A 72,089-nucleotide genomic window follows, 5' to 3' on the forward strand; every position below is an offset into this window, starting at 1 on the left:
CTTATATCATCATACAGTACCCAAACAGTACAGCAATAGAGTGCCCAAATAATATAATTTACTGCTCAAATAACACAGCCATACCACATCCAACAAATACTGTTGTGCAGTATCTAAAAATTCCAACCTACAATTCCCAAATAATGCCACCATAGTGCACAAATAGCAGTGCCATACAGTTCCATACAGTGCCCATATCACAGTGTTCTCTGGTATATTGCTCATACATCAACTGCTCAGAGTTAACCTCTGCTGTGAATCACTGAACGGACTGAAGTAGTCTTGAGATAGTAGACATCAAAGGGTATGAATTCCCACATAATGCCACCATAGTGCACAAGAAGCCGTGCCATACAGTGCCATATAACAGTGTTCTTTCTTATTTTGCTCATACATAATCGAAGTTAACCTCTGCTGTGAATTACTGAGAAGAGTGATATAGTCCTGAGATGGTGGAGACCCCAGGTTATACATTTTCAAATAATGCCACCATAGTGCACAAATAGCAGTGCCATACAGTGCCCATTCATCAGTGTTCTATGGTATATTGCACATATATCATGGGAGCTCAGGGTTATACTGTGCTGTGATTTACTGAGCGGAGTGAAATAGTCCTGAGATGGTAAAGACCCCAGGGTATGAAGACCCAAATAATGCCACCACAGTACACAAATAGCATTTCCATACAGTGCCCATATCACAGTGTTCTCTTGCATATTTCTCATACATCAGGATCTCGGAGTTAACCTCTGCTGTGAATCGCTGAGCAGAGTCAACTAGTCCTGAGATGGTGGAGACCCCAGGGTATGAATTCCCAAATAATTCCACCATAGTGCACAAATAGCAGTGCCATACAGTGGCCATTTATCAGCGTTCACAGGTATATTGCACATATATCATGGGAGCTCAGAGTTAACCCCTGCTGTGAATTACAAAGCAGAGTGAAATAGTCCTGAGATAGTGGAGAGCCCAGGGTATGAATGGTGGGGGCTGGGGACAAGACCAGGGGAGCAGCTGCAGGGAATTTGAATTGTCTACGGTTACCCTGCACTATTACTAAAATCCAACGGAGTAGTTTTGATAATAGATATACCTTAGGTAAATGCAATTGCCTTACACATGGTTTATAGTGCCTCAAAGGTGGAGCTTCACTATAAAAAAAATGTGAAAAAATAAATAAATAAATATTTATATACAAACATGTTGCAATACATTGGATTATTTAGCAGAATGGAATGTAATGGAACCATTCCTGGTGCTGACATCTGTTTATAAAGGAGCCTGGAATCCCCCCGAACGCCGGCTTCACAATCACAGCCATTTACAAATGTGCTTAGAATAAACAAAATCATTCCTATAGATGGAGCAGGAGACGTGAGTCACGTCTGACACATTGCAAGAAAGAAACTCTTTTTTCTCGCTGCTTTCAGTTACTGCGACATTTTATTTATTTATTTTTCACTCACGATCCAAAAAAATGACTTGTGAATGAGAAGCCAACAAGTAAGAACTCCTAACCTGAGGCTCATTGTTCTCTCTCTCTATATCTCATCCATGTAACACATTTTAAAGGGGAACTCCAATAAAACAAAAATAATAACAAAAAGTTCTAATGTTCTGGGTTCTCCTTTTAACTCCCTGATGAATGAGTTGTGCAGCACTGTTGTTTGCTATGAAGCTCTCAGGTAAGTTATTCAGTTGCCTAGCAACAAGCACAGCCACCAGCAGGTGACACCTCTAGAGCTACATGCCACTTTGGCCATTGGAAGATGTCACTATAGGGTAGAAGATGCCACCAGTTGATGCTGATGTTTTGGCAGGAGAGTCATTGTCTCTTGGCTAGAGTTCAATTACCGCCTACAATAATAAAAAGTTTTAGAAGTTTTTTTGCAATTTTTGTTGTTGCACCTGTGACTTAGATTGATAACCCCTTTAACCTCTCCCCGTTGCAGACAGTTTTTGTTCTTTCATTTTTGTTTTTTTCTTTAACTTTTTATTTTTCCATCGACATAGCCGTATTTTGTGTTGTGGAATTGAAAAAAAAAATAGCAATACCTCCATTGTTTTTTTGGGGTTTTGTTTTTTAGGGTTTGCCGTGCAGTGAAAATGACATGTTAACTTTTTGCTGCGGGTCAAGACAAACACGAGAAATTTATATAGTTTATTATGATTTACTACTTTTATAAAATAAAAACAATTTGTTACAAAAAAAAAACAGTTTTGTGTCTCCATATTCTGAAAGTCAGAACTTTGCTGTCGATGGAGCAGTGTGAGGGCTTTATGTTTTCAGGGCTGTAGTTTTTGTGTTGCCATTTTGGGGTGCATATGATTTTTTAATCACTTTTTATATCTTTATATCGCTTGCACAATACACGGCAATGCTTTGTATTGCTTTTTATTGTGCTTTTAGCATCATCCTATTAAGCCCAGCCTCTGGCAGGACTTAATAGGACGACAACCCTGGTAGACCTAGGGGGCCATAGCTACACATCGGCACCCCGCAATCGTATCGCGGGGGGTGATGGAGTGATAGACGAGGCCCCCTCTCGGCATCTAAGCAGTTAAACAGCCGGGATTGGAGTTAAGCTGGGTTCACACGTGGCGGAATTTCACTAGAATTCCGCTGCGGACACTCCGCAGCGTTAATCCGCAGCGGAGCCGTTTCTCCATTGACTTCCACTTCTATTTAGTAGGTTTCGTTTAGACGATGCGTAAAATTCCGCTGCGGAGCATAGGCTGTGGAGCGGAATTTGGTGTCCGCAGCATGCTAGGGCTGTTGCGGAGCAGTGGCGGACTGGTTGCGGACTCATGGCGGAATTTCTCCATTGACTTCAATGGAGATTCTAAATTCCGCAATGAAGTCCGCAGCTGTCATGCACATGTTATGTGTGCTGCGGATGCGTCTTGCTTTTTTGACATGACATTTCTTCATTCTGGCTGGACCTATGTATTTCTAGGTCTACAGCCAGACTGAGGAAGTCAATGGGGCTCCCGTAATTACGGGAGCGTTGCTAGGAGACGTCAGTAAATAGTCACTGTCCAGGGTGCTGAAAGAGTTACGCGATCGGCAGTAACTGTTTCTGCACCCTGGACAGTGACTACCGATCCCAATATACAGCAACCTGTAAAAAAAATAGAAGTTCATACTTACCGAGAACTCCCTGCTTCTGTCTCCAGTCCGGCTTCCCAGGATGACGTTTCAGTGTAAGTGACGGCTGCAGCCAATCACAGGCTGCAGCGGTCACATGGACTGCCGCGTCATCCAGGGAGGTCGGGCTGGAAGCCGAAAGAGGGACGCGTCACCAAGACAATGGCCGGTAAGTATGAAATTAGTTTACTTTCACTAGGGAAAGTGCTGTCCCTTCTCTCTGTCCTGCACTGATACAGAGAAGGGAAGCACTTTTACCGCAGTCCGCAGCAGCTAGTCCGCATCAATTTACTGCACATTTTGGGCAGATCCGCCGCAGAATCTGCAACGCAGATTCTGTGCGGCATTGATGCGGACAGTTGCGGAGGAAAACCGCCACGTGGGGGCATGCCCTTAGAGCGAGGTATCAGCTGTTTTATACAGTTATGTTATAAAAGAAAAACAGTGGGCACCACAAAAAATGTGCCTGCAATATAGAAGAGAGTGCCAGTCCACGTGTATATGAGAAGCAACATGTAGAAAACACGTATACTAGACTGCACCTCTCATACAAAACTCTCATTTATTATAGCAAAAAAAATACAAGAAAAACAGACAACAATTAAAAACATAAAAAGTGCACAAACATGTGCCGGACCCAAGTCCTCACCTCTGGTTGGGCTAAAGGCCAAATTACTCATGGAAAACATAAACAACAAACCATAGTGCACAAGGAATGTAAAATGTCTAATGTAAAATGTCTAAAATGTCTACCAATAAGAAGTATAAATAACAAAACAGTATAAAAAAACATGTTAGTGGAAAATATAAGATCTTACAATAAGGGCCAGTTCACACAGAGTTTTTTGACACGTTTTTTTGACTCGGAAATCGCTTCGGAAAACGCCCCAAAAAACGTCCGAAAATGCCTCCCATTGATTTCAATGGGAGGCGGAAGGTTTTTTTCATTGCAAGCGGTAAAACCAGCTCGCGGGAAAAAGAAGCGACATGTCCTATCTTCGGGCATTTACGTCTCTGACCTGCCATTGTCATCAATGGGAGGTAGAGAAAGCGTTTTCCACTGTGTTTTTGCCCGCGGCGCTCAATGGCCGTGGGCGAAAAACGCTGTGAAAAATGTAGCAAACGGTCTGCAGGCAGATCAAAATCTGCCTCAAAATTCCAGACGGAATTTTGAGGCAGAATTTTCTGCCTGCAAAAAACTCAGTGTGGACATAGCCTAACCGTCACAAAAAGAGTTTTTATGCCTATGGCTTTATGAGGATGTCAGGACCCCACGCTTATCGCCGTGTTACTGGTTTCTTTAGGGCTCTGATGAAACCGGTAAGATGGCAACACGTGATTCCCAATTTTTTTATTTGATTGGAGTTTATGAATGGCCCATTGTCTGTAGATGGTAGAAGAGGGAACATTGAGCCTCCTCAGTTGCCAAGCCCTTAGGCACCACCTGAGGGCTCGGCATAAATGCTTAGTATAACCCTGACTGCTACACGTGGTTTCTAATGACTATGTGTGTAATACCTCTCAGTGCTTATTGTTGTCCCTTTTTCCCCCCCCAGTTTTGTAGGTTCAAAGGTCTAATGCAGTTACATTCAGAATTAGCCCTTTGTCCCCTCTCCATGTTCTCAGCTCCCTAAACAAACCCAACGTTCTCCACTCTTTAAACAATTACTCCATGTACCTTGATACCCACCTCTAGACTGAGACAACCTGGTTGTGATTTTTTTTAAACCCCTATTGTGGGTACAAAGAAGCCCTTGGCAACCTCCATTCACTATTCCTATGCGTCTTTACCCAGGGCAGCCCAATGACATCATCAGTATGCCTACCATACCACTCACAAAATGTCACTATATGGACAGTGTATGGGACTATTAAGCATTGTTTGTTTGCTATTTGTGCAGCACTATACAGACACTAATAAGAATATGGGCACGATATGGCACTGTCTGGGCACTGTTTTACATTATATATATGACACTACAATATGTGGAATTATTTGGGTACTGTATGTATTATTTTCTTATCAGTTTATAGTAATACTTATATGGGCATTGTATGGCACTATCTGTGAACTATCTATACTATTTTCTGTATGTATGTATATATATATATATATATATATATATATATATATATAAATATATATCTATATATACATATATATATGTGTGTGTGTGTGTGTGTCTATATGTACAGTGTAAATAATTATATATATACTGTATGTATATATATATATATATATATATATATATATATACAGTATATATATATATATATATATATATAAAAGTAGTGACGAAAAACATCTAATATATTGCTGTGATGTACAATAAATTTTTTATGTACAAAAAAAAACAATTTTGTATCATACAGAATTTCTTGTTGTGTTTCTGCAACAAGTCTTAGTCCTCTTCCAAGCATTTTAAGTAACAGACCATAAAACGTGTCTGTTAGTAAAATAGAAAAGGGCCCAGCCACCACTTATGGGTGTATGTAGCAGGGCCAAAAAACTCATGGCAGGAGTAGAGCATGGAGACCCCTCATCTCAGCCTCTGAATGGATCGCCTTTCTAAAGTTGGATTCACAAGGTGCCAAAAAAATTCGCTTAGAAAGTGTCAGTGTGAGAGCTGTTTTTGGCCTCTGTTCCTCAGGACTTTCTGTCGAAATTCCAAGAAAACTTTCATATGGAGTTAAGGAATCTACAAGTAGAAGTCCACATGGAGGTCTCCTGTATTTAAATGATGTCTTTGTATGCACACAAACCACCCCTGTTCTAATCTGATAAACCCCCAAACTGGCGATATTGGTTTATGTCCCGATGGCGTTACTTATCTAAAACTAGATGAGAATTCAGGATGTAGTGATGTGTCTACATTTTGTAATATGGTGCTAGTAGTTTTATCATCGTCCATTAAAAAGGCAACATGGTATTTTTACTATTTTATTAAATATAAGTATAAACTCAAAATGATATTCAGAAAATTCCTTTAATCCAGCATTTCTCAATCCAGAAATTCATTATTCAACAGTTTTTCGGACATCGAATTACAAAATAATCAGGAATCTTATAAAACATAAAAAGAGAATGTTACTACCCAAAAAGGGGTATTCCCATCTCAGATATATCACCAAATGCTGGCATCAGAAAAAAAGAAAATCGGTAGACCCCTTTAAACAGAGTCCAGTGCATTCTAGCAATATAACAACTAAATAGGTGCCGAATTATAAAATAATCTGGATTATCAGAATTATTGTAGAAAACTGTTGAACACCATTTTACAGATTGCATACAGAATAGTTCCACATAAAGAGTAAGTGTGTAAAAACATGACATTATTTATCTTGTTCTGATCCTGCATTACATCCTGTATTATACTCCAGAGCTGCACTCGCTATTCTGCTGGTGGAGTCACTGTGTACATACATTACATTACTTATCCTGTACTGATCCTGAGTTACATCCGGTATTATACTCCAGAGCTGCACTCACTATTCTGCTTCTAGAGTCACTGTGTACATACATTACATTACCTATCCAATACTGATCCTGAGTTACAGCCAGCATTATACTCAAGAGCTGCACTCACTATTCTGCTGGTGGAGTCACTGTGTACATTACATTACTTAACTTGTACTGATCGTAAGCTTCATCCTGTATTATACTCCAGAGCTGCACTCAATATTCTGCTGTTGAAGTCACTGTGTACATACATGTGTTGCACAGCGGAAAGAAAAAGGTGAGGGATCAACGGCGCTCCTCCGAGGTTATACGTGGAATGAGATGGTGTAGATTGCCGGCTGCCACTCACTGCAGTCCCTCAGTGATAATTCCTTAGTATCGGGGACAGAGCATATAGAAGATAAATGATCAGGAAAAAGGCAATGTAGTATCGGGTAACGGCGCCAGGCTTTGGAGGACAAGGATCGAGGCTAGGTAAGTTTGATCAAGGTGATCTTTTTATTCAAACGATAAATAAATTTTTATAAATTCTTATAAATCTTTTTATATATTCTTTGTCTTCTTAATTGAAAAGAAACTGAACATGAGTTATGAAAATGAAATATCCATCTTACTCCCCCCACCTTTTCGTGTAAAATGGGATGTACGGAGTATCAATATGGAATGAGACACAATTTTATTCTAATAAAGCATAAGTACGATGTAAAGTACTGACAACACAAGAAAAGCAAAGTGTACCTACGATAACAAACACTCTTTTATAAATATATGCTTTTATATCTACTTATAAACATTAACTAAATGGAAACTTGGGACGACAATCCATCAAAGCAAAACTCTGGAATAAATTATATTCCAAGAGTTGGAAATATTTCAATGAATAATATACACTGATAATTGAAAAATTGAGAAATGTGAATGTTATGTATTATTTTGAGTAAACTTGGTGTTAAGTTTAAAGCCATATGGAGGGTTTCAATCCCGCAATGGCTTTTGTGATTTTAAATGAAAAATCAACTGCTGTGCATCGGTTCTTTCCCGTTTTTTTTATTGAATATATAAGCACCTTACACGTGCAAACATTGTAAACTGACCTGACGAAGGGACCAGTCCGGTCCAGAAACGCGTCGTCGTTTGAATAAAAAGATCACCTTGATCAAACTTACCCAGCCTCGTGCCTTGTCCTCCAAAGCCTGGCGCCGTTACCCGATACTGCACTGCCTTTTTCCTGCTCATTTATCTTCTATATGTGTACATACATGACATTACTTATGCTGTACTGATCCTAAGCTTCATCCTGTATTACACTCCAGAGCTGCACTCACAATTCTGCTGGTTATTATCAGAAATAGTCAACAAGCTGTTTTTTTTGTCTCCTAAATTACATTACCTGCCTGGTGTGAAGACTACACTTCCCCAGAATGGAAATTACCAGGTAAAGATCTATGCTGAGTCAGCAAGGATTGTTTAGAGGTGTAAGCTCAACAGCCTGCAGAATTGTGAATGCAGCTCTGGAGTAAAAAGAAAAGTTTGTAACTAAGGATAAGTAGACAAAATGTAATGTAATGTAATATATTCACAGTATCACTCAACATTTGCAAAGAATATTTTATATGTTAAATGGTTTTCAAAGTTAAAAATTCAATCCTCTTTGTACATATCTGTTTGTTAGAAAGCAGGAGCACACTTAATGGGGGGATTTGGGCGAATTTCGATTAAATACAATTATATCACTTATAATGCAAACAAGATACACTTTCCTGCCCTAAAACATACACAATATCCCCTGCACCATCACAAACCACCAAGAATATTAGATGTTAATCAGATTTACCGATGATCTGTAAATTCCTGGACAGTGAGGGTAATGACGGTAAAGAGGAGCATTTTAGCCCCGCTCATACTCGTCCAATGTCATCAAGCGGTTAACGCAGAATGCCCTAATAGGTTATTTTAAAAATGAGTATGAGATCCCCTTTAAGGGCTTAGCCTGTCCCTGAATTACACCAATTATATAACAAACTGCACAGTACCCACAGACACTTACTTTTGTATGAAATTACGTGTTACCCACCAGATTTATTATAACCTATATTATGATATAACGCAGCATTTCTATTTGCTTCTCCCTTGGCCAAGAACCTTTCACCAAACCATTTACTACAGAAATTTACTATAAAATAATAATAAAAAAAGACGGTTTAAAAATAGAACGGCCGATGATGCGTCACTTCTGCGAGCAGATTATCAGGATATAAGTCATGCCTGACAAAGCTTTGATTTCTGACATTCAGCTTTTGGTTTTAAGAGTATTGGCCTACAACCAGATGAGTAATATAAAGAATAACTTTTTCTGCATAAGGCAAGTGATATTGTGGGAGGAAATAGTGTGCGAAGCTCCTGCAAGAAATATTCACGGCAGAAAAGAAAATCTTCAGAGTTTACTCATACATTACGAAATATGAGGGGGATGATTCAAAAATGGTGACAAAAATAAAGGGAGAGATCATATTCCCTTCCAAATACCCATCTGGTCCCCTAAAGAATCACACTACACACAATACATAGGTGCCTATCATTATATCCATGTTGTAGCGCAGGAAGCTGCTGCCATCTTGCGCCATCTACCTGATTGAAATGAGCTGTTAGCAGGGACAAATAATAAATCCCTTGAAAAATGTATTATGTCTCTATAAATGGCTACTTCTTTTTTACTGATCAGGTTCAAAACATTCCCTACCGTATAGTTCTTCGCAGGATTGCGAAACAGACCACAAAGGAGGTGGGCATTATTTAAATGTGCCTTCAAGTGGGCCTTTCTAGAAGGTTTGGCAGATCATCAAATGATCACAGGTATATTTATAGATGGCTCTTAATTGGGCATGTATTTATAGCAGGGCATGGGGAAGGCAGAGTGGGTAGCAAGCTAGGGCAGCATTGATGGAACGTGGTACATGAAAAACATTCTACCTTTAAACTTCTTTGCACAATCAAAAGAATGCTGTGCCCAAGCTACTGGACACATCTCATTGATAAGAGAAAAAAAAGTTTAATCCAGTTGTCATTGTATTCATATATTTCCAGGAATAATAATAGAGGATCAGCAAAACAAAGAGTTCAAGAAAAAAACAATGCTCCATAATTTTTTAGGCGGGATTCACACGAACGGGTCGTTCCCGAGCCCGAGTGCCGGCCGGTAAAATCGGCCATTCTGCCCGGCCGGTTTGCATAAAGTTTTGCATCCGTGCCGGGCCGGGCAGATCCGGACAGTGACATCAGCGGCAACTCCTGAAGGGGAATCCCCATGTGTTCGGGGATTCCGCTTCAGGAGTTTCCCCTGATGTCACTGCCCAGATATGGACAGAGACATCAAGCGCTCTGTCCAGGAGTGGAATCCCCGAAAACAGGGGGATTCTGCTCCTTCAAGGAGCTAAAGTGCGGCTAGCACATAGCAGAGCGGGGAGATACCTCCCCGCTCTGCTATAGTGGCGTCGCTACGGTAGTAGCAGCCACAGCAGCTGCAGCTGCTAGCGGCGCCATCGAAGGTGTCGCCGGGCCAGGGTGCTTTTCAAGCAGGGGAAGGGAGCCAGCGCAGCGCTCCCTCCACCTGCTGTACACCCCGGCCCTGCCACACAGTGTACAGCGATGCCATTCGTCAGAATGGTATCAACTCCTCCTCCTCACATGCACTCTGCGCTGTGAGGAGGAGGAGATAGAGCGCAAGCGCCGGGAAACCCGGCCATCACTCGGAACACATTCCGGTGATGGCCGTGTAATACCCGGCCCCATAGACTTCCATGGGAGCCGGGCGGCCGGGTACCCAGGCGAAGATAGAGCATGTCCTATTTTTTGACGGCCGGACTTCCCGGCCGTCAAAAAATCGGTCGTGTGAATAGCCCCATTAGGGGTCTATTATTCCTAATGCAGCCGGGTGCCGGCCGATTTATGAACGGCCGGAACCCGGCCGGGAAACCCTGCCGTGTGAATGAGGCCTTATTGTATACTGAATACTAGTATTTACTAAAATAGGTCAGAAGAGATGCCAGGTCCTCCATACTACACCACACAGGAGAGCTGAAGGCTCCTTTATACTACACCACACAGGAGAGCTGACAGATCCTCTATACTACACCACACAGGAGAGCGGAAGGCTCCTTTATACTACACCACACAGGAGAGCTGACAGATCCTCTATACTACACCACACAGGAGAGCTGACAGATCCTCTATACTACACCACACAGGAGAACTGACAGCTACTCTATACTACACCACACAGGAGAGCTGAAGGCTCCTTTATACTACACCACACAGGAGAACTGACAGCTCCTCTATACTACACCGCACAGGAGATCTGACAGCTCCTCTATACTACACCACAGAGGTGAACTGACAGCTCCTCTATACACCACACAGGAGAGCTGACAGGTCCTCTATACTACACAACACAGGAATGAAGACAGATCCTCTATACTACACCACACAGGAGAGCTGACAGATCTTCTATACTACACCACACAGGAGAACTGACAGCTCCTCTATACTACACCGCACAGGAGATCTGACAGCTCCTCTATACTACACCACAGAGGAGAACTGACAGCTCCTCTATACTACACCACACAGGGGAGCTGACAGATCCTCTATACTACACCACCCTGGAGCGTTGACAGATCCACTATACTACACCACATAGGAGAGCTGACAGATCCTCTATACTACACCACACAGGAGAGATGACAGCTCCTCTATACTACACCACACAGGAGAACTGACAAATGCTCTATTCTACCCTACATCGGAGGGCTGACAGATCCTCTATACTACATAACACAGGAGAGCTGACATCTCCTCTTTACTACACCACACAGGAGAGCTGACAGATCCTCTATACTACACCACACAGGAAAGCTGACAGCTCCTCTATACTACACCACACAGGAGATCTGACAGCTCCTCTAAACTACACCACACAGGAGAACTGACAGCTCCTCTATACTACATATACTACACCACACAGGAGAGCTGACAAATCCTCTATACTACACCACACAGGAGAGCTGATAGCTCCTCTATACTACACCACACAGGAGAGCTGACAAATCCCCTATACTATACACAGGAGAACTGACAGATCATCTATACTAGACCACACAAGAGAGCTGACAGCTCCTCTATACTAAACTACACAGGAGGGCTGACAGACCTTCTATATTACACCACACAGGAGAGCTGACAGATCCTCTATACTGCACCACACAGGAGAGCTGACAGATCCTCTATACTACACCACACAGGAGAGCTGACAGATCCACTATCCTACACCACACAGGAAAACTGACATCTCCAATATACTACACCACACAGGAAAGCTGACAGCTTCTCCATACTACACCACACAGGAGAGTTGACAGATCCTCTATACTACACCACATAGGAGAACGGACAGATCCTCTATAATACACCACACAGGAGAGCTGACAGATCCTCTATATTACACCACACAGGAGAGCTGACAGCTCCTCTATACTACACCACACAGGAGAACTGACAGATCCTCTATACTACACCACACAGGAGAACTGACAGCTCCTCTATACTAAACCACACAGGAGAGCTGACACCTCCTCTATACTACACCACACAGGAGAGCTGACAGATCCTCTATACTACACACAGGAGAACTGACAGATCCTCTATACTAGACTACACAGGAGAGCTGACAGATCCTCTATTCTACACCACACGGGAGAGCTGACAGATCCTCTATACTACACCACACAGGAGAACTAACAGATCCTCTATACTACACCACACAGGAGAGCTGACAGATCCCCTATACTACACCACACAGGAGAACTAATAGCTTCTCTATACTACACTACACAGGAGGGCTGAAAGATCCTCTATATTACACCACACAGGAGAGCTGACAGATCCTTTACACTACACCACACAGGAGAGCTGACAGATCCCCTATACTACACCACACAGGAGAACTGATAGCTTCTCTATACTACAACACACACGAGAGATGACAGCTCCTCTATACTACACCACACAGGAGAGCTGACAGATCCTCTATACTTTACCACACAGGAGAGCTGACAGCTACTTTACACTACACCACACAGGAGAGCTGACAGATCCTCTATACTACACCACATAGGAGAGCTGACAGATCCTTTATATTACACTACAGAGGAGGGCTGACAGATCCTTTATATTACACCACACAGGAGAGCAGACAGATCCTTTACACTGCACCACACAGGAGAGCTGACAGATCCTCTATACTACACCACATAGGAGAGCTGACAGCTACTTTACACTACACCACACAGGAAAACTGACAGATCCTTCATACTACACTACACAGGAGAGCTGACAGCTCCCCTATACTACACCACATTGGAGAGCTGACAGTTCCTTTATACTACACCACTCAGGAGAGCTGACATATCCTCTATTCTACACCGCACAGGAGAACTGACAGCTCCTCTATACTACACCACACAGGAGAGCTGACAGATCTTCTATACTACACCACACAGGAGAGCTGACAGCAGCTACTCTATACTACACCACACAGGAGACACTGACAGCTTCTCTTTACTACACTATACAGGAGGGTTGACAGACATTCTATTTTACACCACGCAGGAGAGCTGACAGATCCTTTACACTACACCACACAGGAGAGCTGACAGATCCTCTATACTACACCACACAGGAGAGCTGACAGCTACTTTACGCTACACCACACGGGAAAACTGACAGATCTTCTATACTACACCACACAGGAGAACTGACAGATCCTCTATACTACAACACACACGAGAGATGACAGCTGCTCTATACTACACCACACAGGGGAGCTGACAGCTCCTCTATACTACACTGCACTACACTACACTACACTACACTACACAGGGGGGCTGACAGACCTTCTATATTACACAAGACAGGAAAGTCAGTGCTGGGAGAGCATGGTGTGTTGCTGTTTGGCATAGGAAGCAGGTTAGCCCACTCTATGTATTACATGGCGTTACAAATAGGCTGCTACTTGGCTATATACACTACGCCTCATGATTTATGCATTATCCCTCCATGTTTGACACACTGCACCCACACTTCACGCATCACTCACATTCCGGACCCTTATGCACTATACTCAGTACTGCCCCCTATATTTTATATATTTTACACATGTTATTCACCCCTTGTATGTTATTCACAATTCATTTATTTTCATTTATGCACTATACTCAGTACTACCCCCTATATTTCACACATATTATTGCTACTTGCACATTATACACAATTCATTTATTTTTTTACTGCACATCCCATGCACCACACGCCACTCCCCTCAATGCTAGTGGGAGTGGCTATTATTATTTAACACACCTGAGCACTTTCTCTCCACCACGCAGGAGAGCTGACAGCTCCTCTTATACTACACGACACAGGAGAACTGACAGGACTATAGTGCTGATAGTCCTGAGCACCACACAGGAGAGCCGACAGATCCTCCATACTACACCATACAGGAGAGCTGACAGATCCTCTATACTACACCACACAGGAGAGCTGACAGCTCCTCAATACTACACCACACAGGAGAACTGACAGATCCTCTATACTACACCACACAGGAGAGTTGACAGATCCTCTATACTACACCACACAGGAGAGCTGACAGCTCCTCTATACTACACCACACAGGAGAGCTGACAGATCCTTTATACTACACCACACAGGAGAATTGACAGATCCTCTATACTACACCACACAGGAGAGCTGACAGCTCCTCTATACTACACCACACAGGAGAGCTGACAGATCCTCTATACTACACCACACAGGAGAGCTGACAGCTCCTCTATACTACACCACACAGGAGAGCTGACAGATCCTCTATACTACACCACACAGGAGAGCTGACAGATCCTCTATACTACACCACACAGGAGAGCTGACAGCTCCTCTATACTACACCACACAGGAGAGCTGACAGATCCTTTATACTACACCACACAGGAGAACTGACAGATCCTCTATACTACACTACACAGGAGAACTGACAGGTCCTCTATGCTACACCACACAGGAGAACTGACAGATCCTCTATACTACACCACAAAGGAGAGCTGACAGATCCTCCATACTACACCATACAGGAGAGCTGACAGATCCTCTATACTACACTACACAGGAGAGCTGACAGCTCCTCTATACTACACCACACAGGAGAACTGACAGATCCTCTATACTACACCACACAGGAGAGCTGACAGATCCTCTATACTACACCACACAGGAGAGCTGACAGCTCCTCTATACTACACCACACAGGAGAGCTGACAGATCCTCTATACTACACCACACAGGAGAGCTGACAGATCCTCTATACTACACCACACAGGAGAGCTGACAGCTCCTCTATACTACACCACATAGGAGGACTGACAGATCCTCTATACTATACCACACAGGAGAGCTGACAGATCCTCTATACTACACCACACAGGAGAGCTAACAGATCCTCTATACTACACCACACAGGAGAGCTGACAGCTCCTCCATACTACACCACACAGGAGAGCTGACAGATCCTCTATACTACACCACACAGGAGAGCTGACAGATCCTCTATACTACACCACACAGGAGAGCTGACACATCCTCTATACTACACCACACAGGAGAGCTGACAGATCCTCTATACTACACTGCACAGAAGAGCTGACAGACCCTCTATACTACACCACACAGGAGAACTGACAGATCCTCTATACTACACCACACAGGAGAGCTGACACATCCTCTATACTACAACACACAGGAGAAAGCTTGAGAAAGGCTCCAGTGTAAGGAGCTGAATTGTTGCACTTAGGGTAAGAAAGTACCCCTGAATTTTTCACTTGATCTACTGAGTGCTGCCTATTTCTTGCAGTATATAGATAGATAGATAGATAGATAGATAGATAGATAGATAGATAGATAGATAGATAGATAGATAGATAGATATTTTTCAGTCCGTTTAGTTACCTTGGTACTTAAAATGCATGTTTTATTAATGCTATGAATGTTGATGAAATCCCTCCACCCAACCTAAGAATCCATGAAATATTTTCCTTTTCTCAAATGTCAACTAAACCAAGTTCCGAAACCATCATTTACTTGCGGTTTGTTTCTTTACACGGAATCAGCAGCTGAGTTCTCTGCTCTCAGTCTCTAAAACCAGCATAAGTGTGTATATATATTATAACTTTATGTGACTCAGCCTCTATATAATCCAGATCTAGTAAACATATATATCCTACATATTCACTTGTGATATAACTAGAATGGAGGTCATTTATTGAAGAAGCGTCATAATCTACTGCTTCTAGGACTATAATAATAGGGGAAAGAGCCAAACTTATAAGGGGAATTCAAGGATTATATGTTTGGATTCTCTGTGCAGCTATAACAATGTCTGCCATATTAACCCTATAGCAAAGCCAACCACAATGCCATACAGTGCCATACACAGTGCCCCTATTACAGCATCATCCACCGTACCCCACTTACAATCGCTCTAAAATAGTGCCAACCATTGTGCCAATATAACTGTACTAGGTAGTTTGACCCTATATCATTGCCAACCACAGTGCCCTTATATCAGTGTTAGGAACAGTGCCCCTATAACAGTGCCAGACACAGTGTAATGACCGGGGGGTAGGGAAACGGACAAGTGAGCCCTAATCTACCCGCCACTCTGTCCCTGCCTACTTGCAACGACCCGCCCTAGGCGACGGGGTACAACTGGGCGGCGGTCCCTGCACTCAGTAAGTGCACGACAAACACGACAAACATACAAGGGAATACAAGCAAGGGAAAGGGGCAGTTGCCCATGGCAACACCGTGAGCAACCAGTGTGGTGAACGAGCCGAGTCAAGCCAGGAGTGTGCGAGGTACCAAACGAAGAGCAGAAGAGTAGTCAGTAAGCCAGGGTCTGTATGGAGCAGGAACAAAATAGAAGGAGCTGTAGCTGGGCCAGGAAACCACACGAAAAAGAATAACAAGCAAGGAGGAACAGGAAATGCAGGTATAAATAGACAGAGGGCGGGAGCTAGCTGAGTCTGGCCAGGCTGCGATAGGCTCTCCCACTCCTAAGCCTGCCAGCCTGAGTGGTGGAAGCTGGAGTCAGTCTCAGGGATGTAGATTCAGGTGCTGACTGATTAATTAAGGGAGTTAACCCCGAAGCTGTGCCTGGCAGATCCTTTACAGTACCCCCCCTTTTATGAGGGGCCACCGGACCCTTTCTAAGTGGACCTGGCTTACTGGGGAAATGCAGGTGGAACCTCCTGACCAATACCCCAGCGTGAACATCCCGGGCGGGTACCCAAGTCCTCTCTTCGGGCCCGTAACCTCTCCAATGGACCAGGTACTGGAGGGAGCCTTGGACCATCTTGCTGTCCACAATCCTGGCCACCTCGAATTCCACCCCCTCAGGGGTGAGGACGGGAACAGGAGGTCTCCTCGAGGGAGCCAAGGACGGGGAGCAGCGTTTAAGGAGGGAGGCATGAAACACGTCGTGTATACGAAAAGATGGGGGTAACTCCAGCCGGAAGGAGACAGGATTGAGGACCTCAATGACCTTATACGGCCCAATAAACCGGGGAGCAAATTTCTTGGACGGAACCTTGAGACGCAAGTTCCTAGACGACAACCACACCAGATCCCCGACCATAAACAGGGGGTTAGCAGAACGTTTTCTATCAGCCTGAGTTTTTTGTACGCTCTGGGACGCCTCTAGGTTCTTCTGAACCTGGGCCCAGACTGTGCACAGTTCCCGATGAACGACCTCTACCTCGGGATTGTTGGAACTACCAGGTGAAACGGAGGAGAACCGTGGATTAAACCCAAAATTACAGAAAAAGGGAGAGACCCCTGACGAGTTACTGACCCGGTTATTAAGGGAAAATTTGGCGAGGGGAATGAATGAGACCCAATCATATTGACAGTCAGAGACAAAACACCTTAAGTATTGTTCTAGAGATTGATTAGTCCTCTCCGTTTGACCATTGGTTTCAGGATGGAAGGCAGAGGAGAAGGACAGATCAATCCCCAACTTCATACAGAAGGCTCTCCAAAACAATGAAACAAATTGTACCCCTCTGTCCGAAACAATATTGACAGGGACCCCATGGAGACGCAGGATGTGTTTGACAAACAAGGTAGCCAACATCTTGGTGTTGGGTAGTTTCTTGAGGGGCACAAAGTGGCACATCTTACTGAAGCGGTCTACCACCACCCACACCACCGACTTGCCTTGGGATGGAGGCAAAGCGGTGATAAAATCCATGGAGATATGTGTCCAAGGTCTCTGGGGAATGGGCAACGAACGCAGTAAGCCCGCTGGTCGAGACCTGGGAGTCTTGGACCTAGCCAAACCTCACAAGCGGCAACGTAGGCCTTAACGTCTTTAGGCAACCCAGGCCACCAATAATTTCTGGTAATGAGGTGTTTGGTACCCAGGATGCCTGGATGACCAGATAGTGCGGAGTCATGATTTTCCCTAAGTACCCTTAGCCGGAATTGCAGGGGAACAAACAGCTTGTTCTCAGGAAGGTTCCCGGGAGCTGAACCTTGATCAGCAGCAATTTCAGAGACTAAATCAGAATCGATCGAGGAAATGATTATACCTGGAGGCAAAATACAAGCAGGATCTTCCTCCGAAGGAGGGCTGGCCATGAAGCTACGCGACAGTGCATCAGCCTTAATATTTTTAGACCCAGCCCTATAGGTAACCAAAAAATTTAATCTGGTAAAAAATAACGCCCATCGAGCTTGTCTCGGGTTTAGCCTCCGGGCAGATTCTAGGAAAACCAGATTCTTGTGGTCGGTAAGGACCGTTACCTGGTGTCTAGCCCCCTCCAGGAAGTGGCGCCACTCTTCAAATGCCCATTTAATGGCTAAGAGTTCGCGGTTGCCAATATCATAGTTACTCTCAGTTGGCGAAAACTTCCTGGAGAAGTAGGCACAGGGGCGGAGATGGGTGAGGGACCTGGTACCCTGGGACAAGACAGCCCCCACTCCCACCTCAGATGCATCAACTTCCACGATAAATGGCTCCATTTGGTTGGGCTGAACCAGCACCGGGGCCGAGATAAAGCACTTCTTAAGGACCTCAAAAGCCTGAACAGCCTCAGGAGGCCAGTGGAGGAGATCAGCACCTTTGCGAGTGAGGTCCGTAAGAGGCTTAGCGATGACCGAGAAGTTAGCAATAAATCTCCTGTAATAATTAGCGAACCCCAAAAAACACTGTAACGCCTTCAGGGAGGCAGGTTGGACCCATTCCGCCACAGCCTGAACCTTGGCGGGGTCCATGCGGAATTCATGAGGAGTGAGGATTTGACCCAAAAATGGTATCTCCTGTACCCCAAACACACATTTTTCGGTTTTGGCAAACAGTTTGTTTTCCCGAAGGACCTGGAGCACCTTCCTGACATGCTCAATGTGGGAGGACCAGTCCTTGGAAAACACCAGTATGTCATCAAGGTACACTACAAGAAATATCCCCAGGTAATTTCTCAAAATCTCATTTATGAAATTCTGGAAGACCGCAGGGGCATTACACAACCCAAAGGGCATGACGAGGTATTCGAAATGGCCTTCGGGCGTGTTAAACGCAGTCTTCCACTCATCCCCCTCTTTGATGCGAATGAGGTTATACGCCCCCCGTAGATCCAATTTAGAGAACCATTGGGCCCCCTGAACCTGATTAAAGAGATCAGGAATCAAAGGAAGGGGATACTGGTTCCTTACCGTGACCTTATTCAGGCTACGGTAGTCAATGCATGGCCTAAGACCACCATCCTTCTTCCCCACGAAGAAGAAGCCAGCACCTACCGGAGAAGAAGAGGGACGAATGTAACCCTTGGCCAGGGATTCCTGGATATACTCTCTCATGGCTTCACGTTCGGGACAAGAAAGATTAAATATCCTACCCTTAGGAAGCTTTGCTCCTGGTACCAATTCGATAGCGCAATCGTATTCTCTATGAGGAGGTAACACTTCGGAGGCCTCCCTAGAGAAAACATCAGCGAAGTCCTGAACAAACTCGGGTAGCGTATTCGCCTCCTCAGGGGGAGAAATAGAATTAACAGAAAAACATGATGTACAACATTCATTACCCCATTTGGTTAGCTCCCCAGTATTCCAGTCAAACGTGGGATTATGCAACTGCAACCAGGGAAGGCCTAGAACCAAATCGTACGATAATCCCTGCATCAACAGTACAGAGCATTGCTCCAAATGCATGGAGCCAACAAGGAGTTCAAAAACAGGGGTATGCTGTGTAAAATAACCATTAGCAAGAGGAGTGGAGTCGATACCCACTACCGGGACAAGTTTAGGCAAATCAATCAGAGGCATAGCAAGAGACATAGCAAATTCCACAGACATAATATTAGTAGAGGACCCTGAATCCACGAAGGCACTGCCGGTAGCAGACCTACCACCAAAAGAGACCTGAAAGGGAAGCAAGATCTTAGTACGTTTCCTATTTACTGGAAATACCTGTGCGCCCAAGTGACCTCCCCGATGATCACTTAGGCGCGGAAGTTCTCTGGCTGCATTCTTACGCTTAGGACAGTTGTTCACTTGATGCTTGTCATCCCCACAGTAGAAGCAGAGACCATTCTTCCTGCGGAATTCTCTACGTTGTTGGGGGGACACGGAGGCCCCGAGTTGCATAGGTATCTCTGAGTCTTTCCTTGAGGAACGAAGCAACGGAACTTCGGGAGGCATCATGGGGGAGTCGGAGGAGAAAACACATAAACGTTCATGTTGTCGTTCCCTGAGACGTCGGTCAAGTCGTACCGCTAAAGCCATAGCCTGGTCTAGGGAGTCAGAAGAGGGATAGCTAACTAGCAGGTCTTTCAGGGCGTTCGACAGACCCAACCTAAACTGGCACCTTAAGGCAGGGTCATTCCACTGAGAAGCTACGCACCACTTCCTAAAGTCAGAGCAATACTCCTCAACAGGTCTCTTACCCTGACGTAAGGTCACCAGCTGACTCTCGGCAAAGGCAGTCCTGTCAGTCTCGTCATAAATAAGTCCGAGAGCAGAAAAGAAACAATCAACGGAGGAAAGTTCAGGGGCGTCTGGAGCCAAGGAGAAGGCCCACTCTTGGGGCCCTTCCTGGAGCCGGGACATAATTATACCCACCCGCTGGCTCTCAGAACCTGAGGAATGAGGCTTTAAACGAAAGTAAAGCCTACAACTCTCCCGAAAGGAGAGAAAAGCCCTCCGGTCCCCTGAGAACCGGTCGGGCAACTTGAGGTGGGGTTCAAGAGGTGCGGTGAGGGGAACTACCAAGGTAGCATCAGGCTGGTTGACCCTCTGAGCCAGGGCCTGGACCTGTAGGGAGAGACCCTGCATTTGCTGAGCCAGGGTCTCACGGGGGTCCATAGTGGTGTCAGGGACCAGGGTAGACTAGGTATGGGCTTGTTATTATGTAATGACCGGGGGGTAGGGAAACGGACAAGTGAGCCCTAATCTACCCGCCACTCTGTCCCTGCCTACTTGCAACGACCCGCCCTAGGCGACGGGGTACAACTGGGCGGCGGTCCCTGCACTCAGTAAGTGCACGACAAACACGACAAACATACAAGGGAATACAAGCAAGGGAAAGGGGCAGTTGCCCACGGCAACACCGTGAGCAACCAGTGTGGTGAACGAGCCGAGTCAAGCCAGAAGTGTGCGAGGTACCAAACGAAGAGCAGAAGAGTAGTCAGTAAGCCAGGGTCTGTATGGAGCAGGAACAAAATAGAAGGAGCTGTAGCTGGGCCAGGAAACCACACGAAAAAGAATAACAAGCAAGGAGGAACAGGAAATGCAGGTATAAATAGACAGAGGGCGGGAGCTAGCTGAGTCTGGCCAGGCTGCGATAGGCTCTCCCACTCCTAAGCCTGCCAGCCTGAGTGGTGGAAGCTGGAGTCAGTCTCAGGGATGTAGATTCAGGTGCTGACTGATTAATTAAGGGAGTTAACCCCGAAGCTGTGCCTGGCAGATCCTTTACACACAGTGCCCTTATAGCAGTGTCAGGCACAGCACCCCAATAACTGTGTCAGCTACAATGACCTTTCAACAGTGCAGAAACTGTGCTCTTATAGCAGTGTCAGAGGATTGCAGATAAAAAATAGGATCTATACGGCGCTGCTAATAGTTGCGGACAGAAACGATTACTAAGATCGGGTGAATAGTTTTGTAAAAAACTGTTTTAATTGCAACGCGTTTCAGCACCGAACCGGCGCTTTCATCAGGCATGAGGTTACAGAAGAAAAGAGACAAGTTTATATAGCGCCAGTTCAGACTGGATAATTGCACAAAAAACCGCGAAAACGCAGCAGCGGGTCAAAGTTCAAAAGTACAATCCAATAAAACATATCATAATATAAATACATAGAGGACAGATAAAAAGTATATATAATAAAAAGGCTGTGTACTCTACAAAAAAATGTTTTGGAGCGTAGCAAGTTTAAAAAGAAAAATGTGTAAAATAATGTCATAGTTTAATTAATTTTATTGACAGAAAAAATGTGGATGGTGACATCAGGAAAATGGGGTGGGTAAACGTTGTTTGGCTAAGGGTTGTGTGTATTGTTAGGGAGTACTGCTGTATGTTATGTTTTGTTTACATGTCGCCACGGGAACCAAAAGGGTAACGGAAGCCGACGCGCTCCAAACAGAAGTGGAACGCAAGGTGGAACGCAATACGCGAGAGAAGGATGGGATGCTCAGGCAGGACCGGCGGAGGCTGCCAGGCCGGAACGGAATATGGACATCGGACGGTGGGTGAGTAAAAGATGATTGTCAAATATAGGTGTGTGACAGAAACTAAGATTGATAGACTATTTGAAATAGGGCCGTAAATCAGCAATAGCAGGTGAGAATAGCAGCGGTTGTATGTACACAAACGGAAGGTATGTTTGCATCATGTGTTACATATAGCAGGAAAATTAGTAGATGTTAATGTAGCAAAAGACACATGAAATGCCCTCGGATAAATGTAGTAGTGGACCAAAAAAGGATTTGGAAGTGTTTGGATACTGCCATATTGTGGAGGTCTGAAGGATAGTCGGATTGATTAATCTAAAGATGATTCTGAGATATCATTTAGACCCAAAGGGTGAAGGGTGTTCATTTTGAAAATCCAGTAGTTCTCTCTCTGTTTCAATTTGTTGAATCTATTTGGGACGTCACTGCTGATGTGCTCTATTGGAGTGATATTGATTTTATTGAATTCGCAGTTATGCATATGGAAAAAATGCCTAGAAACACTATGCTTAAGGTATCCGTTAGTCGATGTCAATAGCTATATTGACTTCAGAAGCGCCCATCATCGTCCCTGGTTGAAGAACGTACCTTTTGGGCAATTCCGTAGGATTAGAAAAAACTGCAGTACTGACAATGACTTTGACAAAGAATGCGCGGTCCTTGAAAAAAGGTTCAAAGATAAAGGTTTCCCAAAAAATCTCATCAAAGGTGCACGATTAAAAGCTTCTAAGCTTACTCATATATCTTGCCTCAATCCCTCAAGTAAAACTCCGAAATTGGGTACAACTAATCCCAATCTCAATTTCATCACCACCTACAATAGGGGCAATAAAATAATCAGGAACATACTTTCGAAGCATTGGCACATTCTCAGAACTGATCCGTATTTAAAGGACACATTACTTTGTAAACCTAATATTACTTTCCGACGGTCCCTATCCCTTAAAAACATATTGGCCCCCAGCAGAACAAATAAACATCCTAAAACCAACACAGACTTTCTTTCTAGAATTAAAGGGTCATATAAATGCGGACACTCACGCTGCCTTTGCTGCAAGTCCATTAGTCACAGAAAAATAGATTACACATCCACAGTCACCAATGAAACTTTCACCATACAGTCTCTCCTGAATTGCGGCAGTTCCTATGTCATCTATTTATTAGAGTGTCCGTGTCATTTGCAATACATTGGTAGAACCACTCAGTGTTTGAGAACCAGAATTAATAACCATCGGTTCAATATAAACAACGGATACCTTAAGCATAGTGTTTCTAGGCATTTTTTCCATATGCATAACTGCGAATTCAATAAAATCAATATCACTCCAATAGAGCACATCAGCAGTGACGTCCCAAATAGATTCAACAAATTGAAACAGAGAGAGAACTACTGGATTTTTAAAATGAACACCCTTCACCCTTTGGGTCTAAATGATATCTCAGAATCATCTTTAGATTAATCAATCCGACTATCCTTCAGACCTCCACAATATGGCAGTATCCAAACACTTCCAAATCCTTTTTTGGTCCACTACTACATTTATCCGAGGGCATTTCATGTGTCTTTTGCTACATTAACATCTACTAATTTTCCTGCTATATGTAACACATGATGCAAACATACCTTCCGTTTGTGTACATACAACCGCTGCTATTCTCACCTGCTATTGCTGATTTACGGCCCTATTTCAAATAGTCTATCAATCTTAGTTTCTGTCACACACCTATATTTGACAATCATCTTTTACTCACCCACCGTCCGATGTCCATATTCCGTTCCGGCCTGGCAGCCTCCGCCGGTCCTGCCTGAGCATCCCATCCTTCTCTCGCGTATTGCGTTCCACCTTGCGTTCCACTTCTGTTTGGAGCGCGTCGGCTTCCGTTACCCTTTTGGTTCCCGTGGCGACATGTAAACAAAACATAACATACAGCAGTACTCCCTAACAATACACACAACCCTTAGCCAAACAACGTTTACCCACCCCATTTTCCTGATGTCACCATCCACATTTTTTCTGTCAATAAAATTAATTAAACTATGACATTATTTTACACATTTTTCTTTTTAAACTTGCTACGCTCCAAAACATTTTTTTGTAGAGTACACAGCCTTTTTATTATATATACTTTTTATCTGTCCTCTATGTATTTATATTATGATATGTTTTATTGGATTGTACTTTTGAACTTTGACCCGCTGCTGCGTTTTCGCGTTTTTTTGTGCAATTATCCAGTCTGAACTGGCGCTATATAAACTTGTCTCTTTTCTTCTGTAACCTCATGCCTGATGAAAGCGCCGGTTCGGTGCTGAAACGCGTTGCAATTAAAACAGTTTTTTACAAAACTATTCACCCGATCTTAGTAATCGTTTCTGTCCGCAACTATTAGCAGCGCCGTATAGATCCTATTTTTTATCTGCAATCCTCGTACCCAAGCGGTCTCCTTGGCGACCGGCCCGGATCTGGCAGCAGCTACCCCGTGGACCCCAGTGCTCTACTCTTCTAACTCACACGGTGAGCATTTATATTCTTCACCCTCTTACATTACCTTCTTGATCCATACCAAGTGGCGCCGTGGCTTTTTCTCTCCTCGTTCTGATAGCAGTGTCAGAAAGTTCCTCCATGACTGCTAGCCAAAGTGCCCCAGAAAAGTGAAGTGTACCTATAACAGTGCCACCCACAGTGCCCCACTAAAAGTATAACCACAATGCCACTATAAAGGTACCAGACACAGTGACCCTTATGAAGGCACTGTTATAGGGCACAGTAATAATTTGGTCAAATAGTGTACCTAGTAAAAAGAAAGTCAAAAATTTAGAAAAACGGCAAATATAATATTCTCTGAAACTATATAAAAAGTGCAAAGCGGTACATGAAACGCACCTGGGCTATATGGAAAGGTCCCGTCCTATAAGAGCTCATACACACGACCTTTGCTAGATGTGAGCTGTATGTAGCTGTAATACGATACTCATAAAAGTCAATGAGGCCATACTATACCCGCACTTTCAAACAGAGGCATGAGGAGGATTTCTCCTATACGTACGTAGTACGTAGTCGCCATACTTGATATTTACAGAGGCCTTACTCCAATAAACAATATTTAACAGTTTTAGGGAAGAGTTCTCATTTTTCAAGTACTACTCAGTGCAACTCTGAAGTTCCGTCCACTTTTTCCAGCACATTAATGTGAAAAAGTGGTAAACGGGGTTCATAAATATGGAGTTCAACCCGAACCGTCATATTGTTTTAATGTTTTTACAACAGAAAATACATTAATTAATCTGGCTCATGGTTTTAATGACATTTTCAGAATGATAGAATTAAGTACGTAAGGTCAGATTCATTCTTTGGCCCTTTGAAGGACCTTGGGGGCCACATGTGAACTTTTCTCCATTGCTTCAAAGTTACAGTGAGACTCTTGCAGTAAAAGATGTAAGATTGAGACAACATGGTTGATATTAAAAAACAGTAATGGTAGAAAATCTATTTGCAAAAACACTAGAATTATCTTCTGATCTACGTCCTTCATTGCACGGTCAGGTGACATCACTACAGTCTGGGGGGTGATATCCAATAAATGAGTGCTTGACTGTGAAGGATTTACATAGCGCATTTTACCAGTCACATTACAATTTGTCCTACTTACTTAGCGGACAAACAAAATTAAACTCCGATTCGATGGATGTGTTACAATGTAGTTTGCAATGAGTGGTACAATAGAACAGTGTATCTCTTCTATGTAAAGCCTGTCTCCACCATACTAGATACTAAGCTTGTCACTTGCTAAGTTTCTTGTTCCTGCACTTTTCCCCCCTTGTCTTGCTTGTTTACATCTAGTATCTGTTTGATCACTTGCTCAGACTTCCCATGCTTTGTGTTGTCTTACTGGCGGTGAAAAGAAACCTATGTAGCATAAGAATGTAATTTATTGTATAAAAGTTTCTATGACTACCGTATTTTTCGGACTATAAGACGCACCCAGGTTTTAGACAACAGACTGCGGACTATAAGACGCAGGGACTTTATAGCAAGATTTATTCTTGCCAAAAACTGCGTCTTATAGTCCGAAAAATACGGTACTTCTTTAGTGCAGCGATTTAAATGGTTGTTAAAGCAGAAACTCTTTTAAATGGAAAATAACTTTTCCCATTTCTTATGCTAATCTAATAGTATATATGATATAGATAAACTTTGTAATTCACTTACTATTACAATTTTGTTGTTTTATCCATGCAAATTCTGTGTGAAGTTATTGCCACTAGGTGTCCCCCTTCCTGTAATCTGCTATCCACCCCCTATTGTCAAGCAACATCTGTCCATGGTTACAGAGCAGAATTTACAAACTGCACGAAGTGGGGGTGAGTTTCTCTTCACTACCTGCCCATACAAGCCTATGAAGAGGGGAGGGGGAACAGCTGGAGATAGCAGAGAGAAAGTGAGTCAGCAACAGAGACGCTGCCAGAATAGATCTATAAAGAGGGGAGGGGGATCAGTGAGAGAAAGCTGAAGCAGAGTGAAAAAGACACAGACGTGCTGGTAAGATTTATATCTCACCCCAGTGCTGGATTCTCAGCTACACTCTCTTTACTGCTGTATAATCTTCTCCATGCTGCTGCAGCTGCTATATATGTGATAGATAGAGATAGGAGAGCAGGATTCTCCTCTATGTGTGCAGTGTATAGAAGACATGATAGCAGTTGTGCTCCACCCACTAACTTAGAGAAAACAGAATTAGGCTGGGTTCACACACCCTATTTACGGACGTAATTCGGGCGTTTTAGCCCCGAATTACGTCCGAAAATATGGCTCCAAAGCGTCGGCAAACATCTGCCCATTCGTTTGAATTAGCTTTACGATGTTCTGTGCCGATGGTCATTTTTTTTTAAGCGCCGCTGTCAAAAGACGGCGCGTAAAAAAGACGCCTGCGTCAAAGAAGTGCCTGTCACTTCTTGAGACGTAATTGGAGCCGTTTTCCATTGACTCCATGGAAAAATAGCTCCAATTACGTCCATAATGGACGCCGCGAAAAGCGCCTGCACATGCCATTACGGCTGAAATTACTGAGCTGTTTTCTCCTGAAAACAGCTCCGTAATTTCAGCCGTTATGGAGGCTGCCGTGTGAACATACCCTTAAAGAGAACCTGCAGTGGGGAAAACTGCTAAAAAAAAATATATGCAGAATACAAGTCATATAATGGGCAGAAATAGTAATATTCCTCATGTACACACATATAGCAGCTTATTCTGAAAAGTCACCTGAAAAGGGTGAAGCTACTACATATTGTATATTTTTTTGATATTTTAAAGGGATTATTCCAGTTTCAGCAAATTAATGCTAATCTGTGTCTAATGAAACTTTATCTCGATTTTCCAATATACTTCTTGTACAATTTATCACAATTCCCAAGACATCTGCTTGCTGCCATTGAATAGGAACTAGCATTATTTAAAAATAAATAAATAAATCTCTCCTGGTCATATAATGGAGACACTGGTGCATGACTGATAACAGCTATAATACAGTTATCAGAGCAGTGTCTTGTAACAAGCGCTGTACCTTTGTGTCCATCACATGACCAGGACAGATTTTTATCCTCTGGGAGTGCATAATGAAAGTTTCAATTCAATGACAGAAATCACATATTTTGAAAACTGTGAAGAATTGTTACAGAAAATATATTGGAAAATTGTATAACCTTTCATATACAAAACATAATCCTCCAAGCTTAATTTCGGAGCTCCATTCATATTTCAATAGTACTAAATTTTGGAAGTTATTTAACTTTTATGGAATGTTCACACAGTAGCAAATTACGACTGAAATTACGGGGCTGTTTTCAGGCGAAAACAGCTCCTGAATTTCAGAAGCTTTTGCATGTACTCGCGTTTTTGTGGCGTCTTTTACGGACGTAATTTGAGCAGTTTTTCAATGGAGTCAATGAAAAACGGCTCCAAAAACGTCCCAAGAAGTGACATGCACTTCTTTGACGCGGGCGTCTTTTTACGCGCTGTCTTTTGACGGCGACACATAAAATTTCACCTCGTCTGAACAGAACATCGTAAAACCCATTCCAAGCATGTTTGCAGGCGTTATGGAGCCGTCTTTTCAGGTGTAATTCGAGGCGTAAAACGCCCGAATTACTTCTGAAAACAGTGCGTGTGAACATACCCTTAAAGTGACACTATCGCACACACCTCACCTAGCCGCGTTTCCTCTCAGAATTTGCAATCCTTTCGTGGGAGCTCCTGTCATCGCAGGTTGATAACATTTTATCCATGATCACATGACAGAGACGGGACCCCTTTAAAATCTGAAAACATCTTCCAACCTGAAATGTATACAACCCTTTTAAATGACCCCCCACTGTATCTATTAAAGGGGTATTCTGGTTACAACAAGTTACCCCCTATCCGTAGGGCAGGGGGTAACTTGCTGATCGGTGGGTGTCCGACCGCTGTGACCCCCACCGTTTACGAGAACGGGGGTCTGGAACCCCTCGTTTAAACCGAGTGGCAGGTCGCTCATGCGCACTGCCGCTCCATTCATTCTCTATGGCAGTGCCGGAAATAGCAGAGTACAGTGTTCGGCTATCTCCAGTGCTCCCATAGAGAATGAATGGAGCGGCAGTGCGCATGAGCGACAAGCCACTCGGTTCAAACGAGGGCTACAGGACCCCTGTGCTCGTAAATGGTGGGAGCCCTAGCTGACAGACACCAACTGATCAGCAATTTACCCCTTACCCTACGAATAGGGGGTAACTTGTTGTAACCGGAATACCCCTTTAAGAGACTCTTCCAGATTTTGATCTTCATTCCGACCAGCTCGATTCTCTTGCTTTTCCATTGGACCTTAAAACAACCACACTGGACTCTTACAGATGTTGAATACATTTATGCGCCTCGGATTCACATTTCAATTCATTGGATAATTCAGTGTTGGAAACATTTGGGAAGAACGCCCAATAGTGTAAGCCAATCAGATTACCTGGAGTCAAACAAAACATTGAATTGTAGCTTGTAATTCACTTTGTGGGGTATGGAAACTCAGAGCCAAGACTGCAGTGAAACATGAACTAGCGTACTGGGGAAGCATGACGGGAATGTGTAAGATTTCCCCCGGCTTTACATTTTTTGCAGCATTTTGTTTTGTGTTTACAGAAGAGGGGGATGTGAATGCCATGTTTCCACCAGAGGCAGGCTCAAGAATTTCACTTTTTAAGGCACCCTGTAGGATGTTATCTGAAAATTCTCCTACCAATATAATAATATGCCAGTGAAAAAATGAAAATTGCCAATCTTATAGGGTATGTAGACTTTTAAATAGTCATTACATAGTCAAAACAGCCATTAAATAGTTCTTATGCATCTAAAACAAAAAAATTAAGCAACTTTGCCGCTAGTCTTGACTGAAAATCTCCCACCGTTTTGTGTATACAGCTACTATGCAGACCTATGTGTCTCCATGGTTACAGACTACATAGAAATGCTCTGCAGTCAGAGCTTTCGGTCATGTTTTACTCCACTTGCTCAGACCCTTTTTCTACTTTCTGCATGTTAGCTAGAATAGGGAGGGAGTAACACATGACTTCAGGATCAGACTACACATGGGTTTTGTTTGTAGTCTTTAACCATGGACAAACGGTCTGCATAGGTGCTGTGTACACACAGATTTTTTAGAATGACAAGTTACAAAATTGCTCAATTTTTGTTTGAGATGCTCCTACTTTGCCCCACATTTGTGAGGGACAGGAGTCGATACCATACAATATACAGAGCAGTCCACGCAGCTAATAAGTGAAGTTTGGCATGGTACAAAACAACAAAAAGTTATGACAGTTACAATAGTTTTATCTATGTATATACAACCGTGATCACCTTCATGCAATTTTGTGACCACAACAATTGGGAAAGAAAAACATACATGAAATCTTACATTTGTGACTAAAACTTGCATCCAAGCAGAGGATTAGGCCTCATGTGTGATTACGGGCACGGACAGCTGCAGAGTGTCATCCTCGGGCCGTCCTTAAACATGGACTGTGCACATACAAGATGTGCATTGACTTTTAGTAGCCCGGACTAACCATGGTCGTGTGCACCGGCCCATAGAAATGAATGGGTCCGTAATTCATCTGCATTTTTGCGGATGAATTGTGGCCACAAAAACACGTTTGTTTGCATGAGGCCTTAGTGTTGGAACCCTTAAGTAATCAGCTGTGATTTGTGCAGTAAGTGTTCAGTTTCCCAGCAGCGCCACCACAGGGGAAATTATTAGTATTACACAGCTTTCATTGAAATCAATGGGCTGTAAGTGTAACGCATGGATAAGTTGGGTCCTCCAGAGTGAGAGACACTCTTTGTAGTCACTCTTCACTCAGGCTAGTCGGTGGCAGTGGCGGATCCCCATACAGTGGCATAACTACTGCTGTAGCCATGGCACCGTTAGCCGTGGCACCGTTTGCAGGCGCTGTGGCTGCTACAGTGGTAGCGATGGCACATTCAATAGCATCTGCGTCCTTACGACGCAGATACTATTGAACCCTATGGCAGAGCAGGGAGGTATCTCCCTGCTCTACCATTTACTAAGCTACAAGCGATGTTCGGATCACTGGATCACGCTGGCCTACGCAAGGATCCCGTCGGTGTTGATGCCTTGGAGCAGCTCCGTTCGTTGCAGGAACGAGGCCTAGATGAGTATAGAGTTGTTTGGTTTTATTTGTTTGAGGGGCGCCATCTACAGGAGGGGCTGTATGTCACTATATATAGGGGGTGGTGGGGCGCTATCTACAGGGGGGTTGTATGGTACTATCTACAGAGGGCTGTATGGTGCTATCTACAAGGGGGAGGTGGGGGGCACTATCTGCAGGGGAGGCTGTATGGCGCTATCTACAAGGGGAAGGTGCGGAACACTATCTACAAGGGGGGCTGTATGGCACTGTCTACAAGGAGGAGGGGGCACTATCTACAGGGGGAAGAGTGGCACTGTGAACAAAGGGTGTGTGACACTGTCTATAGGGGAGCTTTATGGCAGAATCTTCAGGGAGTTTGTATGGCACAATCTACAGGGGGGCTGTATTGCACAATCTACAGTGGGGTACTATCTACAAGAGGGTGCTGTATGTGGCACTCAGGGGAGGGGGGCCCAGTCAAAAGTTTGCTATGGGGCCCAGCTTTTCCTAGTTACAACCCCGGCCCATGGCCGTCCAAAGACCACATTGCAGTTTTGCAAAAACCGCGACAAAAGTAAAGGTCTTGGACACACTTGTATCTGCATCCTTTGGACGCCTGATACAACTGACATCGCTGGCAGGGCAAGGAAAACATCGGTTCGCTTCCCCGCCATGCAGCATTCTTTTTGTGATGCAGGCCGCACGACGACGTCATCGCGCCGGTGCGACGCTCCGCTGGATGCGGCCTGGTCAGAAGAGGCCTGCATCGTTGGAGAAAAGGACGGCGCTAGAATGGGATCAGGTAAGTGTGGCTCTATCTATAGGGGGTGGCGAATTCTATAGGGAGCTGTGTGCCGTTTCTACAGGGGGCTGTGTGGAGCTATCTACAGGGGGTGGCGCTATCTACAGGGGCTGGCGCTATCTACAGGGGCTGTGTGGCACTATTTACAGGCGGAGTTGTATGCCGCTATTTATAGGGGGGCTGTATGGCACCATCTCCAGGGAGTCTGTGTGGCACTATCTGTAGGGCTGTGTGTGATGCTATCTACAGGAGGCTGTGTGGCACTTTCTACAGGGAGCTGTGTGTGGCGCTATCCACAGGGGGCTGTGTGTGGCGCTATCTACAGGGGTGCGGCACTATCTACAGGGGGCTATGTGTATGTGGTGCTTTACTTTATAGTGTTTGGCACAATTATATTCAGGGTCACAGTGTTTGGTACTATTATATACAGGGGTTCAGTGTATGGTTGTTATTATTATATTTAGAGGCACAGTGTATGGCACCATAATAATTTTATGGAAATCTGGAAATGATGGAAAAGTGAGAAGCCAAAGACATCTGAATGGCAAATTCTGCAGAAATGGGGTGAGGCCGGGAGAAATCCTCATGAGGTCTGGACCGGATGGAGAAGAAAAGAGGAAAAAATAACTACTAGAACCTGAGAAGATGTCACCTGTGAGTCACTGGTTTTATAGAGAATCTGTTACTTCTCCTGACATGTTAATTATGGAAATCCTTGTATTTCTCAAAAAGTATTTGTGCCGTTCAGGACTGATAGGCAAATGGGTGTCACCATTCCCCTTGTCAGGAGGATATGTCCCTTCACAGTGTGATACTGTCAGCGATGGTTGGAGACTGTCAGTATGTAGGGACACAGCCCTCTGACAAGAGGAATCGTAACACACATTTGCTAATGTTTGCACAAAAAGGTAGTGTTAACATTAGTTATGGCACGGCAGGGTGGCTCTGGAGAAGGGGGGCACAAGTTCAGGTAACAGCCCAGGGCCTATGGTCTACTTAATCCGCCACTGTTCGGTGAAGGTACTGAACGACCACCCCGCTATTAATTCAGCTATAAAACCCTAATTCATTTTATATATACATATATATATATATTATATATATATATATATATATATATATATATATATATATATATATGTATCTGAAGCACTAAAATTATTAATCGTATGCACAGACTGTAATCAACATTCACGGTCTGAAATTCCCTCCACTTGTCAGTTTATCCAGATTAATTATGTCCACATGCTATTTGTATACACGAAGCCAACACATTGAAAAACATGTTGATTAATAGGCATGAAATGCCTGACTCACAAACCAAACTCACTCAAGAATCCAAAACACGGAGGATTTGGATTCATAAAATACAAGAATACAATAAAAACGGGAGCTATTCCATGTGGCAAGGAAACCCGCCTTACCCCGAGCATACCCTCTGCTTGTTCACGGACATGATCTGCCACCATGCAACTGGTAGCAATCAAGCTAGACACTGCAGAAGCAGGAACACTAAATTTAGGTTTTACTGCCTATACTGGAGGATTTATGTAACGGTTTAATTGGCAGTCTTGGGACCTAAACCTTTTTGCCGGGGAACAAAAACATCATTCTGGACATGTTATATGAAGCTTTCCTTTAGCGGTCTGAGAAAATGCAAACAAGAAATGAGCTTTAACGATCTAATATCAACTCTCTGAAATGTTGGGTTTAGTTGTCAAGAGCTTTTGAAAATGTGCAGCTTTTAGTTCAGTCCTATCTCCTTCGGCATCTGCCTTGTTAAATGTTATTTTGTGCACGTTGTGTCTTAAAGCTAACTTCCATTAAAGTACAAAAAAAATTAAAAACAGTTGAAATCTAGACTTTAATACATACTTTTAAACCCTCACATATTGTCCAAGAGACTCTCAAATAATAGGGGATGATCTGGCAGAACGTACAAGTCTTCCTTCATGGGATTTTCCAGGATTTTCCATTGATGGTCTCTGTTTAGGATAGGCCATCAATGCATGATCGATGGGGGTCGAACATCACCGATCAGCATGTCGAAGGGACTCCTTTATTGATGTACATGACACAGAGACATCTATACACCTGTGGCTGAGTTGGGTACTGCAGCACACCTCCCAACTTTCAAGTATCTCAAAGAGGGACAACCAATTCGGCGCGCGCAAGTTTTTTTTCCTTTTAATGAACGCCTCTAATCCCACCCAATCCCCACCCTTTCACACCCGGGTCAGCCCACACAGTATCATGCTCCCATAGCTTCCACCATACAGTATAATGCCCCCATAGCTGCCACCATACAGTATATTGCCCCATAGATGCACCCATAAGCCAACGCAGATGCCCCAATACAGTATAATGCCCACACAGATGCCCCATACAGTATAATGCGCACACAGATGCCCCCATGCAGTATAATGTTCAAACAAATTCCCCCATACAGCATAATGTCCCATAGCTGTCCCATACAGTATATTGCCCCATAGCTGCCCTCATACAGCTTAATGCCCCCAAAGCTGCCCATTACAGCATGCTGCCCCATACAGTATAATTCCCCCTAGCTGCCTTTATACAGTATAATGCCCCCTTAGCTGCCCCCAGTGCCAGTTCCCCTTGTAGATAGTTATAGTGCCCATGTAGCTAGTGCCCATGTAGATAGCACCACAGTGTCCCCTGTAGATAGTGCCCCTATATAGTGCCACAGTGTCCATGTAGATAGTGCCGCACGTCCCTTGAAGATAGCGCCAGACCCCTGTAGATAACATCATTGGGACTCCCTCTAGGAGCAGAATCGCCAGCCAGAGCATAGGCCGTGGATTCCGCTCCTAGAGGAAAGCCCTGATGTTACTGGAATATTTATAAGACCACTCTGATCGGTACTGCTATGGGGTATTCCGGGTGCCACTTTTACAGGGGCACCGTGACTTTTGTTATGAAGTGGACAGTATTTGAGTGTGGGACAAGACAAAACAAATCTCTACCGTTTCTTTACCAACTATAGTTTGCAACTACTGCATAATATAAGATAAATGTATAAAGTTCAGGTGAGAGTTTGACTTAGCTCACATTAAGACATTTGCTTAAAAACACCTCTCTATACCAGGAGAGCATAAAAAGAGGAGGCAACATTTCTGTATTGCCGAAGATTGACTGCATATATTGAAGATTTTTTGCAATCGAAGGCGGTCATTTATGCCATATCCATAGAATATCCTCGACTATTTCTGTAACTCCCGTAGAATATAATGAAGAGTGCCACACACATGCAAGTCCAGCTTTTACTCTTCTACCATCTGCCATGTATTGAATTTTGAGTGACAGGGACCCCCACCTAATACTAAAAAGGCTCTGTCACTAGTTTAGTAATTTACAATCTCCTTGCTAATCTAATAGGCGCTGTCACACTTACAATGCTAGTGAAAATTGTGTCCCAAAAAGTTTATTATTTTAAAAGTTATGAGCTTTTTCTAAATATGCAAATGAGCCTTTATTAGACGAGTGGGTGTCACCACCAGCGATTCTCCTGAGGTGGAGCTCCTCCCAGCCTCTGACGCTGTCCTATCAGCATGAAGCTGCTTCACACAGTGTGAGAGACTGAGGCTGGAGGGAAGGGGGATCACTTCAAATAGCCATATCCCCGGCTGTGGACCACCTAGAACAGTGGTTCTGGTGACATATGAAAGATGAGATTCTAATCTAACCAGGATCGCAGTTCTAGCTGTGAAACAACCGGAGGTATCACCAGTTGAATACACAGTCGGGAATGGAAGCTGTGTACTATATGATTACGCTGTGTTGCTGGGCAGGGAAGGGGGAGAAGCTGTAAACTGATTGGACATCGTCATACAGAAAACATTACACCGCCCAAAGTGAAAAGAAAGAGTAACCTCCCATTTGGCAAGTATAGCCAAATTAGTATATTTAAAAAAAAATTTTATAACCTTGCAAATAATAAAAGTTTTTGAAAACAAATGACAGTGTCGTTTTCGCCATCATAGCGCCTATTAGATTAGTCATGAGATAGAGAGTTAATAAACTAGGGACAGATCCTCTTTAAGTCTTATATTTATGAGGGAGGCTCCATAGATTAAAAAAAAGGATGACAAAAAAAAAAGTTGTATGGTTGTACATAATGTTGGCACGCGCTGTATGAGCAGGTTACCAGATGTGTGAGACCTTACACACAATGTGCTTTCAATGTGCTGCTCTCTGTGTTTTCACCTCTACAACCTCAAATCTCTTTTCTGGGGTAGATGCAAACTGTGAGAATGAAAACAAGCCATAATGAGCGCAGATCCTGCCATGTTCCTCGGAAAATAGAAGTAAGTAATCCGGTGTGGTTGCAATGGACTTTCTGTAACCACAGAGCAACCCAGTCACTTAAAATATCTTTTTTTCCATTGAAATGCTTTTAAAATCTTTTTTTTTTCAGCAGAAACTTAATCTTATAGATTTAGTTAGGCCTGAAATAAGCTAAAAATAATATATAGAAAATAAATATAATAGTAATAACAACAATAACATAAAATATCTAAATATTAATGTATAAATAGAAAATATGGTTACAACATTGATGACTTAACCTTAGGATGTGTGTTTGGTGGCGGTCTACCCCGTGGTACCCCCCATAAATCAGAAAAAACAAGGTATAATGTCATCTACTTGAGCAATGTGACCCATTAACTTTAGTACCCAACAAGTCGCTGTCCATGCAGCTGGTACTACAGCTCAACTCAATGGGGTTGTGCCAGTACTGAGGTGTTGGGTACTGGAGAATGGACTCCCACCCTAGCCCATCACTCACTGAGGCCACCAATTTTATATCTTTAAAAACCCCAACCACAATACATCTGACAACCCCCCCTATTAGTAAACAGAAAAAAAAAAGAAAAGGTGAAGAGTGCCCTTTATAGCAACATTCAAAATGGGTGCCGAATCCCCACATGCTCCAACTGTCCCATAAATGAGCATAAGCCCTTTTAGGAGCAGGGTAAATGTTCCTCCTTGTTAGTATGCAATGGTAGCAGAAGGGGAAAAACTTGCTTAAATTTGCACCACCCAATGAAAATGGGGCCAGCCTGAGCTGGGAACACCTTCTACATAGGCCATGGGCTGTCTTGCTTCCAATTATTCTTGTCCCTTCACAAAAAAAACCCTTGTCTTGCATGTTTATATTCTGTAGCTGAATGATTTCTTATGCAGTTTTGTCATGCATCTAAATACAAGGAACCTTAAACAAGTCTGTTTAGCATAGAGTGGCAGTCTCTTGTATTGCATATGACATAGTAAAACTTACTGTAACTGAATTACCCCCCTCTTGAAGAACACACTATGTGGGTGGCAGGGGGTGGGATAATAAATTGTCTAACATTAAACCTTGACCTTGGATCGGATACAGTAGCTCAGTGCCTGCATGGTGTGACGATTGGTGCGGGTGCATTACAAGGAGACACTAGAGACAGATAGGAAAGGGAATTGAAAAATTGGGACCTGTTCAATTCTGGCACCTGACAATGCAGGTCTTTAGTTCGGGGGTTACTGTCGGCTATGGTCTGTATGGAAGGCTCAAGTCGCTAGGAGAAGATAGTGCCTGCTACAAGAAAGAGATTGTGGAGCAGGCCATGTGATCCCTATTGGCCAATCAGAAGAGAAAAATGATCTGTGCAACTGACTACAGATAGAGGGTGCCATAAATCAGCACTCACCAAATATTTTTTGGACCATGATGCTTTGCATAGAGAGTACTATGGGTTCCAAGTACGGAAAAAGAACGGCTCCAAGATCAGATAAGTTTTATCTCGGCGGGACTCTTGCAATAGCACAGTCAATCCCTATGATCCCTGTCCGGTATTTTAAAGAGGACCTCCGGCAAAATTTGAGTTACCCCTCCTTTATCGAGAAGTCCCTCAGACTTGTCCAATCTGGTCTAGATCTTCTCTCATGAGTTTGTTACAATGTATTTGTGTAAAAAGTTATACACCAAGTGATGTCCCAATCCTTTCACCATTTATAGGTCTAACATTCCTTTAGCAATTCATTTCTTACCATATCTGTATAGTGATCTGTATAATGGGATACAGAGCTCCAAATCCCTTGCCTAGACGTAGTTTAATGATAAAATTCTGGTTGCCTGCAGTCACCAGTAGGGGGAGCTTAGGAGCTTACAGCATACTGTTTATACATTAAACTCAGTATTAAAACAGTATTCAGCAGGCTCCCTCTAGTGGTGGCAGGAGGTAACCTAAGTTTGATAATTTAACGCAATGGCAATGCAAGGGATTTGGAGCTTTGTTTAAGGAAAAAGTACTTCCACCTGCCAGATATATTAAGAAATGAATCAGATCCCAATGTTGGACTTATTTGGAGCCACAGAAAGGAAAATTTGCAATGCGCTACCACAGATAGAACTTGGCGCAGCTCAGTAGCTGAGCCTTTTCATCAATCATTGTGCACCATGAGCAATAAAGCTCCATACGGCAATACCACTCGGCAGTCCACCAGTATTAGTACATAAGCCCCATCAACAAGTCATACAATCGTGTGTTTTACAATAAGGCGTTTTGTAAATGTGAGATGTAAGGACACAGCGGGAGTTAAAACAAAGGTCAAACATTTCAGGAGGGTCAAGTGCGCCTGTAATTGGTTTTGTTGGTTCTAAATATCTTAAAGAAAAGGTTCCTTTAAGTGCTGAATGTACAGAGGAACGTTGTGAGCGGAGATCAGATGTAGTCCTGGGAATATTACGTTATTATAGACGGTCTCCAGGGTGAGGGCTGTAACAAAAGACCCCTGTATACAAGAAGGCGGAGGTGAGCAGAAAATCACACTGTGCAAAGAAATGTTATAGGAACTATAGAGAGGGGGAGAAGGAGGCATAATGTCCACATATAAGAATACAAAATCAAAGTGTCAGGAGTCATAGAGTAATATTATTATAACTCTGTAATAATGTAATACAATGTCAGAAAAAATAATATCTCATAACACAATGTAATTCTATTAATCTCATATCTATCTCTCTCTCTATCTATCTATCTATCTATCTATCTATCTATCTATCTATCTATCTATCTATCTATCTATCTATCTATCTATCTATCTATCTATCTATCTCATATCTATCTCTCTCTCTCTCTATCTATCTATCTATCTATCTATCTATCTATCTATCTATCTATCTATCTATCTATCTATCTATCTATCTATCTATCTATCTATCTATCTATCTATCTCATATCTATCTATCTATCTATCTATCTATCTATCTATCTATCTATCTATCTATCTATCTATCTATCTATCTATCTATCTATCTATCTCATATCTATCTATCTCATATCTATCTATCTATCTATCTATCTATCTATCTATCTATCTATCTATCTATCTATCTATCTATCTATCTATCTATCTATCTATCTATCTATCTATCTATCTATCTATCTATCTGTCCGTCTATCTATCTATCTATCTATCTATCTATCTATCTATCTATCTATCTATCTATCTATCTATCTATCTATCTTTTTGTAATATATTATTATATATTATATTATTTGTATTATTATCATTAGACGATTATATTATGAGATATTCAGAACCAGATTATTCTAGTATTTTGGTGATATTTGCACCATGTAGTAGAAGATATAGACAAATTCTGATGCCTGGCTGTGAATCTACGGAGCTATGGGAACCGTCTCCGTACCCAAAGCAGGAGTTTCAGTACCCTGCATCTCTTCCACAGGAAATAAATTGCACTATCCCCCCAAATAATGCCTTGGTCGGCTGCATACACTGCCTACCCCTTGTCTTGGACCATATATAGATGTGACACTATTCAGTAGTTTTGACTTTCAAGTAAAAACTGGACCGTGTAGGAGAAGTTTCTAGAACTTCTGAGGTTCTGTTAATTTGGCCATATAGATAGAGATATTTGGGTGTTTCTCATGTTTGGCTAAGACCTGGAACATTAAGGGAGCCCGGACCTATTGATGGTGAAAAAGGGGCTTAATCGAAGATATCAATATATTAAGATTGGAAAATAATAATCCAACTGTGTTGTAGAGGAAGGTCACGAGCACTTCCAATGTGCAAGCTGTGGAGGGGCCGATTTACAGAGGGCCCAGAGTTTTGGCAGAAGTCAGTGTGTCTTGCTTGGAGTGTGGATTTGAGTCAGATCATGTAAATACTGGTGAAAAGTATACCAGTTACGACTATACACCAGTATACCAGTACAAGGAAAATGTGCTAGTTCCTTGTACCAATGTTGGATCTCTTCTCCCTTGTACTGACACATTAATACTGAGGAGTATGTGATTCTACGCCTGCCCTCATGCCCTGCAGTCTGCCAAGGGTAAACAGCCTATGTGATTCTTCCCTTCACACTGCCTTGTGTATGCTTTCCTCCCTATCTACAGCCTGTGTGATATGACCTCCCACAACACTTAGATGATTTCCCCCCTCTCCACACTCTGATCTGCCATGTACAATCTTTCCCTAGCGCTATCTATAACATCGATAGAAGGGAGGGGGAGAGAAGAGCGTGGTGACACAGCCAGGATCAGTGTGCGGTCGCAGCTATGTCAGAATCAGCAGCACAGTCAGCTAAGTACAATAGTTAGGCCCTTGTTTACATCACTTTTTTTGGCCTACGTTCAGTGTATATGCTCTGATGTATATGTTAAACGGAGTCTGTGACAGTGGCATCTGTCACACATTGACTAATAATGCACCAGAGTAACGCATACGTCATAAAAAAAATATTGAAAGGTTCATGAAGTATACGTTTAACAGATGCCTGTGACGTATGCCATACAGTTACCCGTAAGCTCTCATGTAAAAAACAACTTATGCCGCACAGTATACGTTTATTTGGGGGATCCCGTTGTATGGAAAGCGTAGTCTACTTTGTTAATCCATACCGGAAAAAAAATAATAACTATAATAATCATTATATAATTATTATAACGTATTAACTAAACAATTATATGATTAAATAATTATAACATATATCAGCCCGATGAAGACCAAAAGGACAAGTTTAACGTGTATGTCAGGAGCTTTCTTGATGTCTACGTCTATGTTCTGACACAGGCAACTGTAAATAACCCCATCATTTAGCCCTGCGCTTCATTTCAGCGCCCCCCGGCTCACCCTGGAAATAATTAGTAAACAATGGACGGTGCGATTATCTCATCCATGGCTTTCAAGATGGCGGCGGTCGGCTGATTTGGCTATGTGACCGCCTCCCCGGCTGCCTGCTGTCCTGCGCTGGAGCGGAATGTGAGACACAGAAGATTCTGCTGCCTGTACCTGTGCATGTGCTGAACGTGTTTAACCGTGGTTCAGCGCCGGCGCAGAAGATCAGGTAGACGGACCAGCGGTGACTTGGCCAAATCCCCTGACCACCGTTATCTTGTTTTCTAAGCCATTCCAGCGGGACCAGGTGGCCCTAAATTGAAGCGCATGGGTAAGTGATGCGAGTATTTACAGTTGCCTATGTCAGAATACAGCAACTTAGACTTTAGGGTAAGGCCCCACTGAGCGGAATTGATGCGGCAACAATGGTACCGACAGCCGCACCGGCACCCTGTCAAATTGCTCGTTAATGGTCGCACGTTGTTGCGGGTAAGATGGCTGTTACCTGCAAAATCATGTGGCCATTAATGAATACACCCATTATTGACGCACGATATTGCAGGTAAACATCCGTTTTATCTGCAACAACGCGTGGCCATTAAAGGGGTTTTCCCCATAATCAATATTTATCGCCTATCCACAGGATCGGTGATAGATATTTGATTGGTTGGTGTCCGACCGCTGGGACCCCCACCGATCATGAGAACGGGCTTACCTTGCCGTTCCTGGAAGCCCCATAGTAATGGAGCTCTACTGCGCATGCTCAGCCACCGATCTATTAATTTTTATAGAGCTGCGGAGATATATCTTCAGCTGCCCTATAGAAATGAATGGAGCGGTGGCCGAGCATGCGCACTACCACTACAGTCCTATGGGGCTCCCAGGAACGGCAAGGTAAACCTGCTCTCGTGATCGGTGGGGTCTCAGCAGTCAGACCCCCACCGATCAGATCTTTATCACTGATCCTGTGGATCGATGATAAATAATGATTATGGGAAAAACCCTTTAACTAGCAATTTGGCAAAGCGCCGAACAGGGTGGCGGAGCAGATGTCGACCGCGCCAATGTACCTTTGTATTTTTTTCTCTTCAAGGTTTGGAAAATGATACCTGTAAATATGGTGGCATCTGCTGTTACAATTATTACAAAAAAAAGTATATACGTACATTTAGAAAAAAAAAAAGTTTCATTTATTACATTTTTTGTCTTTTCTTTCTTTAAGAAATGGAAAATTGTGCCGTAGTCAAAAATATTGTATCATCAAATTTATAAATTTCTTTTATTTTATTTTAGATTTATTTTTATTTATTTTTTATCCTTCAGAATTGGTCAATACTGTTGTTACTTTTATTGCAGAAAAAAATATGTTTATATATTTTTTTTTTTTTACATCTGAATTTAAAAAAAAAAGAATAATAATTAAATAATAAAAATAACCAAATTACTAGAAGAGTCACTCTGTACGTAAGACACAACAACTACGCGCACGCCCTCATTACGAGCTGGGGAACGTTAGGACTGGTAACGCTGGACGTGTACATTTATGCATCTGTAAAAGGTTAAGATCTCCAACCCCTACAGTGAGCTTCTTGTTAAAGAGACGGCACCGAGGCGCAGCCGTAAGAGAAATCTGAACTTTTCTCCCCGGCGACTTCTCCGCATGTTTTCTTAATAAACCAGCTCTGGATGTGACCTTCCTGTGTTATATCTCTGGCAGAAACGTCTAAATGCCCTATCTGCTTTCATGGACTTCTTGTGAGTCTTGGGTTACTCCTTAAGGTGTAAAGTCTACAGTACAGATGTAGCCAAGCTTATCTGGACTCTGATCACTTGATGCAGCGTGATATCACACAACAAAAGCCATTGAAAAGTCATTGTAAAATGTTCGCCACTTCGGATAATACCTAGTTTTGGAGAAATAAGGCTCTGTTCACATTTGCGTTGGTGGAGGGAGCCTTGTCACAAATTCCGCAACTTCATTGGGAGTCGTGATCACTAGCAACAACTTTTTTGACACGTATATATACATATATATATATATATACATATATATATATATCTTAAAACTGTCTCAATGTTTGATCTAGCGCCTGCGTTTTTGTCACGATTGTCCCACAGACGCAGTTACGTTTTTGTTAAAGTAACAGTTTTGCGATCATGGTACCACAAACAAAAATCACCATAGTTTGTAATGCGCCTAAAAGTTATTTTCATACAATTTTGATGCAATTTTGACGCAAATGTAATGCTGGCAAAAGCAACCAATCAGCTTTCATATTCTTAGCGGCACCATGGAAAGAGAGAGTAGTCACCGAATGGTTGCTATGGAAACAAAAGCCTCTTTTTTTGAGATGATGATACATGATGGCCAATATGATCATTTCCATGTATTCCTATGGAATGTAACATTTCAGCGCCATTCTTAGGTCTCTTATACGTACGGAGCCTGGGTGGAGATGCGCGGAGACCCTACGACCTTACTATGGAGCTGTAGGTACTCCACGTCCTGCCGTATAGTGAGCTCCATCTATGGAGAATTGTTCTGTAATATGGTATCCGAAGGGGCACATCACTATATGAAATTGGAGGCATAGAGAGGTACAGTATGGCCCCATACACTTGCTTGGGCGCCCTATTACGGGGCCGTATAGCTGTGAAAAGCCGTAATATTGCGGCGCGCACGAGTTCATAATATAATTGCAACTCTGAGGTATACAAGTCGTTCAGCAAATAAAAATATGCGGTTTGCAATATTTAAGGTAGCATGTCCCTTTAAGGCGGTATTTTTATGAATAAGAAAAAACGGGTTAAATATTGCAAATAAAAGTTTCTAAATTATGTAATATGAGAAACTGTGGGATATTAAATCTCCTGCTCGGACGGAGTGCAATGTAGCGGCCTGCGATGGGTCACTTACTAACACTCACTCTCTGGTATACGCATCACCATTCATCCCAATCACCAACGACGCGGCGGAACGTAAAATATAATCCCATCTGGATGATACAAGCGAGAAGAGTCATTTAATAAACATTACAGGAAACCTCCTCCCTCCCCTTATTAAACCCAGCAACAGCCTATGTCATCTGTCAAAATAAAGCGCCTCCAATCTCAACGTCTTAAGACGAAATCTGGAGTTTTCCAAGACATCATTTGTCACTGAAATGACAAAACAGTCATCGACTGTCATGGATTCAAATGATCTGTAAACTCTTAAGAATTATTTTTTTCTCCAGCCAATAAAAAATACAGACACAGCAGGGCTGAGTTTGTCATATACACCATTTGACGCAACTCAGAGTGAAACCGCAATATTTATTTATTTATTTTTATATAGAAAAATGTCTCGGGGTAAATCAAATAGTTATCATAGAGAACTAATAACAAACTCAGCTCTTCTACATCTGGACAAAATGCAATAATAAACACAAACAACGCCATAGACAATAATAAGGCATCATGACGGCTTTGACATATAGAAAGTACTGACAACATGAGTCTTAGATAAAACTTGCGTGAAATAAAAGCTTGTTTTTGCACAGAGGTGATGAAAATTGATCTAGCAGAGTTGAATTTGTTATTTAACTTTTTTGGAGCTGCATGTTTAGGGCACTATGATACTTCTGTAAGTTTAGATATATGGAAAAACGACAGATAACTTATATTACTATGAGTTGTGCCAAATGACAGACTCAGCTCTGCTATGTCTGTAAACTTGAACATCAACCTTACAAAATCCTCAGAGGAAAGAAAAATCCGGAGAACTCACCGAGCCTACGTAGTGGGAAAAGTCATAGATCCGTGGATGGGGGTCTTTCACAAAGCAGCAACAGATGGAGGAGGCTGGACGCAGGGAAGTATTTTTCGGATGCTTGGTTGGTGTTTGGAGCAGCAGCAACCAGTGGAAATGTCTATGTGTTATATGGATGTCCCCTGTGAGCCGGTGGTAAATGTGGATATATAGCAGAGCCCAGTGCTTCTGGATGGAGAGGGATGTGAACTGACTCAGTCCCTGGCAGTGGTCTCAGCCCAGTGTATGAGTCTATCCCCTTCTCCAATCATAGATGAGTGAAAACCGACCAGAGTCCTCCCAGACAGAAACTTCCACAACTGCAGCATCATATACCCCACAGACCACCACACACGAGCCTGGAAAACAAACCCCAGCACGCCAGCTCACAAGCACTAAATGGCTACTCCATTTAAAGCCACGGAACTGAAAGCAAATACGAGCGCATAAACAACTAAAAAAAAAACAAAAAAAACATAAAATGGTAAAAAAAACAAACAAAAACAAAACATAAAACGGGCAAAAAAATTAATACAATTTAGCAAAATGTACTTTCAGCTTCTATTTTACCTTTATATTATATCAACAAAATAAAAAATATTCAAAATATTTCAAAAATATGTAATAAGAAAAATGATCATTGTAGCATAGAGGCCGTCGCTGCAGCTGCTTTAGACCTGTGCAGAAATGAGGCCCCAACCCAAGCCCCAGCCCCATGGGTTGTGCAAATCCGCCATTACAGTACCCACATACATGATCACCCAGCTCTCCCAGAATCCTCAAAGTGTCACTAAACTTTTGAAAAACTCTAGACATGTCAGAAGTTTTGATTGGCGGGGGTCCGAGCACTGCGACTCCCACCGATCGGCAGAAGAACTCGGGTGAGCGCTGTGCCGCTTAGTTTCTGATCGGCTTTCCTCGGAGCGGTGTACGGGCTCAATAGAAAGTCTATGAGTCCGTAGACTTCTTGGCTTTCCAAGTAAAGCTGATCAGAAATTAAGCGGCTCAGCGCTCACCCGAGCGCTTCTGAGGCTTCATTTTAGCGATTGGTGAGGGTCTCAGTGCTCAGACCCCGAGCGATGAAACCTTCTGACGTGTCACTTTTTGGGGGCGTAAACGCCTCAAAATACGCCTAAAAAATACTGTAGCTGAACGGCTACAAACATCTATGCATTGAAATCTATGGGAAATACAGCGTTATGTTCAGACGGGCCGTTTTTTTATGCCATTGTTTTAAAAAACAGCGCTTTAAAAAAAACGCTGCGTAAAAAAGAGCATGTCACTTATTGAGCCGCGTTTGGAGCTGTTTTTCATTGTGTCAATAGAAAGACAGCTCCAAAAACGTCTAGAAAAAAAGTTTGGCTGAAAATCAGAGGCTGTTTCCCCTTGAAAACAGCTCCGTCATTTTCAGCCGTTTGATTCCGCGTGTGAACATAGCCTTATGTTGATGTATCAAAGCAGAACACATTTGCTATTTAAAGAGGCTCTGTCACCAGATTTTGCAACCCCTATCTGCTATTGCAGCAGATCGGCGCTGCAATGTAGATTACAGTAACGGTTTTATTTTTTAAAAACGAGCATTGTTGGCCAAGTTATGACCATTTTCGTATTTATGCAAATGAGGCTTGCAAAAGTACAACTGGGCGTGTTGAAAAGTAAAAGTACAAGTGGGCGTGTATTATGTGCGTACATCGGGGCGTGTTTACTACTATTACTAGCTGGGCGTTGTGTATAGAAGTGTCATCCACTTCTCTTCACAACGCCCAGCTTCTGGCAGTGCAGCACTGTGACGTCACTCACAGGTCCTGCATCGTGTCGGCACCAGAGGCTACACTTGATTCTGCAGCAGCATCAGCATTTGCAGGTAAGTAGCTACATCGACTTACCTGCAAACGCCGATGCTGCTGCAGAATCAACTGTAGCCTCTGGTGCCGATGTGTCCTCGCTCGTCCGACACGATGCAGGACCTGTGAGTGACGTCACAGTGCTGCACTGCCAGAAGCTGGGCGTTGTGAAGAGAAGTGGATGACACTTCTATACACAACGCCCAGCTAGTAATAGTAGTAAACACGCCCCGATGTACGCACATAATACACGCCCACTTGTACTTTTACTTTTCAACACGCCCAGTTGTACTTTTGCAAGCCTCATTTGCATAAATACGAAAATGGTCATAACTTGGCCAAAAATGCTCGTTTTTTAAAAATAAAAACGTTACTGTAATCTACATTGCAGCGCCGATCTGCTGCAATAGCAGATAGGGGTTGCAAAATCTGGTGACAGAGCCTCTTTAAGAGTCTGGGAAATATCATTGGAATGGAGCTACAATTGGGCCCCCTCTGGCACCAGGATCTGGGTGTGACTACTTCCTCGGCCCCCCCCTATGGCTACACCCCTGCTGAAATGAGGTGAAGGGAACTTATAGGATCAAGAACTTTTTTTATAGTAATATAGTCGGCAATGGTGGTGGGCAGCAGCGTGAACCGGCTCCGGAAGGGTGGACCCTGTGTTACGTTCTTGCAGTGTGGGCCCCTCTCTCCATTAATAACAGAGGAATAATATCGTAAAAATAATAACAATAATAATAATCATGATGATAATTTCTATATAATTCCATTAACCAGTAATTGCATGTTATCGCTTTGTAAATCTATGCAGTCTCAAAAAGTTCATCGGCCCATTTTGTCGGTCGGGCTGATATTTTATATCCATTTCAATATTAACTAGTGACAACTCAGTGACGTCATCAGCCTCCAAAATGGCAAATACGGAGGAATTTTACCGGTTTCATAATATAAGTTTTGCTGCTGGGAAATTTCTACCACGTTGCCACATCATAGCGACAAGGATTTTTTTTAAAAATTATATGAACAAAACCTCTGTCCTATTGGAGCAAATATACGTCATGGCGGACCCTCCCTCTATGAGCAAAAATGTAGAGTGGCTCCTGCCCCAGCACACTCAAGCCATTTATTACATGGAAGGCCATTCACCTGGCTGGCCACCATGTAATACTATATTTTCCATGCCGGCCCCCTTATGACCCCTTTAACCCTGGCCTTCCCCCATCCTCGCCACCAAGGATTTTATTTGTCTCTATAGTAAACTTAAATACACCCACTTCTGGCAGTATCTCCGTCTTGGGCGTCTTCCATCATCCAAGTGTTCTCTCGGTCTTCTTGCTACTTTAGGCAAAAACGGGAGATTGAAAAATATAGTAGCGGACTGTTGTGTATCTGCTAAAATGCTGCCCCCTCTAGTGTGGGACGGGGTCCGGGCCAGTCTCTTGTGGATTTGTCAGCACTGCAGAGTCTTCCCATTTGTTATGCAACACTGCCAGCAATTTGGTGTCAGACAAGGAGGGGTGGGGGGTGGGGGTCTGAAATTTTTGCTTAGGGTTAGCAAATTTGAAAATTGGGCTCCCATCCCCCACCTCTTGCGTCCTGGAGCAGTGGTTGCAGGTACGCCACTGATCACTCTTGTAGCTTAGGAATCAGGACCAAAACAAAAATTTTCAAAAATGTCTTAAAATGAGCAGATTCTACATTTCGAGGAGTCCATGAACTCTTTTACGTTGTGTTGACACGGTCGAGGGGTGGCTGAAATTTAAGTAGAAAATACACAAAGCTCTTGCAGTGCTGGAGCTAGAAAAAGAATTGAGTCAGCCCGGGGTCCTGGAGCTCTGCATAATCTATTAATTGGTGGCCATTAAGGTGCCGTTTGACTGCGCGGAGCACACAGAAGTCTGATTGTGACTGAGCTGTGTTTCCAATGAAAGTGGAGTTATTTTAGCTGCAGACATGTTTACATTACTGTGGTTTAGTCTATAACTTTCCCTTTTTCTCGCTTCAGGATTTTGCTTCGTGAAGTAAAGCCCTCAGCTCCTAGACATTCCAAAAAGTCTGCCAAAATAATAGAAAAAAGCAGAAATACAGTAAAAAAAAAAAAAAGTGCAAACAAAGCAAGTGAGGACCCCCGGCTCTGGGTGAACGCATGGGCTGAGCGGAGGGAACGTGTGCCCCCATATACCGCGGATTCCCTCTTATTGACTCCCAGTTGTGTCGAACTCCATTTCTCATATTCTCAGTTCCAGTATAAAATCCTTCAGGGTTCCATTTCCTGTTCGTAAGAGAAAGCAAAAAATGATCGCAGGGCAGAACTGGAACTTATCTCATTCAGGTGCTCTGGCGAATGCGCTTTTTGGCGTTGCGTAATGGGACGAGAATCTTAGTTGTGAAAACGGAGTCTGGTGTATAAACACTGGGCTAGGCGCTCAGGTTGCCATTAGAGTAGAAGCCAGGCTCTGATTGGTTGCTACGGGCAATGATTTACCTACTTGGTTGGTTAAGATTTTTTTAAAAAGTTCAACATTTTTAGGGTCCCGCTCATAGGAATCCCATCATATTCAGAAAAAGATGATCATGACCTATAGGTCTACTACCGGCGTCTAGGATGAAACGTGCAATGCATGTAGTCTACCATGGCATATTATTAATACTGTGGCACCAACATAGTTATCACCCGGAATCAACCTCCAATATCATCCTGTTCACATATATCTGGACTAGACGGTGCCATACAGTGCCCGCATAATACTGCAATAGTATATTATCCAAATAATATAAAGCCATATAGTAATAGAATTTACTAGGACATACAGTGCCTACGTAATACTGCCATATAGTGCCCAAGTAATACTACCATATACCTTCCAAATTATACCTTACAGTTCTAAAATAATAGTGCCATATAGTACAAAAAATAACACGGTCATACGGTAGCCCAATATTATTAAAGGGTAACTAAACTTTCGATAAACTTCTGACATGTCAGAAGTTTTGATCGGTGGGGGTCTGTGCAGTGAGACCCCCACCGATCGCTAAAACGAAGTGGTTGAGCTCTGAGCTACTTGGTACCTGATCGGCTTTTCTCAGAAATCCGAGCAGTTGGCGTACAGGTTCATAGATTTTCTATAGAACACGTACATCAATAGCTTGGCTTTCCGAAAAAAGCCGATTAGGTACCAAGTGGCTCAGCGCTTTAGCCATCGGTGGGGGTCTCAGTGCTCAGACCCACACAGATCAAAACATCTGACATGTCACTATGACATGTCAAAAGTTTTTTGAAAGTTTAGGCTTCGTTCACATATGCGCCAGGGTCCCGTTCCGACGTTCCGTCTGAGCTTTCCATCAGAACGGAGCCCCGACACACACAAATAGAAACCATAGGTTTCAATCACCATTGATTTCAATGGTTTCTGTTTGTCTTAGTTGTCCAAGGGTTCCGTCGTTTTGCCGGAATAAATAGCGCAGTCGACATTGAAATCAATGGTGATGGAAACCTATGGTTTCCGTTTGTGTCTGTCAGGGCTCCGTTGTGACGGAAAGCTCAGACGGAACGTCGGAATGGGACCCCGGCGCAGATGCGAACGAAGCCTTAGTTACACTTTATTAACAGTGCCCACATAATACTACCACACAGTGCCCAAATATTACTCTCACATGGTCCCTAAATAATACTACAATGCATTGTGTAAATAATAGTTCCATATTGTGCAAATCAAACCAGTTTTTCTTAACTGGAGTTAAATTAAGTAGGTTGAAGGAACAGGGAAGCAGTCCAAAGAAGGACAATCACCCCCATCGTCCTTTCCCCTGGATATACCATTGTTCTACGCCAAGGCCTTGCTAAAGGGATATTGTCTTGAAATGCCAAGCAAATCGCCTAGCTTCCAAGTGTTCCCACTCTTACTTATATGTTCACATCCAAGCCACGAATTCGGGAGTAAGGCAACAAGGTAAAAGCCTAATCTGGCTACATCTGCCCCCCCCTGTTCTTTTAGTGTTGGTTCATCCCACGCAGCACATGAACGGTTTGTTTGTACTCACCACCCTGTATGATAGAAGGGCAGGATAAGACCCTGTTCACACGTTCCCGTTTTGACAAGGTTTTCTGCAAGCCAAAATCCTCATCTAATCCGCTATCCGCGTTCGGCCTCCAACGCATGTAAATAAGTTTTTTTTTCGTAACCCCGTTCACATGCTCTGGAAAAAATCCACACAGAATTTTGTCTGTGCCGTGAAAATAAACATCTGTGTGAAGAATGAGCAGGTTTATTCTTCTTCCGGATTCCACACGGAAGAGCCGTGGATTTACCCCACTCGGAATAGTCCTATTGAATGGGGCTAATCCTCGTGAAGATCCAAAAATGTCCATATTATACAAATGCCTTTATATATACATATTCTACTTACCTTCTCTTCTGCAGACAACCTGGTTAGGTGGTGGGGGGGCCATTACCTTCCTGTATTATCCCGGGACAGTAGTGATGGGGGTGTCATTTACTTTTTTCAAAAATAGATGCTATTGGACAGATAACGGGACTTTTTTGACTATCTCTCCACACAGTGTCTGCAGACTCCCCCTACCTCTCCTGTCTGTCGACTTTTATCTCTGCTGAATGTATTACATTATATTCAGGGAAGGCGGGAGAGGGAGGGGGACGATTCAGGATCTTTATGGGTCCAGCAAGTACGAGAAGGCAAAGGTTGACCTGTAATTTCCTTACGTACCTGTAAACTCCTGATTACATGGCTGCAGGGGTCCGACATATACTGGAGGAGAAGAGGGAGAGTAGAGAGAACCCTGATGAGGTGTACCTGATTGCTCCCCACTATTTCTATCTAACTCTGCCCCCACTAGTACCCCCATGCTACGCTCCCGGCTGACAGAGTATGTAGGGTCACGCCCCATTGACAAGAATAATGGTAACACCCACTTATTAATTTATTCATAAATTTCCAGGAGGAATAACAGAGGACCGACACAACACAGAGTTCTAGATGCTCCAGAATTGTTATTTTATGGGAAATTTAAGTATTTACTAAAACAGACAAGTCAGGAAAGCGGACAGATCCTCTGTAAGCCTCGACCGAGGAGGAATGTAAGAATATTAATGCAGACAAGACTTTTTCTGTCCTTGGAGGTCGAGCTCTGTGATAAAACACGTGTAGCAGCCGATTACATCACATTATAGTTTACAACCATCTCAAATGAAAACCAGAGTTCTGCGTTTAGGGACTAACAGTCCAGTTTATGGGAAATCTTAGAATATTGAAAACACTATTGGATAATTTTTTATTTTGGATTGATCCTATTGGCATTTCGTGGCCACAAAATTTAGGACCACCATACTTTGCTGCAAGGCGCATTGAACATGGGTAACGTAGTCAGTGAATGTAAAAAAAACTTTCATTATCTTTTTCTTATTTTCAATTGTTCATTTATTTCAGTTAATATTTGCTGTGTAAAAAAAATAATCTACGTGGAAACCATCAACAAGCAGGTGAAATGTTGATGACAGATCTTATTATGTTTTTTTAGTCTACTCTAATTATGGTCATTTACATCTTTATAAAGCCTTACGCCTATTACCACAAGAGCATCTAAATACTTGCGTTAACATATGAAACCCTAATATCAGATTTAAATGTATTAATCTACTGAGCTACTGGGGTATTGAACATTAAGGAACCAATCAGACACACAGACAGGGCACCAGAACGCAGTTATAGCCTAAATACAATCACACAGGAGCATAAGTAGCTGTTGCACACGGGCCTTGGTACCCGAGGGGGGCCCAAAGGGCCCTCCGCCACCTAAGAAGACACCAGTATTATAAATGGCACGTAGTAGATGGAAGATCCTGTTTCACATTTTGTATTGAGGTAGGGGAGCATCAAGTTACACCTTTGCAGTCATACACAAAACAGATCAATTGCTAACCTGCTTGCTGATGGTTTCCAGTTAATAACAGGATTTTATTTTGAGAATTGAACACAGCAAAACAAACTTAAAAGTAAGATAACACCAAAAAGGTAGATCTAGGAAGAGATATTACAAATCTGCAGAACTTTATACTTGATATAACATAATATAGCTTTACCTGCAAAGTGGCAAACCAGTACATTTCTGGAATCTAGAGGAACGGCCGTCCCAGTGGTCCATCATTTCTTCTATTCTCCTAAATGTTAATATCAGGCTGGTAAATAAATGCGAATAAAATATATTTTTCCTGAATTTTGATTGGATTTCAAAAAGATCCAATGGTTCCAAAAATTGGTCATCATGGTGGCATCGCTCGTACCAGACTAACCGCATGTAGCTGTACTATTGTGGTGAACCTGGACATGGTATATATTCTGTACGGCCAGACTTGCTTCTTCTTGTATTGCACTTTTCATCCCACAAGGGAGAAGGAAATAACTTAAGATCAACATTAAGTCAGAAGATGAATGACTGGACTTCTTTCGCCATTGAGTCTGACATTCTGAGTGTATTTTCCTAGGCTACAAGTATTAATGGCTTTACTAAGTGTCTGTTCCTGGGGTTATTAATCAATGGACCCGCTGATCATGTAGATATTTTCAGGCCGTACTCACATGCTTGTACATATAGCGCTGCATCGTATATATTACTTAGGGCTCATGCACACGGCCGTAATTACGGACCCATTCACTTCTATTGTCCACGGACACCTTCCTGTATATTTATGGGAAGGTGTCCAAGCCGTAGAAACCTTCCGTAAAAAATAGGACTATTTTTTTTATTTTACGGACCGTGCTCCCATACTTTAAAATGGGAGCACAGTCTGCAAATGTGGAGGACTGTCCGCGGCCGGCCGTGCCTGTAATCACGTATCATGGTCTTGTGCATGGGGCCTTACGCTCAGTGCAGTTCCTGGAAAATATATCGCACCTAGCAATAATAAAAGATCTTATTGGCTAGAGATGATCAAAGAAGCTAGAGTTTTGCGCAAGGGCAATGGAATAAAAAAAAAATGTCCATAACAATAGGTGAGCCCCATTGGGGTATGTGGAGCATATGACCGTAGAAGCCACAGAAGTCAATTTGAACATTTACTCAAAGGAAAATTTCATCTTTAATTTTTGAGTACATATTAAAGGGTTACTCCTAACTTAGACATGTATGGCACATGCACAGGATATGCCATAAATGTCTGATAGATGAGGGTTTCACCTCTGGGACCCGCACCCATCTTCAGAATTAGGGTCCCCCAACCTCTGTCCGGATTGGAGAGTTGGCCACGCATGTCCACGGCTCTCTCCATTCACTTCTATAAGAGACCCTCTCGCACCCACGCTCTATGTGGAGAATAGGGTCCTCCAACCCGCCAGCCTCCGCTTTAAGTGGGAAATGTTTAGAGTGGTGGCTATGGCTGCGCCATAAATGTCTAAATTGGGAATACCCCTTTAAGGAATCACATTTACTTTAATATACAGGATATTAGCCACTACTGTGAACGGTTTAGCAAAGCTATCCCCGCAGTCGTCAACAAAATACAATCACATTCGGTGAAAATATCTCATTAAACAAAATTATTCTTTATTTTTTAATAGTATAAAGCACTATAAGTCCCTAGAGGGCGGGACATTTTAAGCCCAGCCCCATTCCACCCAGGAATATCCCTAATTTGCAATTATGCAAATCTGCATGTGCCCCACCCCTTTACCACTCAGTTCATGGGGCACTCCCACAAAAAGGGGAGCTAGAACCAGTTATGTAAAATTAATAATAGTGTAACTGTGTACTAACTGAGCTCCCATAATGCACTGTGCTCTGATAAAGGAACATCCGCAATATTCAGAATGCAGCTAGAAATATAACTAAAATACGACACTAAGTCATCACTGGAACAGCTAATTGGTTGTAGTATAAAGACATCTAAACCATGAAGGTGCAACGGTGAATAAATTTTGCTTTGTGGCAGTAAGAGACCTATGACAACTCTGCAGGTACTACATAGCTAGATGGTCGAAAACACTGTGCGTACTGTTGCTTCACCAATCACAGCTGTATGGAGACTGACGAAGGGAAAGATACAGAAGCCCAAAATGCGTCTGCGGACAGGTTGGTTTTCCGGTTCCGTTCCACTTTCCACAACGCATACAATGTTTTTCATCTGCAAGTAGAGGAGGATAGCGCCATGTGTTGCGTTGGGCTAATCAGTGCACCCTGTGCTTATTCCTCAGACTGACCAATCAGTCAGTCCATACAACCGTCTTCATACGTGTCCCCCCCCCTCCCAATGCGCTACACTTTTTTAACTATAATATTGGCATATAATATTATCAGCAAATATAAAAAAAATATAAAAAAAATGACACCAAACAATACCAAGCAAAACAGTGCCATAGAGTGCTCATATAATACAGCCATAAGGTATGTAGAGATACTATGCAATACTGAAATATCAGTACTATATAATGTATGTATAATACCGCCAAAATGCATCCAAACAAATATGCATAAAATATTATCAGCAAAGACAAATTATTATTTTTTTTATTTTTTTTACATACCGCCATACAATAACAAACAAAACAATGGCATTTACTGCCCGTATAATACAGCCATGTAGAGCTACTATACAAAACACAGATATCAGTACTATATAGTGTCTGTATAATACCGCCAAAATGCATCCAAATAACAGCGCCAAACAGACCTAACATGAAATCGACATACAGTGCTAAGAAAATACTACTATACAGTGCTCAAATAATACCTCTAAGGCCTCATGCAAACGACCGTAGCCATGTGCACGGCCCTGATTTTCTGGTTGGACGGCCACGCAGTGTCACCCGCGGGGCGCCTGCAAGTCCCGGGCCGTGCACATGGCCGCGTGCATTCATTTCTATGAGCCCGGACCGCAGAACACGGCCGTAATAAGACATGTCCGTTCTTTCTGCGGTCCAGGCTCCTGGGCAATGCACTAACCGTGGAAACCACGGTCGTGTGCATGGCCCCATAGAAATGAATGGGGCCGCAATTCTACCGTGGATTTTCTGGGGAATTGTGGCCTCAAAAGCACGTTCATGTGCATGGGGCCTAAGGGTATGTTCACACGGGCTATTTTCAGCCGTTTTTCGGGCCGTAAATGTGGGGTCTGAACGCCTCCAAACATCTGCCCATTGATTTCAATGGGAAAAACGGCGTTCCGTTCCCAACGCCTCGAAATATGCCTGAAAAAACGCTAGCTAAACACCTACAAACATCTGCCGATTGAAATGAATGGGAAAAACGGCATTTCGTTCAGACTGGGAGTTTTTTTACGCCGCCGTTTAGGAGAATGTCCCGTCTGTTTTTCGTTGTGTCAATGGAAAAACAGCTCCAAAAACATCTACAAAAAACGGCTCAAAAAAACATTTTCAATTTAAAAAATGGCTGAAAATCAGAGGCTATTTTCTCTGAAAACAGCTCCGTAATTTTAAGCCATTTTTGATCCTGCGTGTGAACATAGCCTAATACTGACAAATGCCTATTAGTAGTGAATTATGGCAGCATTATTTGTCCATTGGTTATGTTATTTGAGCTCTATGTAGAGTTATCATTTCAGAACTTTGTATATATGTTTGTGAGTGGAAAAGTATGCATGACTGTATGCATTTAGTAAGTGAATGTATGTGTGACCGGTCAGATGTTAAACATCTCTGCTTGATGTCAATGAACAAAACTTTCATTGTTTATATTTGGAGGTAATATATTGGGTATATAGGGTATGACTATATGTACCGTTGTAGTATGAATCCACACCACAAACATATTTAAGAATGGCGTTTAAATACATGAGGCTTTTTCTTAAAGAATCAGTCTATCATTCACAGCAATCACACATCAGAGTAGACAAAAAGAAGCAAAAATATGCGTCAACGTCCCCAAAGTTCACATCACCCAATACCCCAAAAAACAAACAAACAGGACATTCCAATCAATTTCAATGCAAACACCCCAAAAAGGAGCGATGCAAAAAAACAAAAATTCTCACTTTTGTAAGTCATAAAGTTCATGTTTTGTGCTCGCAGGTGGAGACATTGTGCGTTCCAAGTTTTATGACCTGCCGCTAGTGAAAATTACATGAGAAAGTAGCAGTCTGTCTCTCTTTTGTAAACGCTCACCAGAGAGGAAGTCACAGATTCTGTTTTATATAAAGTAATGGCGTTGGATTATTCACACTAATACACTTAAATCTTCAAAGAACATAAATCTCGGAGAAAGTGGGGAAAGATTAGCAGAAATCTCATTGAAGGAAATTAAAAAAACACGAATATTACCACGGTTATTACAGATTATACCTTTCAGGGCCGAGTATTTGCCAGATGGTACCGCAGCTTGCAACGGGCAGAGTAGAGGTTACGAGAATCTCGAGTAAAATAAAGACATACGATACTTTAACAGGCCCAGATTGGCAGGTTGTATTGGAAATGAAAAAAATATTTCGGCACATGCAATAAATCCGGTTAAAAGCCACCAAGCTTTTGGAGAGGGTGCGGGGGTGTCATTATTATCTGTCATTTATATTATCTGTCATTTATAGTGCTTCATCCCAGTTCACAAAACTATAAGGGTGAGTTCACCAGTAAGGTTTTTGTCATGGTTTTTGCTACAATTTTTGGAAGATAAAAAAACATAAAAAATTGCGTCAAAAACTGCCTGACAAAAACTTCAGCAGTAAATGTACATTAAATGTAGTGGAACTAGAAATCGTGTGTTTAAGATGTGTTTTGGGTCTTTTTCCTTTCATCTGCCCAAGCCAATCAAATGTCTCCCTTCTTCCTGTGTGCCATTTTTAATATTGGTGTCTTGTTATGGTGCAGAGGGGGCTTTGGGCCCCCTCAAGGACCAGGGCCAAGTGCAAATGCTACCTGTGCAACCTCTATAACTACACCCCTGCATGCAGTCCCACAGCTGAAGAGAAAGAGGGAAACGGAAGCTGCGTCCCCTCCCTCTCCCCTCCTTCTTGTCTTCAATTTACTGTGTTACAGCCGACTGATTTTTTTTAAGACCGAGGAGGTTTCTGAACATTTACTATAATTTTAAAGAGATCTACTCAGCAAACTTTTTGCTTTCTGGTCCAAATGCAGAAGGAAGTGGCTAAAATGGAGAGTCCTCAGTATTACCAATATTATGTGACGATAGATAGATAGATAGATAGATAGATAGATAGATAGATAGATAGATAGATAGATAGATAGATAGATAGATAGATAGATAGATAGATAGATAGATAGATAGATGTTGGGTCATGTGAATTATAGTAGGAATTCTCTGGTCGAATTCCTAAAAGAGTTATCCGAATGTTTCGGATTAAATTGCATTCAATTAATGTTAAGTTAATAAACGGCTGATGTGGCCATTTCACATCCAACCTCGGTTGTCACGTGTCTTTATTGGGAAGGGGGCGAAAGAAGGGGAATAAAAGGTAAAATGGTTAATCAGCACATGACTCTACTTAGGCTAGTCAAGATAGATAGATAGATAGATAGATAGATAGATAGATAGATAGATAGATAGATAGATAGATAGATAGATAGATAGATAGATAGATAGATAGATAGATAGATAGATAGATAGATAGATAGATAGATAGATAGATAGATAGATAGATAGATAGATACAGGGGTGGACACAGAGAGCAGGTGTCCCCTGTGCAATTGCAGTACTGTATATGGGCCCCTAGGTTTGGAATAGCACAGCATAGAGCACACAATTACTGTACCTCTCTCTAACAATACATCAGTATTTGTGAGACTGCAGGTACACACTAGAACTTCTGAGTAAACCTTAATCTTAACATCTATATATAAATAAAAACCAGAGGCGTTCTGAAGAAAAAGAAATGGGGGTAGACACAGCTTTATTAACATTTTATAAAAAAAACAAGGGAACCTTGTCCGTTCATTGTGTATTACTTTATCTTGATATTCAGATGACTATGGGCATGTCTTAGTTGTTTTGCCAGGTGACCCGTATTACAATACCCCTTAAATGAATGGAACAAGGGCCTCCAAATATGCCAACCGGAGTCAGGTGTAAATCTACACCGAGCTCCGCCCCCTCCATGAGCAAAAATAAAGCCCGATCTACGGCATCCTGCAAACCCGAAAGAAATATGTCCAGACCTATGTCGTTTAAGAACTTATCTTATAACATTAAACCCCTGTTATCACCTTCTAACTGGCGATGCCGGATAACTACACCACCTTTTCCCCTAACGTGTCTGGACACTCTGACATTTAGTAAACGACGAGTTCTCTCCAAGGATGTATTGTTCCTGGCACCTTTCCATAAAACACGCGGAACCACTTCAGACCATACAACTACTAAGTCCGGAAAGAGCGCCACAAAATGATCGAAGTCGGAGCGGAGGATCGATATCAGCTCAGCTACCTTGGTAGAACAAAGGTGGTTACCACCTGCTTGTATAACTAAGACTGTTGATGATTGAGTCAATTTGCTGACCGCTACGACTTCTGGGAGGACTTGCAGCCATTTTAAACCCCTTATACCCCTCCAGTATACATCAGCTTGCTTGAAATCTAGCCCTCCGGGGCAATATGACACCCTCTGGGCTGCCCAATAAATGTAAGAATCACTGATCAACCAAACCGAAGGTCTACGAAAGCCTGTAGAAGAAACGAGGGAGGAAAATCAACAAGTTAGTAGATGAGGACGAATGTATTTTTTTTAAATATCTGATTTCCATCTACCTAACCTTTTTACATCAACTTCTGGCATACCGGCGGCATCTGCCATGGTGGCAGCCCCTATTCTAAAGGAGTGGGTGCCGAACTCTGATGGGAGTACACCTACGGCTGTCAAGAATTTTTTTAGTACCAACAAAAATTTAAATTTGGATAAGGGGGAACCGTCGTGGTGTAACAAAAAACTGGGGGGGGCGGTTAGACATGTAATGTTTTTGGGCTCTAACAGGGCAAAAGGATGCGTTTAAACCAAAAATGGATAACCATAGACCGTCGCCTAAGATGTCAGTTTTTGATCGACGCACCCTGACTTTTATGGAATCTTCTAAAGCGACCACGTCATCGGCTAACAAACCGGAGGGATGCGAACGTGATTTTGACACTAACTCGCTTGACGTGCAGGGCACAGAAAAAAAGCCAGCGCGAAAGAGCAGATAAGTAAACATACCTCAAAGACGGAACACACACTGATGACGTGGCATCGACTAAACGCGGCAACATATAAGACACTGGACAACGACTGTCCGTTGTACGCATTTCTTTTTTCCATCCTTTTAAAATCTGTGAGAAAACGTTTTGTAATATCTTCCACGCCTGACAGCTTTAACGCAAAGGCAATGCCTGATAAACGTTTACGGACAGCTGCCGCCAATAAACTCCTTTTTCTCAAAAAACATAAATATCTTAGTGTGATCTGATAAGATGTCTGAAGAGAAAGCACTTCATTATATTGTGCACATGTAAGCCATTCAGACCAAGCCTTAAGGTTTTTCGCGGCGTCTTTTACGGACGTAATTGGAGCTGGTTTTCATTGGAGTCAATGAAAAACGGCTCCAATTATGTCCCAAGAAGTGTCCTGCACTTCTTTGAGGCGGCCGTAATTTTACGCGCTGTCTTTTGACAGCGACGCGTAAAATGACAGGTCGTCTGCACAGAACATCGTAAGACCCATTGCAAGCAATGGTCAGATGTTTGCCGACGTATTGGAGCCGCCTTTTCAGGTAGTTCGAGGCGGAAAACGCCTCCATTACGTCTGAAAAGAGGTCGTGCGCACATACCCTTACTGTGACAATTCCATGTCGATAGTGCTACGCAATTTTGCAGAAGAGGTGTTAGCTGTTCACCGGCAGATCCCATAGAAACGGAGGGCAAGGGTACCCTTCCTGATCCGCCCGAGGATGCAAGGCCCTGAAACGAAGCCACTGAAAAGGAGACAGAGCATCAGGAACCTCATTGAAAACACCAGGGACATGACATGCTCTGAAAACCACATTAAACGATAAACATTTTAAAACCAAATGTCTGAGTAAGGCTAAAACCGGGAGTGAACTGGATGTTAACTGGTTAATAGCCACCACTGTACTTTCATTGTTGGACCAAAAAAGGATACGTTTATTCGCCATCTTTTTCCCCAAAAGCTCCACCGCTACCACTATGGGGAACAATTCTAGTAATGTGAGATTTTTTGTAAAACCTTTGTTCACTCCAATCTGCAGGCCACTGACCGGCCGACCAATTTGAATAGAAAAATAGCCCCATAACCATGAGCTCCTGCCGCATCAGTGTATAATTTCAAATCTGCATTGCCCAATGCTGGTTCCATGAAACAGGATATGCCTTCGTAGGAAACAAGAAAAGATTGCCATATCCTCAAATGAATTTTTTGAATTTTTGGTAGTCTTACAAAATTGTGTGCCATTTTAACACCTGCCGTGGCCACGGCTAGTCTCCTTGAGAACACCCTGCCCATAGGAAATATACGACAGGAGAAAGCCAACTGGCCTAATGATGACTGTAAGTTATGTAGCGTAACTTTCTTTGATAAGAGACAATTACCAATAGCCTCGCACAATCTATCAATTTTTTCAGCTGGTAGACTGATCACCATACTACTTGTGTCAATTTTTATACCTAAAAAGGATAAACACAAGTTAGGGCCTTCTATTTTGTCCTCAGCCAAAGGGACACCAAACATAGACATGAAAAACCTGAAAGACTTCAAAGTATATTGGCATACTGCAGTATCTAGTTAACTGATACACAAAAAAACATCGAGATAGTGAATTACCAATGGGTTGCCAGTCTCTGACTTAACTACCCATTCCAAACAGGAGCTAAACATTTCAAGGTAGCGGCAAGAGATGGAGCAACCCATAGGCAAACACATGTCAACGTATATAATTCGTTCAAATGACATCCCAGAAGATAAAAACAGTCAGCATGGACAGGAAGGAGATGGAAAGTTGATTCTATGTCGGATTTTGCCAACAAAGAAAACGGACCAGCTTTTGAAACTAATTGCATAGCTCTATCAAATTAAATGTAAGACACCGCCGGCTCTTCCTTAGATATGCCATTGTTGACTGAGTCGCCAGGAGGGAATGACAAGTGATGGATGTGCCTACATTTTCTGGATTCTTTTTTGGGCACAATCCCCAAAGGGGCTATTCTAAGATTCGATAATGGAGGTTCAATGAAAGGGCCCACCATGCGTCCTAAACTGACTTCAATTTTTTTCTTGTGCAATCTCTGGCTGGGATAAAACTGATTTTCAATTAGCAGAAAATGTGGAAGCTGTTGGAAAAAAATGAGGTATATAAAAACCTTGTGTAAAACCGTCAATGAGTGTTTCTGCTTCCTGCCTCCTGGGGTACCTGTCTAGCCAGGGGAGCATCCCTTGGACGCTCACCGGTGTCCTCTGGCTTACCTGCAGCAGCTGGTATCGTGGGGTTCTTACCTCTCTTGAATCATCGTAAAGCCGAATGGGATTCCCCAGATATGGAGCATTCGTGCCTAAATTTACAAGAAGCGAAAAATCAGCAGTGCCCTTCATTGAGTAGCTAACATGCACCCGGCCTACAACCAGCTGACCTGGGAAGATGCGTCGGTGGAGGGCAGAAAGGAATTTTGAGGACCTTTGTGTCAGCATCAGCTGAATCCAAACATCCGTGGCCTTAGAGGACCATCCAATGTCAGGCCGGATTGCAAGTCGACGTCTGAATTCCTCGTCGTAACTCCACCACGCCGTTCCCCCGTGCAACTTGTGAGCAGAGTAAATTGTATCAAGATAAGTGAATAATTCAAAAGCTTTTTCATGTTTACTCTGACTAATTATACTAGCCATAATAGCAAAGGCTTGATGCCAATTCCCAAACGTCTTTGCCACTTTGGGCTTTTTATCCTCTGTTTTTTCTAATTTTCTTTCCTTATCTACCGTCAATTGCTCAGGGGATACCAAGGGCCATATGTCCACAAACTCACACTTTATTATTTTTTCCCCTCAGATCGTTAGCAATGTGTGTCCCCAGGGGGGCAACCCCACAAAAATATGTATGCCTAAGCAACATTCCCATATTGTCTATTGCCTGCGCAGGCTGCGGCGTAACCGCCCCTGGCATGGGCACCGGGATCTCAGTCCCACCCATTTTTTCCAACACATTTTTTAGCATACCACATATTTCATCCCCGCCACTAGCATTTTTGTTCCATGCTTGTATGCATGACAAATCACCACTCTGATGCAATGCAGGCTGAACATCGGGACCCAGTGCAGTGGGCAGTGGAGGAATGACAGCTGCTGACGACGCCGGGGGAGTAGTTTCTCTTCTTCCTCGGCCAACCGATCTGCTTCTCCACCTACGTCTCCTACTCACATATGACCGCCTGCTGCATCTGTCAAGCGAATCCTCCGTGGTGGCGGTAGAAGCACGATACACCGACAGGCTCCTACGTGAGCTTCGGGAGTGCCGGCCATGATCTCTGCTACAAGAGCGTTGTCTATGTCTGTCTGTCCAATCCCTAGTGCTGGATTGCCTGCGGGCGCTATATCTAACCCGGTGACGCCGCACTGACCTATGAGATCCAGATTCTGAATAAGTGTCCACCCTTCGGCCGTGCGACCCACCTCTGTGGGATCTTCCACGTTCGTTACAATGTGGCATGTTTAAAGGCCCACTGTTCCTGTTTTGGGGGTTACCTGGAACGCATTCAAAGAAATTGTCCTCACTATCTCCTCCAGAAGGCGGAAGAAGCACGATACACCGACAGGCTCCTACGTGAGCTTCGGGAGTGCCGGCCATGATCACTGCTACAAGAGCATTGTCTATGTCTGTCTGTCCAATTCATAGTGCTGGATTGCCTGCGGGCGCTATATCTAACCCGGTGACGCCGCACTGACTTATCAGATCCAGATTCTGAATAAGTGTCCACCCTTCGGCTGTGCGACCCACCTCTGTGGGATCCTCCACGTTCGTTACAACGTGGCATGTTTAAAGGCCCACTGTTCCTGTTTTGGGGGGTACCTGGAACGCATTCAAAGAAATTGTCCTCACTATCTCCTGCAGTATTAATAATCCCTGTTGTGTTAGGAGGAATGGCGCTCTCTTCTGTATTAGCTTGAATACTTGTAGCCGCGCTAACCGCGCGGGGGGGACAGGACCTTCCTGCCAAACCACCTAGCAAGCCTGCCAGGTGGTTTAGGAGGAGGCTGCTTACTCGCAACCTCCTGTGCTGACCGACTCTGCTGTAAGTTATCAGCCGTCTCTGATGTGTGTGGGGGAGTGGGCTGCCTCACTATATTCTGCGGAGGCCGGTATTGTATTGGGGGAGGGGAGGCCGACACATTGCCATCCGCCAAATGGCGGCAGCCGTGAGAATGGATCGGTTCGCCCACGCATCACCTGAGCGCTGGGGGACTGTCGAGCGAGAAGGCGTCCTACCCCGTTTACGAGGCCTAGTAGAGGAGAGACTCAGGCAGGCAGGCGGGTGGCACTTCCTTGAAGGCCGCGCACCGCTGGAAACCGGCCCTGACACAGAGCCAGCCGTTTGGTCGGACCCGCCTAGTAGGAGCGGGGTAAGCCATGCTGAGCCTTTCTTCTCTATTTTGTCCTTTAGTAAGGCCAATAAAGCTTGATCTGCCATATTCAATCACAGGGGTGACTCCTCTAAAGCTACTGAATAGCGAAGAGGTTACTTTTCCTTAGCAGGGGAGCAGGAAAAGAGGCTCAATAGAGGAAGTGCACTTGATTTTTATTAAACCCGTAAGACATCTCTACATGTGACTACCCTTTTACCCAACTAAATTTAAAAACACACTCAGAGGCTGTATTATGGGAAATCCCTTAAAGGGACCTGACCTACAGTCAGTGGCTCCCCATTTTAATGAGCCTGTGAGCCATAAACCATAACATTTATTAAATGCAATCTAATAGACAAGATAAAGTAGCTTTGAAGGGGACAATGGACCCCAATACCTTTTGGTCCCCTGTGCAACTGCATCGGTTGCACATACAGTATGTCCACCACTGGATAGATGATAGATAGATAGATAGATAGATAGATAGATAGATAGATAGATAGATAGATAGATAGATAGATAGATAGATAGATAGATAGATAGATAGATAGATCGATAGATAGATAGATAGATAGATAGATAGATAGATAGATAGATAGATAGATAGATAGATAGATAGATAGATAGGGGATAGATAGATAGATAGATAGATAGATAGATAGATAGATAGATAGATAGATAGATAGATAGATAGATAGATAGATAGATAGATAGATAGATAGATAGATAGAAGATAGATAGATAGATAGATAGATAGATAGATAGATAGATAGATAGATAGATAGATAGATAGATAGATAGATAGATAGATCTGTGGATCTCGTTCTATGACGCCCGTGAGGAAAGGACAAGGATAAATAAAAACCCATTGGGTGGCTTTCGCCCATTGAAATTTCAATAAGTCCAAGCCAGTGGCAACGGTAGCGGATCACACAGTACACAGTGTATGGTATTTTCCTGCATACTTTTATTTAATTAAGAGCTTTTGGCTAATTGACTTTCCCTGTGCACACAGAGGTTTTTAATAACATGTTGTAACCACAAATCACTCTGTAAAATTTCACAGTGAATAAATTCCTATCAACTCACTGACTGCATACAAAAAACGAGCCGCATGTTCTACTGAGCATCTGTCTACTGCTAGAACTGACAGATATGGTAAAGAATAGGTCGCTGAGGACAAGAACATGTTGGAGTTATGGCATAAATATTTGCGTTTTCAGGGCCGTATTTAAAGCGTTATTGTTTAGTTACATTGTCAATGAAATAATGTAAAGACGTGAGCTATAGCTCCATTATGACATGTGAAAAATTAAAGCTGTATGAAAAATAAAACAGATTTGCTCGGAAAAGACTCAAAACAGCACGTTGCCAACAAATGCATTAGTCCATATGGAACTGAATAAATTGCACCAGATTTAAAGGGGAATTACATATATATGAGAAAGTCAAATACGGGAAAAAACATTTCAGATCAAGCATTCATCTGATTAGCGTCATGCTGCGATAACTAATCCTGCCAATATTGACTCAATAGCTGTCGAACAAATCTTTGTTTGGCCGTCAGCTCTTTCATCCCCCAACTTCACCATAAACATACACACTCCCCTTAGCTGAGTGTGCATGTTAATTTCAATGGGTAAAAGAGAATATACCACTGCCATTTCCCGTGCGGGTACATAGGATCTTCTTCTCTCCCCCGTCTACCATCGGGGGTGGTTAGGAGGCATTATGGACATTAGATTGTCAACCGAGTAGGTTCGACTGATGTTTATCGAATATGAATGGACAATAGAAAGGTCCTAATGGTGGCTGGCCTCTATTAGCCCAAAATGCCCTAATAGTGCATATTAGGGAAAAGGTATTGTCTGAAATAGTGCCAATGAGGGCTTCTAAGATTGGGGGTGTCAAAACAGAACACCTATTACTATTAAGTATTCATGAAGAGGCCTGGTCCAGCATAATACATTTAATTAGAAAAAATATTTTAAAGTGGTGTCTAGTTTAGAAAAAAAATCTCAAAAACCCCATTAGAGAATTCTGGGTTAATAGTGGGGGCCAGCCAGTTCATGACCCTCATCTATAAGCCAAAGTGGAGAACAGTTATTAAGAGCGTCTTCCTCTGGAGTACCCAGTATGTCCATGCATTACACAGAAAACCCATTGATTTCAATGAGCAACGTGTAATGCTTCATTTCCCCTGTGGTGGCGCTGTAGGGAAATTTAAGACTTGCACACCTACTACTATTAAGTATTCATGAAGAAGCCTGGTCTAGCATAATTAATTTAAGTAGAAAATATATTTTAAAGGGAGTGTCTAGTTTAGAAGATAAATTCCCAAAAATGCTAATAGAGAATTCTGGGTTAATAGTGGGGGCCCGCCAGTTCATGAACCTCATCTATTAGCCATGATAGAGAACAGCTATAAAGAGCGTCTTATACTCAGTATGTCCATGCATTACACAGAAAATCCATTGATTTCAATGAGAAATGTGTAAGGCTTCATTTCCACTTTGGAGGCACAGCAGGGAAATTGAAGACGTGTAGACGAATCCCTATATAGATCACAACTGATTATTGGGCATTACAGTAGCGGACAGCCTGTGATTAGCTTTTCGTTGGAAAACTCAGAATACCCCCCGTTTTCTAGAGCTGGGATCATCACCTATCAGACATTTCTGGCTAATCCTTTAGATATGCTATAAATGTATAAAGTGTGAAAAAACCCTTTTAATAGCACCAGTATGACAGGCCAAGACATTGACTCCTTCAAAATACCATTTTAGAGAAGAGGTAGCCCTGCTATTTTACATGTGAATGGTGCTTTAAAAGGTGGAAGTTTATGCTATCTAAGTCCAACAAATCTAATGTCACCCCCGTTTCCCAATTTATAGGTAGGTCACTGTTGATGGGTCTATATGCACCCTGGGCCGGCCTTAGGGGTGTGCGACCTGTGCCATTACGCAGGTGGAAGGGGGGGCTGCGCTGGCTCCCTTCCCCTGCTTGTTTAAGAAGCACCCGGGCCGGCGACTCGGCATCCGTCTTTCCACCGGAACACTCCTTCACTCAGTGGCGTCGCTACCACTGTAGCAGCCATAGCAGCTGCTAGCGGTGTCACCGACCCCTCCCCAGTGGTAGTGACCCCACTATAGAATCCCCGTCCACAGCGTTGCCGACTCTGACCGGGAATTCCACTCCAGGAGAAGTCAGTGACCACACTGTCCATGGACACAGACAACAGGGGCTTCTCCTGGAGTGGAATCCCCAGTCACAGCGTCGGCAACCATATATGTACAGAGACATCAAGCGGAGTGCTCCGGGAGCGGAATCCCTGGCCACAGGTTACAGTGGCGCTATTTCTAGGAAGGGGGGTTGCTATCTACAAGGGGGTTGTGGGCTGTGATGCACTACCTACAACGGGGCTGTGTGACCCTACCTACAAGGGGGCTGTGTGGCACTACCTACCAGGGGGCTGTCTGGCACTACCTACCAGGGGCTGTGTGGCACTACCTGCAAGGGGGCTGTGTGGCACTACCTACAGGGTGCTGTGTGGCACTACCTACAAAGTTGCTGTGTGGCACTACCTACAAAGTTGCTGTGTGGCACTACCTACAAGGGGGCTGTGTGACACTAACTACAAGGGGGCTGTGTGTCACTACCTACAAGGGGCTGTGTGGCACTACCTACAAGGGGGCTGTGTGGCACTACCTACAGGGGCCTGTGTGGCACTACCTACAGGGGGCTGTGTGGCACTACCTACAAGAGGGCTGTGTGGCACTACCACCAGGGGGCTGTGTGGCATTACCTATCAGGGGGCTGTGTGGCATTACCTATCAGGGGGCTGTGTGGCACTACCTACCAGGGGGCTGTGTCTCACTACCTAACAGGGGGCTGTGTGGCACTACCTACCAGGGGGCTGTGTGGCACTACCTACCAGGGAGCTGTGTGGCACTACCTAGAAGGGGGCTGTGTGGCACTGCCTATGGGGGGCTGTATGGCACTACCTATAGGGGGCTGTGTGGCACTACCTACAAGGGGCTGTGTGGTACTACCTACAAGGGGCTGTGTGGCACTACCTACAAGGGGCTGTGTGTCACTATCTACAGGTCATACAACGCTGTCAATACAAAATCTGCTTCAAAATTCTTGAAGGAATACCTACAAGGGGGCTGTGTGGCACTACCTACAAGGGGGCTGTGTAGCACTACCTACAAGGGGGCTGTGTGACACTACCTACAAGGGGGCTGTCTGGCACTACCTACAAGGGGGCTGTGTGGCACTACCTACAAAGTTGCTGTGTGGCACTACCTACAAGGGGGCTGTGTAGCACTACCTACAAGGGGGCTGTGTGACACTAACTACAAGGGGGCTGTGTGTCACTACCTACAAGGGGCTGTGTGGCACTACCTACAAGGGGGCTGTGTGGCACTACCACCAGGGGGCTGTGTGGCATTACCTAACAGGGGGCTGTGTGGCATTACCTACCAGGGGGCTGTGTGTCACTACCTAACAGGGGGCTGTGTGGCACTACCTACCAGGGGGCTGTGTGGCACTACCTACCAGGGAGCTGTGTGGCACTACCTAGAAGGGGGCTGTGTGGCACTGCCTATGGGGGGCTGTATGGCACTACCTATAGGGGGCTGTGTGGCACTACCTACAAGGGGCTGTGTGGTACTACCTACAAGGGGCTGTGTGGCACTACCTACAAGGGGCTGTGTGTCACTATCTACAGGTCATACAACGCTGTCAATACAAAATCTGCTTCAAAATTCTTGAAGGAATACCTACAAGGGGGCTGTGTGGCACTACCTACAAGGGGGCTGTGTAGCACTACCTACAAGGGGGCTGTGTGACACTACCTACAAGGGGGCTGTCTGGCACTACCTACAAGGGGGCTGTGTGGCACCACCTACAAGGGGGCTGTGTGGCACTACTTACAGGGGCCTGTGTGGCACTACCTACAGGGGGCTGTGTGGAACTACCTACAAAGGGGCTGTGTGGCACTACCACCAAGGGGCTGTGTGGCACTACCTATCAGGGGGCTGTGTGGCACTACCTACCAGGGGGCTGTGTGTCACTACCTAACAGGGGGCTGTGTGGCACTACCTACCAGAGGGCTGTGGGGCACTACCTACCAGGGAGCTGTGTGGCACTACCTAGAAGGGGCTGTGTGGCACTGCCTATAGGGGGCTGTGTGGCACTACCTACCAGGGAGCTGTGTGGCACTACCTAGAAGGGGGCTGTGTGGCACTGCCTATAGGGGGCTGTATGGCACTACCCATAGGGGGCTGTGTGGCACTACCTACAAGGGGCTGTGTGGCACTACCTACAAGGGGCTGTGTGGCACTACCTACAATGGGCTGTGTGGCACTATCTACAGGTCATACAACGCTGTCAATACAAAATTTGCTTAAAAATTCTTGAAGGAATTTTGAGTCCGATTTGTTTTTTGCCTTACAAAAAACGCTGTGTGAACATACCCTAAGAGTCTAGTGCTTGTTTTTAGCCATTTTCTGTCTTTCTCAAAAACAATTTGTGGTAGGGGTGCCCAGAAGAAATTGTATTTTTCCAGTCGTGCCTCGAGTCCGAAAAGGTTGGGAAACTCTGTGCTAGGCTACAGGATCACGCCAGCCTATGCAAGCATCCCGCCGTGGAACAGCTCAGTTCGTCATGAGAATGGGGGCTAGGTAAATACAATTTTTGTTTTTGTGTGGGGGCACTGTCTACAACGGGGAGGTGGGGGCTGTATGGCATGATCTTCAAGGGGGAGGTGGGGGATGTATGGCACTGTCTACAAGTAGGAGGTGGGGGATTAAGGCAAAATCTACAAGTGTTAGGTGGGGGGATGTATGGCACTGTCTACAAGGAGGAGGTGGGGGCTGTATGTCACTGTCTACATGGGAGAAATGGAGGGCTGTATTGCACTGTCTACAAGGTGGGGGTGGGGACTGTATGGCATGATCTACAAGGAGGATGTGGGGGAGTATGACACTGTCTACAAGGAGGCTGTATGGCACAATCTACAGGGTGTACTATCTACAAGGGGGGGCTGTGTGTGACAGCAAGGGGAGGGGGGCATTATATTGTGTGGGGGCACTAAGCGGACATTATACTGTGTAGAGGTACTATAGAGGCAATATATGGTGTGTGGCACTTAAGGGGCATAATACTGTGTGGGCACAATTAGGGGACAAAATAATGTATCCTTGAAGGGGTTATAATATATTATATTATTAAATATTATTATTATACTGTATGGGGGGCACGAAAGGGGCATTATACTTTGTGGGGGCACTATATAGGGCATTATACTATGGGGAGCATTATACTTTTTTTATGGGGCTTTTTTTTTTTTTTTGGAGTGGGGCGCCAAAATATAATTTCCCACGGGGCGACAACTATCCTAAGGCCAGCCCTGTATGGACCCACTAAATGCCACTTTTTTTAGTATCACATGACAGATATCCTTTATGAAAGTCCTATTGGCTCCAGTTACAAAAGTTCAATGCTCATCACGAAACACCATATTTGCCACCGAAAGGCGAAATTTTTCTTTTTAGGCAGACATCAGAGCTTGCAGTAATGACTCATTATATCATGAATAATTTACCTAACGTCTATGACTAACATGAAAATAAATCTAATTCCTGCCATCTCACCCAAGTTGATATTTGGATGTCGTAGCCAAAATAAATGCGACTACTTATGTAAGCAAGACAGGGCATAAATAATTTCGGCACAAAATATGGATCCCGCCAATATCTAATCATACATTGAGAATGTACCAAAAAATTAAGTAAGAACTATATTTCATTTGCTTTTCAAACGGTTCTGGACACTCATCTGTTAGCCAAAGCAGTGAGGGGCAACACAGAGCGTCTCTCGCTCTGGGGGACTCAAAATGTCCATGCATTACACGAACAGCCCATTAATTTCAAATAGAGTCTGTGTAATGCTTTATCTCCACTCTGGTGGTGCTTTCAGGGAAATTAAGCACTTGCTACAGGGGCTCCCACACAGATTAGAGCTGATCGCTGAGAGTTGCTGCAGCGGGACACCCTGTGATCATCTTATAATCAGCCCCTCTAACAAAAAATAATTGCCCAAACGGACTACTACTTTAACCCCTTCTCGAAATTTGTCGTAAGTATATGGGATACGTAAGGATAGGGGAAACAAGTGGATACATGTGTGATCGCTGGCATTGATAGGGAGAATGGGGGACTGAAAGTCCCCTGAAGTTCTCCATCACAAACCTCGGACTTCCGGGGTCTGTGTCGGCAGCTCCGTAGAAATGAATGGAGCGCCGGTCGCGCTTGTGCGCATGCGTGACCAGCGCTCCTTTCATTTTTATTGAGCTGCGCAGACGCCGGAAGTCAGAGGTTAGTCATGGAGAACTTCAGGGGACCTTCAGTCCCCCGTTCTCCTTATCGCTGCCAGCGATCACACATGTATCCCCTATCCTGTGGATAGGGGATACATGTCTTTTGTCTTTTCACACTGTAGGTCGAATTTTTTGGGGGGGTTGGGGATGCTGTAGGGCGTTCCCTACAGGGGGGGCTGTATAGCGTTCCCTACAGGGGGGGCTGTATAGCATTCCCTACAGGGGGGAGGCTGTATAGCGTTCCCTACAGGGGGGCCGTATGGCGTTACCTACAGGGGGGCTGTATGGCATTCCCTACAGGGGGGGGCTGTAAGGCGTTCCCTACAGGGGGGGCTATATGGCGTTCCCTACAGGGGGGCTGTATGGCGTTCCCTACAGGGGGGGCTGTATGGCGTTCCCTACAGGGGAGGGCTGTATCACGTTCCCTACAGGGG

The sequence above is a fragment of the Rhinoderma darwinii genome, chromosome 2 (genome assembly GCF_050947455.1).
Source record: "Rhinoderma darwinii isolate aRhiDar2 chromosome 2, aRhiDar2.hap1, whole genome shotgun sequence".
Classification (NCBI taxonomy): domain Eukaryota; kingdom Metazoa; phylum Chordata; class Amphibia; order Anura; family Rhinodermatidae; genus Rhinoderma; species Rhinoderma darwinii.